The sequence below is a fragment of the Apteryx rowi genome, unplaced genomic scaffold (genome assembly GCF_003343035.1).
Source record: "Apteryx rowi isolate R43461 unplaced genomic scaffold, aptRow1 scaffold_0, whole genome shotgun sequence".
NCBI lineage: Eukaryota > Metazoa > Chordata > Aves > Apterygiformes > Apterygidae > Apteryx > Apteryx rowi.
Window position 1 is genome coordinate 12,425,957 of NW_020447195.1, and position 71,012 is coordinate 12,496,968.

Consider the following 71,012-nt stretch of genomic DNA (forward strand, 5'->3'; position numbering starts at 1 on the left):
GGACATTTACAGCTAAATGCTCTCCGAGGACAGAAAACGCTGTCTGTGGCTAAACTAAAAGGACAAACCCAGTGATGAGCCCAGGGAGGCCATACAGGCTACCTGTCAACCACACCACTGATCTCCCCAGCGTCACCGGACACGGAGCCACAGTAGCCAGGGCAGCATGAGAAGCTGCCCAGGCACCTCCTGGAACCGGCCAAAATTCACCCTGGGGAACACTGGCTGCCTGCAACAGTCCCGGGTGCCCAGCACAACCCTGGGGGCTCAGCACAGCCCCGGGCACCCAGCACAGCCCTGGGGGCTGAGCACAGCCCTGGGCACCTGGCCAATGGGTTTGGGATCCTACCTGCGTGCCAGGCTGGTGGCTGCGAGGGAATTGCCGCTCCGGACCAGGGCTCCAGGACGTCCCTTGCCCTGCGGCTGGCGCTGCCCCATCCTGCCTCCTCCCCACATTGCTGCAGCCTGCGGGGGAAACCGGTGCTGGCGCAAGAGGCCCGGGGCTGGGCTGGGCTGCTGCCAGAAGGGCCGCGGCTCCGCACATCTCCGCTCCCTGCACCGGCCCTGGGGTCTCTCCTCGGCACCGTGGGGCCGCCCCAAGCCCGGCCGCAGCACGGTGCCGCAGGGGGCAGCTGGCACGCTGCAGGTGACATCCCCTGCACCAGCAGGAGGGAGCCTGCTCTAATCACCAGCATAACCAGAAAAAACGGGACAGGAGCGGGCTGACAGAGCCGAGGGGAGGCAAACGCAGCTGCAAGGCGAAGCCCAGGTTGAAGCGGCCTCAAGCACAGCAGCTGCTCCCTGAAGCAGGCGACTGCAGAGCCGGCGCCCGGCAGGAGCCCCTGGGCCCGGTGCGGCTCCGCAGGCACCAGTGCCGACCCTGCGGCTCCGCAGGCACCGGGCACCGTGCTCTGGGCTCCGCGCGGAGCAGGGCTCTGCAGAGCGAGCCACAACAAGGCAGGGAACAGAAGTGAAAAGCTTGTTTCCCTCTGCACAGAAAGCTCTTAACGAAATCAAAGCACTTCAAATGCTCTGAATCAAGTGACAAAAACAATTTAGACAACAAAAGGCTCCCGGACTGCTCTTCCCTTCCTGAACTGGGCTCACTGAACAGATCTATTTAAATGATAATTTGTGGGGGGAAACCCCCTCCGAGCTCTCTTGAATTAGATTTTCTCTTTCTTAAATTAATGCGTAGTGCTTTAACGGAGATTGGTATTAGGAGATTATGATGGCGACCACGGCTCCTTCGGGCTCTCCAGCCCAGCCATGCTGGCGCTGAGGAGCCCCCGACGAGAGGCAGCAAACGAGGCGCACACCCGCCCCGCTCCTCAGCCGCACCGCGGTCCCTCTGCGGCAGCAGGGTGTCCACCGATGCGGCGCCGCCTGCAGCGCGCCACTCACTGGCGCACGCCCTGCGTGGAAGCCCAGCCTGGCACGCACCCTGTGCCCCGCTCCGGGCTTCAGCCAGGGCAGCTAGGACTCCTCGCCCTCCTCCTCGCCCTTGCGCCCTTGAGCGTAGAGCGTGGCCAGCTGCCGGAAACGTGGCCCCCAGCCCCCCAGGTAGGAGAAGTCCTGCTCCGAGCCGCTGGACCAGGTGTTGATGGAGCTGAGGGAGGGGACGGGGGAGTCCGAGCCCTCGAAGGCGTAGGTCTGGAAGGAGTCGTAGGGCGGCACTGAGATGTCCTCATCCGCCTGCTCCACCTTCTTGCAGATATAGTCCCTGAAGAGGGAGAAGTCCAGGTCTGGCTTCTGCACCCACTGCGGGAGCACGTGGAGCTCGGAGGCCAGGTGTCCGCTCAGGCCCCCGTCTCTTGGACCCCCTCCGCCATCACCGCCTTTGATCTCGCTGAAGTCGTAAAGGCTGCGCAGGGCTGACATGTCATAGGCCTCTGTGTCCTGCTCGCCACCCCCTTCGTCGTTGTATTTGATGACATTGTCCCTCATGTCCTCGTCATCCTCGGATGTCAGGTGGCTTTTGTGGTGTCGCTTCAACGTAAGGATCAGAAGGACCAGCACTGGGAAGGGAAGAGACAGTCAGCAGACAGGGTGATGGGCTCATGCAAGCTGCTCTCAGAGGCGCAAGGACAGCCCGTGTTCAGGGCCAGGCACAGAGGCAAAGTCGCCTCTGGCACGGGCAGCCCAGGCGGCCGGCACCACCAGGTGAGGGGACCAGCACTGCCAGCCGGTTCATATCAGCCAGGCTCATTGAGTAGCAGCTGTGTTGTGTCACTGGGTGGGAGAGAGATGGGCCTGGGCTCCAGTGCAGACCAGGAGCTTCCTTTCCATGCAGCATGACCACAGAGACAGGAGGGGCAGATGGATGAACGCACGGCTGGACAGACAAACGGCTGGATTCTGTAGAAGATGAATAGGAAAGGGGGTGCATGAATCACAGCAGCAGCCAAATGTTGGGAGCATGATTGTGGAGCAGATGGCACAGAGCCTGAGCAATGAGCCACAGATGTGTCCTGGATCATCATCCATTCATCCCATCACCTTTAGAGCACCGATGTGCACTTTATTCGTTTGGGCAATTAGGCAGAAATTTGTTTGCACTGCGTTGGAAAATGAAACCAGTGTAAAGTGCACCCTGTGGGAAAGGGTTTTCTAAACGGAGACACAGCAGGAGACGAGGAGCAGAGACGTGCCAAGGAGAAGAAAGACTTCAGCGAACAACACGCTGGCTTCCACAGATGTCCTGACAGCCCTCAGGAGCCAGCTGCGAGCCCGCACTGATGCCAGAGGGCTTTCAGCAGCAGCATCCATCAGCTGCACAGTGCTAAAACTGCACGCACTGCAGCACCCACCCACTCCAGGCCCTCTCCCCTCTCCACATGCAAGCAAGCCCACGCTTCCCCCGCACCTTCAGCCCCAGCACACGCTGGTGCAAACCTGTCGTGGCAGCCGGCAGCATCCCCAGGGCATGGAGAGCTTCCCTGCACAGGGCTAGCCTGTCCCCAGCAGCCCGTTTGCATGCTCCCAGCAGACCCCTGGGCACATTTCCACAACCTACCCTTGCAGGCGCTAAAACAGCCCCGCTTCTTATTCATACACACTCTAACCTTGACCCTCACAGGCCTCTGAGATAAGAGCACCACTGCATGACTGCCTGCCCCACATCTGCCACCCTTGGCCACTGCCTCCCAGCCCCTGGGACACACACACATCCCTCACCTGCAGTGAGGCACACTGCTGCAAACACACCATCACTCTGCCCACAAGCAGCTCTCAGCCTCCTGCCCGTGGAAGGCCAGGAGCAACCACCAGCTCTCCCTCCTCCATGAGGGAAGCCCATCTACCCACTACAGGGGGAACTGTCCTGCTTCAGATGCGTCACTGAGCCCAGCCCACTGGGGTCTTGGCTTGGGAAAAACATGGAAATACCCCCAACAGCCAGATCCCAACTGCACCCTGCGGCTGGGGTCGGGTTTGCTGCCCCACGCTCTGCAGAGAGTTCCTGGCAAGGCATCAGGTGGCCAAGGGGCCTCTACCAAGCCCAAAGCAACTACCTCCACTCATGTGCATGACTGGGGATGAAGGGAGGAGACAGGGACGAGATGGGGGAAGAGGAGGGCGGCAGGCAGGCACTCACCAATCAGAATAAGGATGCAGACCAGCAGAGCAATGAGTGCGCCAGGGCTCAGCGTGGCAGACATGACGTAGGCTGTGCTGTTGCAGGACTGGATGGCCCCGCTGCTGTCGCAGCCGCACACGTGGATGGTCAGAGTCCCCGTGCTGCTGAGGGCCGGGGGGCCGCTGTCCACCACCAGGATGGGCAGCAAATACACATCCTGCTCTTGGCGATTGAAGCCCACTCTTTGCGTGTGCACTGCGGCCGTGTTGTCTGCAGGGAGCAAGCAAACCCACAGCAAAGTCACTCCTGGGGACAGCAAGCAGGACTAAGCCACCTCAGCCCTGCTCCCAGGACATGGCATGCCCGAGCTCCTCCACGCCGGACACATCACTCCCAGGCGCTGGAGGCTGCTACTGCTGGTGCTGCGGCTGCTCTACAGCCTCTGCTGCCAACGCACAGCTCCAGTGACTGCCAGCTTGCCAGGCAGGGAGCGTGGACCAGGCCTGCCCTCCCCACTCAGCGGGAGCAGAGCCAGGGTGTCGCGCCGCTGTCCCTTGTGGCCGGCTGGCTCCGCTCCGCACCATGCCATGCCATGAATGCCGCACCACGCCACCTCGCAGGGCTCCTCGCGGCCAGCCCTGTGGTCCCACTGGCTGGGGCACAGCGACGCTCGCCATGGGGCAACTGCACACGGGGCCTGAAACCTGCCGGCAAAACGCAGCGGGAGCAGAAGGGAGAAAGAAAACAAACCTCCTAGAAAACTCTCTGAGTAGTGCAGAGCAGGCATCGGGATGGAGAGCAGCCACAAAGCGCAGACCTCCCCAACGGAGCTGCTCAGCTGGGCGGGCTGGGGTCCGCCGACGGGGCTGAGCCGGCAGGAGCTGTCACTGCCCCAACCCAGGCGCCGAGGTGAGGGACCACCTGCTCTGGGTCCCTCCTACTGCCCGAAGAGCCGGCAGAGCTCCCTGTGGGCTCCCAGCCGAGCCGAGCCAGCTGTGCTCCAGCTCCGTGCAGATCCCGCTGCTGCAGGGGCACAGCCCGCGCAGCTGAACCCACCACGGACYGTGAACACAGCCACGCTGCAGACCCACTGCAGCCAGGGCGAACCCAAGCAGCAGCGCAGCGGCAGGAAGGGGCTGGAAGCCAGCCCCACTCCCTGCCCACGGGGGAAGGAAAAAGCTGGAGCAGCGGCTGAACAGTCACAGCCAGATGTCAGAGCCATTGCTGGCTGTCTGCAGCCTTTATCTAATAAAACGCGGATCGGTTGCTCGCAGCAAGGTGCTGCTGTCTGCAGACACCCTCCTCATCCCACCCAATCCATGCTGGCCTGGCTCCTTTCCGTATCAATCAGCTCTTCGATCAGCAAAGCCAGCTATTCCAGTTCTGGCTATGGGGCCGCCTGCTTCCGCAGCACTCAGCACACGGACCCGGCGCTGCACAGGATGCAGAGGATGCAGGCACAGTGGGACAGGACATGAGCCAGGAGGGGAGCAGGAGGGCAGGTGCCTGCGGAGCGGCAGGACGGGAAGATCAATGGCCAGCGGGGAAGCATGGCCAACCTCAGATGCGGAGCAGACCTGCGCGTGCAGTGCTGCCACGAAGGTGCACATGGCGCCAGTCCAGCGTGCTCCAGCGCTGAGCAGGGCCAGGTCCAGCTGCGAGTGATGGAGACCGACCGTCCGCACCCAAAGGGGAGGCAGCAGCGCATGACTTGTGCCCAGAGCAAGCATCAGCTGTCCCAGGGCTGAACACCAGGTTGTTGCTTCCTGTCATCAGGTCTCCGGATGCTGCCTCTGTCCACCCATTTTCTGCACTGCCAGGACACGACCGTGTTGTGGGCCAGAGCAGAGCCTTTGGCACCTCAGCTGGGGAGAGCTGGGATTTTAACACGAAGGAGAGAGGAGGATGCCTCCCTTCCAGTTCAGCTGAGAGCACAGGTTGTGCCCTGAGGAGCTCGTGCTCCAGCGCAGCAAAGAGGCCAGGACACCAGGTAAGGGAGCGTGCACAAGGCTACGCCAGCATTCGGAGGCTGCCCTGAGCCCCACACAGCCAACATTCAAACCTCAGTCTTGCTCACGCATGCAGAGCTGTGCTGCAGGTCACAGAAAATCTCCTCCTGTAGATGTAGCATCTTATAACCATTAAGGGAATTTTCCGGGCCACCTCACTCATCCCTGCTCACAGCAGCAGACCTCAGGCAGGCAACAGCCTCAAGAGCACGGATCAGAAGGCAGCAGTAGGGCAAGTGCTTGTAAGAATCAATCCAGGGACGTTTTGCCTCAGAAGAGATATTGCATCTAAACAGAGCAGCATGCCTGCAAGGCCACAGCTCCCAGCACTGACCCACACGCCCCAAGACGGGTGTGACGGGGGCAGCAGCATTGCCAGACTGCGGAGGGCACTGCAGAGAGCAGTGTTTCTGCACCCCTGCAAGCGCTGCCCGGTGTCTCTGTACACGCAGCAGGGACTGTGGGCAGCCCCCGAGTCCCGCAGGATATCCGTCGCTGGGGCTGAGCCCCTCGGGGCAGTGCGCAGAGGCCCGTGGCAGAGCACACAGGGAGCGCTGGCCCCGGAGCAGTGGGGAGGCTGGAGCCAGGGCAGCTGCCTGTCAGCAGTGGAACCTGCTGGGAAGCTGCCTGTTCCCTACCATGGAGGAGCTAGAAAAAAGAAATGTTTATTGTTATGCTAATCACCTGCACAAAGGTAACAAGATCTCATTTGGTGCTGCTGCCTCAGCTTGCTGCAACGTAGTGGGGAGATATAAATAAAATTAATAGCACCATCTCAGCAAGAGGCCAGGACTAACTCCTCACTAGCCCAGCTGAGCGTGACCCTCGGGCACCTGGATCCAGCGGAGATGCAGCCCCAGGACAAGCGGGTCACAGCAGCTCCCCACGGCCAAGCGAGGCCCCAGCCCTCGGCCAGGATCGCCTCCTGCCCTGTACATCACACAAGCCAAGCAGCCAGCCTGGGACCGCACGTCCAGCCCTGCTGGAGGATCCCGCACATGCTGCCAGCCCCCTCCCGACCCAGCTCCGGCTGCCGATCTTCCTTGGGCTCTGTTTCCGTGCTCGGGAGCTGTTCCAGCCTCTCAGGTATTTAGCTCCATGTAAATGTGCACATAGCACCTGCACCTCGCACTTCTGGAGTGCAGCAGAACGCTGCAACTCCCTTTCTGCTTGCAGCCAGCTCCAGCTCCTTTTGGAGAGGAAGACCTGCCACAAGGCACGCTGACTTCAGTGTCGAGTATTTTTAGAAACAGTCTCTAGAAACGGAGGGGAAATACTACGTGCAAGTCGCAGAGAGGCAGCCACTAACCTCAGCTCGGATACTGACGGCGCTGCTCAGACAGCGTGTTGCACCGCTGAGCCCCCTCGCCTCCCAGCAAGGAGAGGAGGAAGATTTCCATTGCTGATGCCACGAAGTCAAAATAAAGCAGCCAATATTTAAACAAAAGCAGCAGCATGACAGACAGCTCTGAGAAACCTCAGCCCAGGAAGGGGCTGAGATCTTGCTCTGTTACTCAAAATTCAGTGCTAGAGAGAGAGACAGAAATCACAAGTACAAAACACTATTTCAAACATTGTAAAACACTTTCTTGAACAAGGTGATGTCAACACTTCCTGCAGGAAGAGCAGCAACAGCAAATTCACATCTACACCAAAACCACTGCTCACCAGCGCTGGATAGCCAGCACAAGTCTCGCAGACACCAGCTCTGCATGTCCCCAGGCCTGGAGCCGCCTCCCCACAGCCCCCCCACCGTGTCCTCACACCCCCCCCCCCCGGGCACTCTGGACAACCCAGTTTCCCTCTCTGGCGTTTACACCCCTGCTACTTGCAAACTTTTCCTGTGTTCCCTTCTGGGCCACACACACAAGTCTGGAAAAAACAGTGCTGCTGCCATGCCCTGCTGTCTGTTTGAACATAGACGGGAAGTAAATTTTGCCCAGATCTGGGAAAATATATCCTGGAAAGTGTATTCAAAGCAATTGCTTACAGACCAATGTAATTTCTCCCGGTACAGTTGTTTCTTTACGTGTGGCCGACCTGAGGCACCTCCTTCCAGGCTCTGTGTCTTGAGGCAGTTTCGTTAGCACCAGCAGACTCAGAGTCGTTGCAAAGACAAGCCAGGAGGGCCCTAGCCCTACAGCCTCTCTTGTTCCTTCCTCGGTAGCAGCTTTCTGCTAAGTCCAATTTTGGGGCCACGGAGCTGAGAGCAGTGTTTCCCATGAGGTGGCATGGAAATTGCAGCAGATGTTGAAATCAGCTTGTTGATCCACAGCTTTTCTGCATGGAGGAGTTTGGACCTCTTCCATACTTATGTGTTTTCCTGTGCAGTCTGTGTGAGGCCACGCTTTGAGCTACCATCACACCACTCTGAAGGTTGTAATGCATTTGCTCTGCAGCCCACAAGCCAAGTCATTTACTGTCAATGCCGCCTTGCTAGACAAGCTGACATTTTATATTCCTCCACAGATTTCCTGTGCCTCTCCCTGACCACGCAGTGATTTTATCCCGTGTCACATCATATCATTTCATGCAAAGGACAGGAAAAAACATCTGTCTCCTCAAGGAGCAATTCACAAGGCAAGATAGAAACCAACAGGAGTCAAGTGTGCAGGGACCAGTCAACATCACTGTAAGAGGAAAGTTTAGGAATACAATATACTCTGGTGGTAACTAGGAATAATAAAATAATTAAGTCTCTCAGACTCCCTCACTCTCCAAAGAGGCTCTTGGTAGCTTCAAAGACAGAGCTAATAAATCCTTCTCATAACTCAATCTCAAACAGCACTAGGAAAGCAGAAGGGAGCAATCTACCTCCAGTCTGGATTTTGATATCCCAGCCCGCTCCTGTACTCCCAGGGCCACAGTGAGCATCTCCCTTTGCCGGCTCCAGCAGCTGCTCTGCAGCTCTGGACGCACCGGCTCATTAGCACATGGCTCTGGGCCGGGCCTGCAGCCACATTGCTGCCAGAGCTGCTCGCTGCCACGAAGGTCTCCCTGACAGGACAGACCTCCCTCCCCAGCCCCGCGGCAGGGGCAGCCAGCAAGAGAGGAATTTGGGTCTTCCCCTTTTGCCTGTATCTCACCCCACGTTCTCTGGGTGCCAGGCCACGGTGCTGCTGCTGCTTTTGCCTCTTGCTCAGTCCCCGGGGAGATCCAGTGCTCCATTTCGCCCCACGGCAGATCAGCATCTGCACTGCTCACGTGGAGGACGGCATCCCTGCGGCGGCTGGAGGAGGCTTCCTCTCTCCTCAGGCATGCCTCAAATCCTCATGTTCTGCATTCGATTGCTCAGATTTTTCACCCATTACATGCTCTTAATGAGACCTGTGGAGAGTTCAGACATCTGCCTCCCTAGCCCTTGAGCTCTGGAGTCAGTAGCATCCATGTGTCGCTACATATTATTCACCAACCCTTCCAGGTTGCAGGGCTTAGTTTCTTTCTACCATCCCTTCCAATGCAATTAGGATTTCTTGGAGAACATGATTTCAGACTTTAATTACCTTTGATACTTCTTTAATCATTTTCCTCAGGCCAGAAAGACCCAGAAAAGGGGGAGTTAGGAGCCACAGGATGGTGATACGCTTTTGGAAAGGTACCAGTTGGAACTGGGCGAGGTCAACTTTCTCCACTCTATCTCTTCCTTTAGACACTTCATTTGCTGGGTATCTTCCTTCTGGATCTGGTCCGTTGCTATAACGCATGACTTTTTATTCCTTGTCTGATGAATTAAGGTGCTTGAGCACTCCCTCAGACAGAGCAGGAGAAAAGGAGGAAAGATGCAGGTAGAAAATGGCACTGCCTCTAAAAGCCTGACTCCTGCAAACTGCTTCAGCTATAATTCAGCTAATGAGAAGTCTCCTGCAGAGTCACCTTTCACTCTTACGTGTCTGACCTGGAGCGTGAGAGCCGAGGCAGCTCTTGGCAGCCACGGAGCACTGCATGCCACAGGGAATCGGGAGATGACGAGCGAAGCTGCAGGTCCTTGCAAGGATCATCTCACTCTCTGCACAACTCTGACCACAGCAGGGCCTGGCCCAGCAAGGCTTGGCTAAGGGGCAGCATCAGGATCCCAGGCTCAGCAGACCTGCTCTGTGACTGCTGACGTATGCCCACGTACTTAGCAAATGCTCCACCAGGTCTTCGTTGGATGGACAGGCTGCGCCATCGCCAAGGACGGTCCCCAAAACCCTCCCATGCTGCCAATAAGGACCCCAAGAGCAGCCTAGGTGGCTTTGGGCATCCTCTTCTGCCCTCACATGCTGTCCCGGCTGGCTCTGCTCCATGTGTGCTACAGGGCTGTTAATTTTAAAATTTAACCAACTCTACCTCCGGGTCCTTCTGCTTTTTCTGATATCCTGAAGGGGCCTGTTTCTGTCCGCGAGGAGCCTGGCTGAGCAGGCACCCTCTCTAGCAGACATGGTGCCCAGCGAGCGCAGACAAGCCTCTCTGCAGTGGCCTAGCAGCAACACACTGGTGGCCATGGCCCCCTCGCTTCCTGTCCACTGGCCACGCCGCGGCTCGGTTGCTCTTGTCCAGCCTGGCAAACCGCAGAGTCAGAGGACGGCAAGCGCTCCCGAGAGGACGCGGTCCCTGTCGCACTGAGGACGCACTGCCCTGCTGAGGCACTTTCTGCTGCCTTGCAGGAACCAGAGAAGTAGGTGCAAAGGAAAAAAGAAGAAGGATTTAAGCGGGAGCTTAGCGAATCCATCTGTGCTGACATCCATCAGTGTCACTCCTTGGCTGCAAAAGCAATATTTATAAATCACGTTTCAAAACTGGCTACAAATTTGTACAAAGAAACAGATGGGCTGGTGGTAGCAGTTTGTCACCACTGATATTTATATGGAGAAGGAGAGAGAAGTGCAAGAGGGGCAAACAACGAGAGGGAGGAAAGGGGCGGACAGAGAGTATGCAGCAAGGAATGAGCGAGAGCAGGGGGCGAAGGCGAGTGCTGCCAGGACATGTGATGCGCTGGGGAAGTCAGGGGGAAAGAAAAAAAAAAATCAAAGGGAGATGACACTAAAGCATGCTGTTGCAGCAGAGGTGAGGGGTGCCTCCATCTGCATAGGCAGCCTCCTCCCCTTGCTACTGCAGATGGCATTGCTCGGCATTTAGGAGGGTCTACAAACACCCAGGGAATAACCCTGCAGCAACAGCATTTGTTTTACCCAGAGCAGAAGGCGGGAGGTGATACCAGCTTTTACTCATTTTATTCAGTGTTGCACCACACTCAGTGCTGGTGGGATCATTTAGCGCGGAGGATTACTGTGCGTGCGTGCACACGGGGAGCCTTGTCCCAGGCGGGGGGCAGTGGCTTGGGGAGATGGCAGCGCGCGAGCCCCAGTCCTGCATCCTCTGCAGCGCCTGCGCTCGGGTGCCTGCGACGGACCCCAGCGGGCACAAGCAGGGGGGGCAATTCCCAAACACCGCCAGGCGGCGAAGCAGCCGCACCAAGACCCCCAGCCCAGCCCAGTCCCTTGGGCCAGGCAGCCGGAGCAGCCCTGATCCCCATGGGACCACAAAGGGGCTGGCTCCGAGCAGGGACCAGCCCTTGTCCTGCGGGGGATCGGGAAGGCCAGGTCCCCACAGATGCCGGGGTAGCTCTGTGCTCACGCAGGTTCTCGTAAGGCCCCTCAGAGAAAGGGAAGGAAGTTAATCACTGGGCACGGTGCAAAATCTTGCAAGGATTAAAGCATGCTTACAGGATAAGCAGCAAAGGTCTCGTGAACAGCTGCCCCACGGGTGCGGGGGAGAAACTCGGGTCAGGGACAACTGCACTTTTCAGGGCACAAAGTAACGTCAGTCTTTCTACAATTACACCTGAGGCTTTTCGCTGCAAGCCCCATTTTGACTATCCCTAATGACGCTGAGTGCAATCTGAAAAAGCAGGAGCTTATATCAGCAGAGGGTTCCTCTGATAAGCTCAAAACAACCTAAATCAGACTTTTGACAGATGAAGCTGCAAAACCGAGACAAAAATCTGGTCTCAAAACAAAAACAAAAATAAAAACAAAAAAGCATTTCAATTTGGTCTGCTGGCTTCAGACCAGGTTGGCCCCTTGGCTGGAGGAGATCCCCTATCTGCAAGAGTCCCTGTTGTACATGCCGCTGAAACACCAGAAACACCCTCAGAAACACCAGCCAGGAAGAGGAAGCAGGCTGATAACCACCCTTCCGAGCTGTCACCGCCAGGCAAGCACAGCCTGACCTCGTAGTGCTCGAAGCCAGATAAAAGCAGCCGGGGCCCAGCAGCCAGCAAAATCCATGTTGTGCCCACCGGCCGCAGCCGCTGGCCAGCACGGGAGCCGGAGCCAGCACAGCCCCATGGCTTGAAGCGCCCCAAGCAGCCTGCACGGCCCGGGAGCGGGTGGCCCTGCCTGGCCCCATCCGCCAAGTACACAGCTGGGCACACGGAAGCTGTGGAAACCACGCTTCCAAACACTCAATAGAGAAGTCAGCTCTGCCCTCGTGCCCCGGAACAACCTGCCTGGCCCTGACCGTGGCCACGAGATGCTGCCGGGACCTTCCAGCCGCCGCGGGATGAGGCTCGGCGCGGGTCCGGGGGCCAAGCTGCCGTGAGGTGGGCATGGGCTGCCCAGGAGGGACTACGCTCTGGGATGCACTCTGGAGAAGGACGAAGCAAAGCGCTCAGAACAGGAGAGTGTTTGTCTGCAAACCTACATCATCTTGCCCACAAGCAGGTTAGAGACTTCACGTCACCAAAGCACCCAGAGCCCTGCAAACGCTGAAGGCGGTGCCAGGCGAGCCCTGGAGCTGTCCGCAGCGGAGCTGGCGGAGCCTCCGTGAGGCAATCCTGCCGTCAGCTGGCCAGCCCCACCATGCCAGGGTGCCGCGTCACTCGCCCGTGTGCCCGGAGGAAGCAGGGGAGCGGTACAGCTCCCAGGAGACGCTTCTTCCTGCACGGCAGGGAGCCCATGCATCCCATCCCACCAGGCAGACACCTGAACCGCTTGCTTTCCTGAGGGATAACAACAAGTGCAGGCTCCTCGCCAAGGCAGAGGTTGGTCAAATGGAGCTGCTGGACACGCCGCGGGCCTGCGGCAGAGGCCTTCTGCTCTCCCAGCAGCACCAGCCCGTCATCGGCAGTGCCGCAGCTCTTCCCTCAGCCCCGCAGAGGCGGCTAGCGGCGCTCCCTGGCACAGAGCGAGACACCGAGGGTGGGCAAGCTGTTGGTGCCTTATGTGCCCAAAAGCAAGCGCAAGGGAAGGGGAGGCCTCGGCTCGAGGAAACCCTGATAAGCCTCTCTTTCAGGCAGAAGGTGCCTCCTGGTGCACATGGGGCTCATGCAAGAGCGTGGACATGTCCTTAGCCCAGGAAGGGGAGAAGGGAGAAAGCACACGTCTCGCCACGAGGGACGGCACGGGCAGCCGCGGCACCGGCCCGTCCTGGTGCCCGCAGGCCCCTGAGCTCATCCCCGCCACCGCGGCGAGGCCGGGCAGGAGGAGGGCCGGGGTCCGACCATGGCATCACACGGCCCTGTCATCCCCCGCCCCGGTGGTCCCGCAGGCTGCACAGCCGGGGAGGGCAGGACTCACCCTTGATGTCCAGCAGGGAAAAGTGGTGGTTGTGGGTGGCTTCAGGTGCCAGGGTGAAGTAGAAGTGGTGGCCGCTCTGGGGCTCGTCACGGTCCACGACACTGATGGTCTGGATGAGCTGCGGGGAGAACGTGGCGGTGAGGAGCAGCGCTGCCGCCCGGCCCCAGCCCTGCGGCAGGTCCATCCCCAGGGGGTCACCAGCCTGCGTCCTGGCCTGGAGCAGCCGTAAGGGCCTGGGAGCAGCCCTCAGCCGGCGGCAGCTGCGGGAGGCAGCCTGCGGCCCCGCACTGAGGGCTGGGATGGAGGCCCAGCTCCGCCATCGGTGCCGTGCGATCTGCACAGAGCTGGAGGAGCCGGCACCGCACACTACCTGGCCCGGCTTGGCGTCCTCGCACACGGCGGCTTCGTAGGGGGTGGCGAGCTCAGGCGGGTTGTCATTCACATCCAGGATCCGGATGCAGAGAGAGGCTCTTGACACCTGCGAGTGATTATCTGAAACAGAAAAACAGCAACGCCTCAGCGGGAGGCGCCATCTGCTACCAGCCGGGCGCAAACGCCCCTCGCTCTGCCCGTCCGGAGAGCTCCCACGGCTGTGCTGGGGCTCCCACGGCCTCGCTGCCCGCTTTTCCCGGTAGAGAAGCCCAGTGCTGGGCTGTGCACCAGGGGCCCCCGAGCCGCCGCTGTCGGCTCGCCCTTGCTGCGGGAAGGCTGAGCAGCCCAGAGCAAATCCCTGCAGCAGGAGGTGGCACCGAGCACCCTGGCTGCAGCCTGGCCTGGCCAGACTGCACTGCACCACGGAGGAGGGACGAGCTGCCTCCTGCCACGGGCACCTGCGCAGAGAAACAGGGACCGGTCGTGTCCACCCGCATCCTGGCCCTTGCACCCAGGGACTGGCAAAGGGATCTGCGAGAGCAGTGAAACACCGCAGCAGAGCCCAGCGTGGACTAGCCGGTACCGATGCGGAGCAACGGCGTTAACAAAACCCACCACGCGCTTCACCCTCTACCTCATCCATCTGTTCCTGGCTTGGATATTCACTGTCAGGGGTGCAAGGCTCCACACGCTACACACCAAAAGAGCTGCATGCATTTCTATCAGCAGCTTCAACCGAGCGCGGTGCCCTCCTGGCGCAATGGGATCTGCAATGGCCCACTTCCCCCTGTGTGCTCCTGTCCATGCCTCCGGCAGGCCGCAGGCTGGACACCAGCCAGGCTTGTGCCCCATCGCGCCCCGGGGAGCAGGGGGAGCCCCCCAGCGGGGCCGGGGCTGCCCCGCGCTGCCCCAGCCCCTCAACACACCTCCAGCAGCTCCACGCACCCGGCGGGGACCGTGCCGTTGTTCGGAGCTCCTGCTCGCCCCGCTGCCGTTCTGCTCCACAGTGCACACCTCAGAGCTACATCGAGCCCTCTTTATAACACTACAAATCACCCCAGAGGGCCTGATGGTTCCTGAAGCGCCTCCTCGTATGCTTCCAGAAACAAGGAATCCCCGGTACGCCGGCTCCTCTCGCTGCCTGCTTGTTTATGAAATTAATGCTGGCCTGCGCGCCGGGGCAGAAGGCCCTGGGGAGCGGGATTGAGCGCTGCTCCGCAATTAGCCAGGAACAGCAGCCCCCGCCCCGGCAGCCCCACTCCCRCAGTATCGCTCCCTCGCCCAGACCAGCTGCGCTGGTGATTAGATGGCTGGTTTTGGGGGAGGGAGCAGAAGTCGTGACTAAAAGCCTGGAACGACGCGTTATTTTAGAAAGCACGTTGGTGCAGCAAAATAAACAGCAATTGCTTCGGCGAGTGAGGAAGCCGGAGGCGGCGGGGCGGGAAGGAGGCGGGAGCGGGGGGGGCCGAGAGGAGCCTGCCGGGGAGCGCAGGAGCCGGAGCAAGGAGGACTCGATGCCAGCGGGCAGAAGGGCAACAGCAGCCCATTACCTCCCAGCCTGGGTCACCTGGCAGGGAGACAGAGCCCACACACACAGCACTGAAGCAAGTCAGCAGGGCCCCACAGACGCTGCAGAGAGACAGATGAGAAGAGGCAGCCAGGGGGAGGAGGAAGAGACCTGGGGAAGATGTAACTCGAGACCATCTCCTCGTCCCACCTCCAGCCACAAGGAGCGTTTCCTCCCAAGCGTTTCTGCCCCAGCATCCCCGATCTCCACGGCAGCTCTCCTCAGCCAACACCTTTCACAGCCTCGTTGGGATGGACATGACCAGCACGAGACAACGGCCAGAGCCAGGCATGACTGCATGTCCCCCTCCCACCGCAGCAGCAGGCGGGGGTTACCCACATGCCAAGACCCGCTTTCCATGGCCAGCATTGACCCTCTCTGCCAGGGCCGCCACGAGCAGCCCGGCCCCTTAAGCGCACATCGGAGCACAGCTGTCCTTTCCACAAGAACCCTGTCATGAGACTATCTCCTCCTGCCCTTCCAGAACTGCTGCAGCCCGAGGCTCCCGCTTACTCCCGGCTCAGTGACAGGGTTAAAATATGATGTCTCCAGGAGCATCGAGGTTAGAAATGCAACCACCGCAGCTCCGGCAACTCTTCCCGTGAGGCACACGGAGGCTTCTTTTTATTTCAGCTGTATCGTGCATGTTTGAAGGCTCCTCAAATGCATTCTTTATAAGCTTTCCTCTTCCTTTGAGCCCAGTACCTGAATTCATGGGTGGAAAATATGAAAAATATTTGGGTGTTTTTGAAAGAAAAATTTCCAAAACATCTCTGAAATATTTTCTGTAACCTGAGTGGCACAAACTGAATTTACAATGGTCAGGAGAGCAATTAAGATTTTGTTGGAGCACATCCATGAGGAAGTGCACGACTCACTTAACAGCAAAGCAAACTTCATATCAGTAAGTCCAAAAAGCTCCGACACAGCTTCATCTTTGTGAACCGTCACTATGTGAGCAGATGCACATGCCCCTGCATCCGTTCCTGCACACGCTCGTGTGCTCCGGCACATGGAAGCAAATGCTCCACCGGAAAACAGCAGCCTGGGCAGGTGACCACTTCGAGCACACACAAAGCAGAGTTACAGCCTCAGGGGGAGGCTGCAGAAAACAGAAGTAGCACCCAGCCAGGGTGCCAGACTGAGTGCAATTAGTTTAAAAGAAAAGAGGATAAAAAAAAGAAAAAAGAAGAGGGCATCTTCTTCCATTGCAGCATCTCTCCTTGGTATTCCAGCTCAGCTGACTGACATGCAAATTAGTTTAATTATTTCTTCTTCTAAAATAAATTATATTTTGCAGTGGCTGCAATATGTTGTGTCAGGCAAAATTACATTCAATATTTTTAAACTAATTGATGTCAGCCTTGAGAAAACCTGATTGACAGGAGCGAGGAAACTAGGCTGCTACCTAAACGGTTTCGTAAATTAAAATTAAACATGCCGTTTTTCTGCATTTCCTCCAGGAGTTAGCATGCTATTAATCTGCAAAGACTGAGGAAAGAGACATGGAAAACACAGAGAACAAGGGGAGATGCTGGAAGCAGACCGGCGGGTGCAGGAGCGCCAGCCCGGGTGGAATTGCTGCAGCACCCTGGAGCCTGAGGGGACAATGGAGGTCGGCCGCATCGCATCCGCACTGTGGCACCTCTGCTTCCCTCGGCCACGAGCTGGAGGTGAGCCGAGCCGAGCCAGGCCCAAGCTGCCCGGTGCCAGGAGCTGCACGGAGCGGGGACAGCTGCCCCAACCTGCCCTGGAGCAGGAGAAAGCCGAGGTGCCGTGTGCCACCCCGGCCCCATGCATGGCGACACCACAGCTGGGATGCAAATACGCTGGCTGAATCTTCAGCTGCGTTCCTGCGGATTCTGTCTTAATTCAGTTAACCGTGAAAGCAATCAGAACAGGACAACCTTCCTGGCTTAAGCATTCCGATGCAAGATTGCAGCACTTTGCCCTCTCCAGTTTCCTGCAGAGCAGACTGCCAGCTGGCATGATAAAACACAGCACTTTTACACCAGAACCTCTACTGCGAGGCTCCGGATCCGACCGCCGCTGGAGCACAGGTGCCCTTTGCACCGCTACCCGCGCGCTCAGGCAAGTCCCAGCAGCAGCGTCACGTGCAGAAAGCGGCTCCGCAGCTTCCCCGGGGTCTGAGGATTAACCAGCAGACGGTGGGTTGCTGTATTTCATGGCTGCAGCACCTCGGGAAGGATGGCTCACCCCCATTGCATTGGGTGCAGCCTACAGTCCAGCGTCTTTGCATCAAGACCAAATCGGCACAATACTGAATTCAGAATTATTACATTAGTACAGCAGCCAGAAGAGCCCAGGGCGGAACTTTAATCCGCACTATCTCAGCAAATTGGGAGAACAAAATGCAGATTAGAAGACCGGGCTGGACGACTGCTTCCCAGCACTTGCACAATGGCTGTGAAACGCGGTGGATTTTGTGCACATCAACACAGCTGCCTGGCTGCAAAGCAGAGCAGGGATGGCACGGACAAAGCCAGAGCGCGCCAGAGGTACGGCTTGTCGGACACGGGCAGCTGCGTCAGGGCCAGAGCTGCAAACGCGGCTCCAAGCTGAGGGGAAGTGAGGTGGGAGCAGTGGTTAAGCCAAATAACGTATAAATGGCTCTCACCTCTCCTGAGTCCTGCCCGAACTCAGCAGCAGGAAAGTCATTAAATTGCATCCAAACACAATGCTCTGATTAAAGCCAGTCTCCAGCAGGAAGATTTATCATCTCAATTACCAGCAGTGGACACAGCAGTCAAGGCCTCATCATTTTACATGAGCAAAGAGGAAAACAGGAAGAGAATCACTAATATTAGCCTAAGGAAGGTAAACAGCTTACAAGAGAGATGAAGATTTATCTCTGGAAACGCTTGGCCTGGTCCCAGTCCAGATTTGCTGAACAGTCCAAGTTTCCTGCTGGCTGCGTATTTACAGGGCCAAATATTCTGCTCATCACTAGTGGGCAGAGGCAGCTCATGCTGGAATGTGCCTGTTTTGCCAACGGGAGACCCAGCACACAGCCCCAGCCAGCGGCCTTCCGGCTGCTTTTCTTATTGCTCCTCAGATGCAGATATACCCCGTTATCTGCCGTAGCTGGGACGCACACCCCAGGACAGTCCGCGCTGCAGCAGCGCCCTGCTCCCAGCACAGGGCTCTCTCACCGCACGGGACAGCTCAACCCTAAGCACGTGGGCTGCTTGCGGGAACAGGCACTGTCAGCTGCCAGCCTTCCCCCGCTCCCCTTCGCAGGGCACTGGTGACAGCAAAGGGCAAGGGGAGCTCGAGGGGACGGCAAGAGGCCGGACCCCGGCATGGCGTGCTCCGCGCAGGTGCCGGCGCTGCAGAAACGGAGCGAGCGTGCTTCCCACCACCCCGAGGAGCTCCAGAGCCAGGGCCCTAAGGCAGCTGGTAGGCTTCGTCTGACCTCTGCAAGATTTGCATCTCACTGGGAAAAGAGGACGAATATTTTCTGCTGGAGCCATTCATGTTCTCCCCCAGCGGCAAGCAGGTCCGGCCACGCACTGGAGCAGCAAGCACGGCCAGACGCTGCAGCTCCCCTCAGCACCAGGCACCCCACAGCGCTGCAGCCCCCAGGACCACACGATCCGGCTGGCCGCACTGCACGGAGGCTCCCGGCCGCTCCGTGTGGGCAGAGCCCTGTCCGTCCGTCACCGCGCAGCACCTGCACAGCGTGACATCTGTCACGCGCCCCACACTGAAACCCCTCTATCACTTTGAAGGCCTTACCTTTACAACTGCCCTTTCCACCAGAGTATTCAGACATAAATTGTACTTTAAATTCAATATCAGTCATTAATATTTCATGATTACAAAACGTTAAGGATAATGTCACTGGGAGGAATGTCTGGGCAGTTAAAATGGATGAGTCAGAGCTCGCTGATGGGAGAAGTCGGAATACTAAAGAATCTCCCCAGCTTTTGAAGTGATCCAACCTGACAGGCTTCCCTGCTGGAGGGGAACCGCAGCATTTACTGACTTGCTCTGAAATCTTAGCTGTTGTGTATAAATATTTTCCTTCTGATTCTTGTCACCTCACGTTTGCTCTGGATGCCATGCTGTGCCGTAACATCACGGCTCCCCTCCCTGCGTGGCTGCGGCCAGCAGCACCTGCCGGCACTGGAGCCCTCCGGGACATGCCACAGCTCCGCAGCACACTCCCATGGCACCAGGGCCAGCAGGACCTGCCCAGCCGGCGCACAGGTCACCTGAGCCACCAGACATGAAACACCACCGCGGAGTCCAGCTTCAGCAAAAACCACAGAGTCGGAGACATCTGAGCCTTGGGCAGCGCTCGTCCAGCCACAACCTCCTCCTGCTCCTTTCCTGCGGTGGCGAGCGAGAGCACGGCACCGATAGTCAGGCATTTGCACCCCGAGATGTGTCCTGCTGGGCTGCTGCAGCAACTGGTCCTTCAGCCAGAAGGACACAGTAGGAGCTGAGCGCTGGACCCCAGGTCAAGCTTCATGATGTGGCTTCCTAAATATGGATGGCATCTTCTTATTAAATAACAAAAACAAAAAGGAACCAGAAAGCCCCAGGAGCCTCCCAGAGTGAAGCCTAGCAGACTCCTGCCCACAGCATCTGCAGGGGGACAAGTCTTGGCAGGCATCCACGAGTAATTGGAAGGTGCTTTGCAGCCAAGGCAGCCCCCCGGCACCAGCGGGCACAGGGCAGCAGAGCGCAGCAGCTCCCGATGGCCCTGGCAGCTCCTGCATGAGACAGGTGGAAAAATCTGAAGAACACAGCAGGTCTTTCTGCTTCCCAACATCTTGCCTAGGATTAAGTCCCTCTCCGTCCCAAGACTCGGAAAAAGGAAGAATGTGCAGGGAACCCAAGTGCTCGCGGGGGCCCAAGGAGCCCGATCCACTGTTGTGCACGGGCATCTGCACAGCCCTGCGTGCCGGGCCCAGGTGTTGCACATGCTCCACAGAGGGAGCGGGATGGCCGGCACAGTCTTGCCGGCTTCCAACCCGCAGCTGAAAGCCTGTGGAGAATCAAAGCCTTCCCCTTGCTATTGTTTTCTTTTCACTCCCAAAGAGGAGTTTATTCAAAGCTCCTGCGAGCAGCAAGACCCAGGTTTGTTCTTTTCTTTCTTCAGCTGAAGTAGGAAAGAGAAGCAGAGCTTCTGCCAGAAAGCCACTCTGCTGAGCCTTCTCTGCAGAGTGTCACGTGGAGGGAGATAAACCGACACCACTCGCACCACCACAGAGCCATTCCTGTTCCCTCCCTGCTCTCCTGGCCGGACATCAGCGCATTTGGCAGTTCCTGTAAAGAAAAGCTAAAGAGTCTCGCAGCCATACGGGATGGAAGAGGCCATCCCCAGGGTTGTGGTGGGAGGCTCAGAAAGCAGCTGGTTTCAGAAGAGGATGGAGCAGCTTGCACCTGGCTCCCCAGCTGCAGGGCTTGTCCTGGTCAGGCCAAGCACCGTGGCTGGAGCCACTGGCAGGCAGCGGTGCCGGCTGTGCTGCCGCTGCGGCCACCCCCAGCCTCACAAGCACTCTGCCCTTCCGCGTAGCAGGACCGAGCACGCACCCTGCCAGGAGGGCCGGAGGCAGAGAGGACAGGCTGAAACACCAGCCGCCTCTGGGCTCCCTTGCGTGGGTCTGCGGCCATCTCGGCCCAAGCGAGGACGCAGCAAGCGCAGCACTTACATGACTGCATGAGCTCCTATCCCCTTGCCATCTCTTTCCAGCGTGGGAGGGCAGTTTCTCCAGCCTTGTTTCCCCCATGGCGGTGGGCGGCAGGCGCAGGGCAGCCGCAGCCCCAAGCAGCGGGACAGGAGCACTCCAGGGCGCATCCCCAGCGCCTGCACCCTCCCGCCCGCCCTCCCTTTGCCCTGGCATCTGGTCACATCCCCACAGCAGAAAACGACAAACTTGCTCCGTCCTCAGCAGCGAGAGCTGGCGAGGAACGGTGTCCGAGGCATCTAGAGCTGCATCCCGGTCTGCAGAAACAGCCTGGAAATCCCAACCGCCATTCGTGTGGTGAGGCTCCCAGGAGAGGGGGCGTGTGGCACAGTGCAGGGCAGACCCACTGCGGCACGTGGCTGAGCCCGCGGGGACACGCGAACGCGGCATGCGGGAGCCCCTGGAGCAGCTCGCCTGGGGCAGATGCAGCGAGTGAGCAGCGCAGGGATGACTGGCAGAGCTGGCACACAGATTACACAAATTTGATTAGTGTTCAAAGATATTATTCGACCATACACCCTTATTAATGCTCGAGTCAGGAAGAGTATTTTTAGGTTGTCTAGGGAGTTGTTAGACTCATTGCTGCTGCGATTTTTTCTTGCTTTAGTGCTAATTAACATTTGCATCTTGGTCACCTCTGCAGTGAATGCGCTCGTATTCCCCCTGCTGCCCCACCTGTGGTCCAGCTTAGACCATCTGCTCACACCACGTTCCCCCCTCACCTGCTTCCATCGCCAGGACAGTGATGTTGTGCCACCCAGCCGTCTCCCGATCCAGGACCTTCCCCGTCACAATGGCACCCGTGTTGGCATCGATGTCGAAGATCCTCTCCACGTCCGTGCTGCGGTCGATGGCATATCTGAGCAACAGGCAAAAGAGGAAGCTGTGAACGAGCAGACGTGCCAAGCCCAACCTCGCCAGCGCCCCATAGGGTAGAGGGATCCAGCACAACGCAACTTCACTTTTTTTCTGCAGCCAGATGTATGAAGGGCCTGTTTCTACCAGGCTGCAAGCCCAGAGCCCTCAGGTTAAATTAAGGTGTGGTTTTTGGTGCATGAGGTGGGACCAAGTGCAACTGTGGACGAGGGGGAAATACCCGCTCCAATGGGAACCTCACGCTCCAGGTATGTGGGAGACTTCGCACACAGCTCACCCCTCCCTCAGCTGGCCCAACACTACCCCAAACCGCCTGCTCACCATGCACCCCACGCACGGCCCACATCTTCCCATGGCCACCTCCGGAGAGCACGGCTGCCACATTTGCCCAGGAGGGCAACGGCACAACCCTCGAGAAGAGTCAGACACACTGGGTTAGCCCTGACCCCACGCAATCAGCCCCCATGGCATGCACTGCATTTCCGACAATCACACCCAGTAAAGCAGGCTGACATTAAATCACGGCACAATTAGACTGCGTGCTCCTTAGAGGCAGGGACCACAAGGGAAGCCCAGTCCAGCTGAGGCCCCGAGCACAGCCGTAACACAAATAACAAACACCACCGCCGCGATCAGAATTGGAAATCCAGAAGGTCTACAAATCACAAACAATACAGCATAATGTTATTGTGTACAGCATCTTTCATATGCGCCGCATCCCAGAGCGCTTTACAGAATTAAATAATACAAGACAGCAAAGAGTACAAAGGATGAATTACTGAAAGGAAGACTGCGCATAAATTAATGCCTTCAGTCACATGGACAACACCCCAAGGAAGATAAATACAGAGACAAAACAAGCCAGAGAGTCAATGAGACAGGACAGCGCTGGAAGGCCACGTCAGACAGGAGCAGAGCGGGACAGACTCCAGGCCAGGAGGATGGCCAGGATGGCGGGAGCCCTCATGCCCAGCCCAGCCCGGCTTGGCCGTGGTCTGAGCCCATCACTGGCACAGCAAGCAGCCCTGGAGGCCAGACCGCCCGCGGAACACAAGGACAGCCGCTCCACGTGGGAATCAACAGCCTCCGCGACCCCTTTCCCGTCTGGGAGAGGAGCCACTGCTGCTGCTGCCTCCTGCAGGCACCTACCCACCAGCTGCACATCACCTGCCCTTGATGGGTACACGCCAGTGGTGAACAAACACCCATGTAAAGAGCAGCATATGCTACCAGACTGCATTCCCTAGCTCTCTCCCTGTCAGAGACCAAAAGGATAGGAGAGGAAATACAATGGCACTTACTCGTAGTTAAAGGGAAAATGTTCAAAAATCACTATCTAAATGGCACCTGCACACATGCACAAACTAGCACACTTGCACCTGTGGCTGGCCTCCTCACCTCCTTGCACTGAGAGGGGACAGGACTCTGCCACCCACAGCCAGATGCAAGCCAGGAGTCCCTGGACCAAGTGCCAGGGACTTCTGAGTCCTCCTTCACTTTCTGCCCAAGCTCCCAACTGGAACCGTGCCTCTGCAACAGCTCCAGCAGGGACAGCGACACTGTCTTGGCAGGTACCGCAACTGCTCATCCACTCTGAGCTCACTGGCTGTCGGGAGAAAGGAGAAGTCTGGGCACTTGGGCTTGTGCAAATTGTTCCAATATTCTGCAGGAAGAACAGAAACAGGATGACAAAACCTATATCCTTCCAATAGCATAACTGATGTGTATGCATAACTGCTTCCACTGTTCTCCCACATCCCCTGACCTAGCACATCTCTTTCTTTCTTCCCATTTTTATACTGTTAGAGTTCAAGATGGTACTTCACTCTCCATATGCCTCTCTGCTTCTTGGGTAAGCATATGCCTGTTTTTTCATACTCATGTCTTTGCTGTATAAAGAAAGATGCATTCAATAAAAATAGCTACACAGGAAAACCTAGTTACTGATGGGAGATATCAGAGCCTGGAAGCATCTGGCACCTGCTGCCTGCATGGCCAGAGAGGGCAGGAGGCTGGTCAGGAGCACTCTGCATCATGACACTGGCAATCTCTTCTTACACTTCTAATTGTTTTGCCGCTCAGGCTGTCTTGCGTCATGTCTGAATTGTCCAGTGAGGACCGACTGCCCCTACTCTATGGCAGGGTCCAAACCTACCCCAAAATCCAACCCCTTTTGGCATTGCCACTACACAGAGAGCAGCCACCTTTCCAATGCTGCACCAAGGGAAAGAGAGAGCTCTGGCACTGCTGCATCTGTCACTACAGCAGGGCCAAGCCTGTTCCTGCACACTACGATTTTGGATGTGGCCAGGCCTCGTGGGTCTATCTGCAGCTTGTGCTGGTGCTCAGGCCCCCGAGCTCTGCTCTGCACTGCTGTGCTCTGCAGCTTCTGTACTGGCATTCACAGAGCAACCAGGAAAGATACCCATTATGCTCAGTTTATGTAACTTTGTACAATATGATATTTATCGACTGAAGTTTGTGCTGGCCATCACAAGCAGCTGTGCCTCTAGCAGTCCAGGTTCACATTCATGAGCCCCACCAGAGTCAAACAGCATGCCCTCCTGTGGGAAGGGGTCACAGTTAATCCTTGGGTCCCTCAGGTACTCTGAGATGGGGTATTTGCTCACTCTTCCTAAAGCATGCCAGTACTCCCTATCTGGAACTGCAGTCCCTGGTTCTGATTGGGATGCGGACCTTGTAATCCATTTTCCTTTCTTCCTGCTGGCACTGCCTGTTGGTTTGGATGTTACAAGTGACTGTTTAATTTAGACAGCTTTCTTGGTACTCATCTTTCTCGTGCATCTATTTCTCAAGCAGTTTGTTTCACTTCTCCCCCTGAATGCAACGAGGAGCACATTTTCTGCCATGTGTTTTGTTAATAGGAAGCTTTTCAAACACTGTGTGAAAAGCTTTTTGTTATGTTTGTTTTTTCCTCTTCTCCCCTTTGTACTGAAGCAGGTTGTAGTTCTTGCTGTGCTGCTGGAGTCTATAAAATGCCTGTGTCCAACACATGTCTCAGGATTTGGTGAATGCCAAACAAGAATATCTCCGAGAACCTTAAATCCCAAGCAACATCTTCCCAGTGCTGATAAAGCTGGGAACACGCACAATCAGAGCACCGGCTCTCACTGCAGGGAGAAAAACAAAAGGCTCCCATACAAACAACCTCACGTACACAGACGGTCTATCAGCACATTGCTTAATACAATGGCTCAGCTGAGAAAAATCACACTACACCCAGGAAATATACAGCTAAAGCCAAAAAGCCAACTGGAAACTATATTCTTTCTGAAAAAGAGTAGTTCCAGCTTTTATTAGGCAACAAATAAGGATGGAATAAAATGAAAAGCCCCGTTCCTTTAGAAAGGCATTTCCTGCCTGTACCATGGTGGGTTTTCATGTTCCCCCAGAGAAGCCAGCAGCCCTGGTGCCACGCTGAACTTTGGGACGACTCCAGGCTCTGCAGCACCAAAGGGAGGACATCCTCTCTGAAAGGCCAAGCGTGGGGGCTGCTTGCCGGCAGACACGGGTGCGGGTCCCAGTACCAGCGCTCCAGCAAACCTCCTGCCTGGGCAAGCCACATCTGCAGGTGGCCAGGAGAGGGGGCACCCCAAAACAGGTACAAGCAGGGTCCCAGGGACACCTCCCAGGAACAGGAGCGTGCAAGAGTCAGATGCTCCTTCAACCCTCCTGTCTTTGCAACAGACTGGAGGGAGCTGTTATGCTTAGGGATCCAGCCTGGCTTCTCTGGCAGGGACTTGTTCTCACACATCCTTGTGGGACATGTGAACCCAGGAGGAGGGCAGATGAGCACTGGGCTGCAATGCACCTCCAGCAGTGGCTCCAGGCTGGACAGGGCAGCAGGAGCAGCACGGACCTCTTTGCACTGGCCTGGGGAGGAAAACAAAAGAGCCAAGGACACCTCCTTTCCCACTTGGCTAAAAATACTTCCTAAACCTAGTTACTGGCAGCCTGGTGTCAGCAGGACTGGAAACGCTGACAGAGCTGACCTGCTCTGCTGTCTCTGTAGATCTGTGTGCTTTCCTGCCTCACAGAGAGCGCGCATCTCTTCATGGCACAAGGTTGTGGCCCTCCCACTATGTACGCAGCAGAGCCAGCACACAGACCCGAGTCCAGGAGACAGCAGCCACTGCAGAAGCATGGATGTGTCTCTGCTCCCACCTCTAGCAGCCCAGGAGCAGGAAGTCAAAGGGATCTGCTGAACTGCAGAGACTTGAAAGGGTTCAAAACAACTTCAAGGAGCTGAGGATCAAATGTTCGTCATGCTGTCAGGACCAGTCACTCTCTAATGTATCACAGGTGAAGAACAAGGGCTGGCTTCTTGTGACTGTACTTTGGAGTAGCACACTTAAAATGCTGCGACTTACTGCCGTCTCCTGCTGACAAGCTAGTGWCGCATCCTGGCAGGATGCTGCAGGATGCTTGCATTAATATTTGTCCAGCACTTTGAAGCTGCAAAGAGCTGCCAAGGTGGTAAAGCATTTATTAATCTACCTGGCTAGCCAGGGTACCAGGAAGCCGTAGAGGTCCGACAGCACCTTTCCTGCACTGGTGCCACAGAAGAGCGCTGCACTTCAGCGTGGCTGATCCTCTCCCCAGGAACCTGCAGCTCCACCTGGTATGCGTTAAAATGGCAGGGACAGCTCATGCCCCCCAGCTCCCACAGCAAGCACCAGGGGGAGATCGAAAGGGGACAGAGGTGCCACTCCTCATGACAACAGGCACTACGAGCAGTGAGTGGAGAGACAGATGGATAGAGACCAAATACCACAGGGGAGCACAGGGGACACAGGAGGAGCTGCCTGCCTGGGGATAGCTGCAGGGAGGATACACACTTGAATGCCTCAAGCCTGGCAAGGGAAAACACATTGCAATTCCCAAGCTGCAGCAGACACCTGGGAGCCCTGTTAGCTGCATCCTTGTGCCTGAGCACATGAAATATCACCTTGTCTGAAACTAAGCCTACTGCAGGGCAGAGATACTTGCACAGTAAAGTTTGGGCTCTAACCCTCTTGCTCCTGCTGCGTACTTGAAACTGCTTCTCTCTGCTCCAAGTCCCCGTTTCAAATATCACCTTCTGCACAGCAGCAGAAAGCCTCCCTCCTCTGCCTTCTTTTGTTCCATCTGCAAACAATGCAACAAGCTCCGCAGGGAAGCAACAAGAAGAACAAGAGAGAACGAGAATAAGGATAGTGCTGTCCCCAAGGCCCCTTTCCTACAATTATAGATCAGAAAATAAAATCTATATTCTTCAGCATTGCTAGAAACAGTCAAGTGAAAAGGCACGTGCACACATGTAGCTGCACACAAATGTGAAGACTGCACACATCTGAGGAGTGCAAGCTAACATGCACTCGGTCATGTGCTCAGGGCAAAGACGGATGCAATTCTGACACGCAGCCCAAATTGAGAGGGCAGCCGCAGGACAAGGTGAGCATAAGCACTGTGAGAGCACATCCAGACAGCACGGGCAGTGCACGTGTTACTTGCTCACATAACATAGCTCCACACATGGCTGCATGTCCATGCCAGGACTCTGCCCCGCGTGCCAGGGCCGATTTCATTCACATTCACCAGCTTCCATCTTCCAGCTTTGTGACACAATACTCTCTGCCAGCTGCCAGGCATCCATAGATGGCAGTTTTCCATGGGTAGATTCTTTGAGCTTTCTAATCATCTCAATCTTCATTTTCACGAAGAGCTAGAGATGCCCTTCACCCCACCCGGCACCAGTGCGTTCCCCATGGCCACAAGGTGCAGGAGATCGGCACCTTGAACAGCCACGTGGAGACACCATGGAATGTGCTACATGTTACTCAGTGCTGTAATTCAGCCCTCGTTGGCCATATCCTCCTCCATCCCAAGTCCCTGTTCCCACTATGTCCCAATTTATCACTGCCAGGGACAGCCTCCACACAGAGCTCTCAAATGCAAAGCCATTGCTGCTCATTTGAAGCGAGTAGCCATGCGCAAGGTGCCTGCAGCCCTACCATCACCTGGCATGAGAGCACACAGCATTTGAAGGGAATTTTCCACACATTGAGGATGTTTTCTGAACACCAGCTTTTCATCCCAACTGCTCGTGACTCAGGCCAGTTGGCAGAGCCAGAAGGCTGCTTTGTGCCTTAGGTAATAACAGTTTAACAAGGTAACAATCTCCTTAGCCACAAATTAAATGGAAATAGGAAATGTCCTGTGCAGATAAGCTGCTGCCTGGATTATGTCCCCTGCCCAAATATAAACTCTCCTGGCCTTTGATCCCTGTGCACATGCATGCACACACACACAGCCTGGCTCCAGCTCTGCACCCCCCAAAAGGCCGTTTGTCATTCCTCGTCGCTTGCTTGGGCTGCTCCAGGTGCCATAGCGGCTGCCTTGCTGTCGGCAGCCAGGACATGCGGGCATCACGCGGCCACCTTCCCCAGCACTCCCTTGCCATTCACAAACCATCACTTGCTGGTGACACATCTGTCACTGCGAGGTGGCTGCTCTCGCTTGCCTGCTGCCTGCGCACCAGCTGTCACTCACCCACCAAGACCTGTCCTGCAGGACCTGCTCACCCGCCTGCTTGCTCCTGCAGCTCTGGCCACCCTCATCTGCGCCACCACCAGCTGCCCCAGTCCCCGCTGTCAGCCTCCTCAGACTACGCGCCTCCCTCGTGCCAAACCCTGCTGCCGACAGGAAGGGGGTCTGAAGCTCAGACTGCTGGTTACCGGACAGGGTGGTTCACCGTGTCTGGGTCGAGGGCAGTGACCACCCCCACGACAGAGCCGACGTGCGCGTCCTCCTGGACCTCCATCAGGTCAGAGGGGGGCTGGAACTCAGGGGGCTCGTCCACATCCAGCACCGAGACTCGCACGATGGTCTGGTCCCGGAAGGTGCCCAGGTCCACAAACCGTGGGTCCACGAACTTGTTGAGGGCCTCCACTATGATGGTGTGCACCTTTTTTGACTCGTAGTCGAGAGGCTGGGACAACAGGAGAGGGTTAGCCACGTTCAGCCGGAGGAGCCCTTGCTGCTGCCACTTCCCTTGCGGGACTTTGCCCTGGAGACGCCACGGGCGGTGTTGCAGCCCGCTGCCCTCAACAGCCGCCTCTGCGGGAGGCTGGACAGGGCAGCCAGGAGCTCTTGCGCCGGTGCTCTGCCCTCCTGCCTGCAGCGCCCACCTTGGAGAGGGCAGAAAGACAGTGGCTTCCAGCACTGCTCTGCCCCTGGCCCACAGCAAGGTGCCCAGGCAGCACAGGGTGTGGGCAGCCAGAATGCACCAGGAAGACACCACGTTATGCGCTGGCAAGCGAGCAATTTTTTATCATTAATCACTCTGATCATTTCTACAGGGAGGCGAGTTGAATGCAATGGCCTTGGTGAACAATCATACTTTCTTGCCTGCATCAAGTATTTGCTTGATTGTGTTTACCACCAAGAGCAGATACACTCAAAGCGTGGTTGATCGGGTAGAGGAATTAGGTGGGCATATTTCTACTCCTAACAGTGCTGTCAAAACCAGCTGTAAGTGCTAGTCTCCATAGCACCGTGCACAGCTTTACCTATGCGCTGCTCACTTCTTCACTGCGGCCCCGGAGCTGTGCTGTGCTGGCTCCAGCAGGCACTGCACTGCTGCTCCTTTCCAGCCTTTCCTCCCAGATACAGGTCTGCTCTTTGCCAGCCAGGCAGAACAGAGGCAGGCTTCCCCCTGTTCCTGCAGGCACCCAAATGCAACTGCCAGAGCAGCTCTTGGAGGGACATTTCTTTCTACTCAAATGCAGCGACAGGAGTCCCCATAGGAAAGGGCTCCCAAGAGTTCCCTGCCTTCCCTCCCAACCGTTTTCCTCATCTCTCACCTTCTGTACCGTGATGACAGCCTCTTGGGTATTGCTGTCTGTGGTGACTTTGAACATATCCACCCCTTCCTCGTCCTTCATCTGGTATGTCATGTCTGTGTTCTCCCCGACATCGGAGTCCTCTGCCTTCACTCTCCCGACAGCAGTGCCCACGGGGGCAGTTTCCACAATGCTGAACTGGTACATCTCTAGAAGAGGGAAAGCACTAGTGTCACTGCTGCTGCCTCTGTGCCCTCTCCAGGCCAACGCGCCCGTTCGTGCACCCCTGCCGTGCCGCCCATGGACTACAAGAGCTGCCCAACCTCCAGCAGTGCCTGTAGTCCAGAATGCCCCGCCAGAAAAAAACACAAACCCCAGCCAGAAATGACAGCTGTGGGAAAACATTTGGGAGCACAGATGTTTGCAGGTGCCAGGTAAAGAAAGGGTTGGTTTCTCTGCGTGGTACGACCCTGCAGTCAGCATGTTCTCCAGTTCCTTGCAAACTTTACCATTTGTAATTGCTAGGAGCCCTTGGGCCAAAAGGCCAAACACCTTCCAGCTGCAGCTCTGCCCTTGCAAGCCCTTGCGCTCTGCTGGCCAAGTGTTCCAGGCTCTGCAGCTGGTGTGCAAGGCAAAGATTGCACAGCCCACTCCTTCACAGCAGGACCACTCCCCTCATCTGGGGAGGGCCCCAGGGAATGGGGCAAGCACCAGCCTTCAGCCACGACCTGAAAAACAGAACTGCCTTGTGACCATACTGTTGTTTGCGAGCTGGGCAGCGTCACAGTGCCAAGATCTGACACAGCAGCCAGAAAGGGCCAGGCCAGAAGGCGATATCTGACTCCCTGCCCAGGCTCCTGTGAGACAGGAGACAGACCAGACTGCTGAAGCATCCTGGCTTTGCGCTCTTCCCCAGAACTGCTCAGAGGGATCGGGCAGCAGAAAGGGACAGCCCTGCTCTCCTCAGCCTGCAGCCCTGCTGCCTCCAGGACATACACGGGGAGCAGGGGTCTGTGCCGGGGTACTGGACAGGTTTGGCCAGGGCAGCTGCCCACCACCATTGCTGGGCCAGGCACCTTGAGAGGGGCCTGCAGGCAGGTGCATCTCCAGGGACACGCCCAGGCCTGAGGTGGGGGGCTGCTGCCTGCACACAGCCCGAGCAGTGGAGCCAGCTCGCCATGCAGACCCACAGTGGGCTGCACCCAGAGCTGCGCCCATGTTCCACCACCCTCGAGGGCTAGGGCCAGCCTCGCCCCATCACGGGCACAGCAGGGGCCAGCCAGGACTCACTTTGGGGGAAGCGCGGTGGATTGTCGTTGACATCGGTGACCACAATGGTGACTGTGGTGGATCCGGACAGGCCACCCAGCTGTCCTGCCATGTCTGTGGCACGGATCACTACTTCATACCGGTCCTGTGTCTCACGGTCCAGGTCGGCCACAGCCGTCCGGATCACACCTGGAAACCAGAGGACACTGAGCACAGGCATGTCACAGAGCACCCACAGAACAGCTGGGTTTGGGAGGAACCTCTGGAAGCCACCTAACCCAACCCCCCTGCTCAAAGCAGGGTCAGCTTGTCAAGGTCCTTGGTAACACTTAATGGTGACACAACCATCAGGCATAGTAACCACCCTGTTTTGTTTCATCTGCACACCCACTGAGCATGTACTCTGCCCCATCATCTAGGTCATTAATGAAGACATCAAACCATATCGGACTCTCTATCAACCCCTGAGGGACACTGCTGGTGATTGCAATCCAGCTGGACTTTGTGCTGTAATCACAACCCTTTGAGCCCGGCAGTTCAACCAGTTTCCAGTCCACCTCACTGACCACTTATCTAGTCTGTACTTCATCAGTTTGTCAGTGAGGATGCTATGGGAAACCATGTCAAAAGTCTTTCTAAAAATCGAGATAAACAACAGCCCCTGCTCTCCTCTCATCCACCAAGCCAGTCATCTCATCACAGAAGGCTATCAGGTTGGTTAAGCACAATTTTCCCTCATAAATCCATGCTGAGCACTCCTAGTCACCATCCTTTGTACATTTGGAAACAGCTTTCTGGGTTACTTGCTCCATCACCTTCCCAGAGATCGAGGTGGGACTGACCAGACTGTAGTTCCCAGATCCTCCTTCTTGCTGTTCTTGGGGACAGTAGTCACATCTCCCCCAGGGCCATCAGACCTCGAGCAACACCCACAAACAGGGCCAGAGGCTCAGCAGTGCTGCCCAGCAGAGGAAGGCTCAGCCTGGACACCGATAGCAGCACTCAATCCCCATGGAAAGGATTTCGCAACAACAAATAACATCTGCAGGGCCCTGCATGAACAAACCCTGTTGCAACCTTCCCAGAGAAGGGCTCTGGAGAGCAGTGCAAGCACAGGGGCCATGAGCCGGGCTGAGGCCAAAACCCCTCCAGGGTGAGGACCAGAGGGCCCCAAGGCAGGGGCTGTGCTGGGGCCAGCCTATAGGTTTGCATGGGACAGGGTTGCAAGAGCCCAGGCTGAGTCATGAGACACCCTGACGCAGACCTGCAGCAGCCCGGCTCTCCTTATCTCGGAGGAGGCTTGCCGGGGGGATGCAGCAGTTCAGAGCCCCCGCAGCACAGCACGACCACCCAGGCTGGAGCAGGCAGGGGGACACGGCACAGAGCTGACCCTGCCAGCCTGCACCCATCCAGCCCTCCAGGTCCCGCTGTCTGTCCCCACGCATTGCACACAGGCCCTGCACACCAAAGGCATGCAGCCATCACTGCACAGCAGGATCCTCCCACTAGCCTGCCAGGATATCATCTCAGATGATATTATCCAAAATTCCCCTCATTCTTTGTCTTATTTCCTACCCTAAAGGGCTCATAATAGAATATCACAATGCCTTGCTCCGGATTCACATGTGCCTAGTGTCCCAAGCATGCCTTGAGGGCCTCTAAACAGACAGTAGGATATTTGGAGAAAATTCTGTTTATTTCTAAAGTTTATTTCTAAAGCTGTATCTGCACAAAGACCCTTATTCTCAAGTGTCCCTATAAGCTAGAGAGGCCAGAGATGCTATACATACTCCATGTCAGGGGCTGAGAATGCACCGGAGACCATAAAGCTTAACAAAATGTATGGCATGTTAGTACTCTTTATGAAGTGCAATATCAAAATAAAAGTCTTTAAGTACAGGTCTTTAGTCATCTGGGCTTGAATGAATGACTAGGGCTAAAATACAAAGGAATGTAAGACAAGAAGGAAAGAATTGTAAAACCCAGAAAAAAAAAACYGAGTGGCAGAAGTTATGACTTCCTCTGTCAGCCAGGGCTGTTTCATTTACATAGGAACAAAGCACAGACCAAACATCTTGAGAATGAAACAAAGAAATGACTCTGCCCTGAGGTAGCACCAGGGGCACACACATGAATAAGTATGCACATGAATACAAGGTCATTAGCAGCACATTCCCAGTCTGCATTACCCAGAAACACCCCAAAACAGCTAGGAATCAGTTTAAAGTCCCCTCCAGATCGCTTTGAGAATCCCACATATTTAGATAGTGGTGTGGGKTTTTTTTTTTTTTTTCCTCCAGTTGTTCACTCTTCCAGGCTTTTCTGTTTAACTACCAGCTTTATCTTCTCTACCGTGAGCTCTATAAATTTCCATCTTTGCTTTGCTTTACCAGTAATCCTGCCTGGCGTTAGGGAAGAAGCTGCACAGGGGCCGCCCCGCTGTGGCGTGCGGGTCTCTGGTGCAGGAGCTCCTCCTGTGCCCAGCGGATGCCAGAGGATCACCCAGGTGCTCCCAGCAACCTCCGAGATGTTTGCTGTCGTTAAACAGAGCGAACCAGATGCCTGGGCCAGCGGGCTCCACGCAGACACTTCTGGAAACCCTCAGCACAACCTGAGCGTGGTGGCAGGGGCTCCAGTACCCACCTCCCGCCCAGGAGGCTGCAAGGAGACAAGATGAGGCTTTGGAGACACATCCAGGGACTCCCAGGCACCAGCCCACCACTGCTGGCATGTGTCTGGTGTGGCCTCGTCCACCTCCTGGCACCTTGGTCCCACTGAGGAGCCACTGGTGCCAGGGCTCAAAGGGAGTCAGAAATGCAGCTGAGCTGGGAGGAACAGGACATTTTTTCTCCTTTTCATGACATTACAGGTGCAGCAGGAGCTGGCAACACTGTTCTGGAGACATTTATCTCTCCTTGCTTTCTGAAACTAGCAATTATTCCAGCGATTATCATTGTTAGGATTTATAATAAAGACATCACCACTGTTTCGGATCCCTGCAGCTCCTTGGCTCTCGTGGATAAGCACAATTTCACCCAGCTCCCCTGGTTCCTCTGTCATTCTAGCTCTGCAATTACCTGGACTCTCACTGCCTTCAGTCCCATGAATCAAAAGGACRCTCTGCCTCACACACCGTCCCTCAAGCACTTCCAGCATCTGCCCGTTCACAGGCTGGGGTGGCTCACAGCCCCCTGTCCCTTGCCTGCTGGASGTCCGTGTTCCCAGCACTGCAAAATCCCTCCACTAGGGAGCATCCTACCCCCTCCTTAGGACGATCAGGGGTGTTTACCCTGTGGTGGGGCCACGGGTCCGTGCAGGCTCCCTTGCTCACCCTGGGACTGTTCAGAAGTCATTGGATCAGGAGTCCTAGCCCACCTTGTCCACATGGGCCGAGACACTGCAGCGACCAGGGATCACTGGCATGGGCACAGATGAAGGCACCTCCAGCACGTGTCCTGGAAAGAAATGCATTCCGCAGCCTGGGAAAAGACAGAACGGGCCCTGCACRAGGACCCTTTCCCCAGGGGCTGCACAGGACTGGCCCCAGCTGGTTGTGTTTATAGGCCTCTCCTGTGACACTGCTATGAATATAAAATTGTTATTTCTGGGCAAGAACTATCTCATTGAAATTTAAGCAATTCTGTTAATTAACAGGGTCTGAAGCATTTTATAATGAAAATTATTCATGTCAGCACAATAGCGATGAATTGGGATGAGAGGGATAAAGCTCATGTATTCACCAAGGTTGTAATGACTTAACTGAGCTGCTCATAATGATATAGATCATAATACCCCATGCAAGATGGGAGAAATGTGCTAAGGCACTTCCCAGAACACCTCCAAGGTCACCTGTCCCTGGGGGAGCACATCCAGGCAATTTGGCACATGTGGAGCTGAAGGCCCCAGCTGCTGCTCACATGGTTCTTCTAGCAGCATGGGGAGACAAGATCATGTTCAGCAGAGTGCAGCCTATGAGCAGAAACCCCCTCTGCAAAGACACATTGCTGGCCCAGTCTGTCCCAGAAAACTGGGGTTCTCATGCACACAAACACCCCCATCTTCCAGGCCTCCGCAAGCCCCAGCAGGACTGTCACCAAGGAAGCTGTTCCCTCTAAAGTCGCACAGGCCACACCAGGCTACCTGAAGCGCCAGGCTGGGCTTTGTCTTTTGGGCTGAGGTACTGCTTGCTAGTTGCCTTGACAAATCAGGGCCCCCAAACCTGCTCCACACCAATTCCTTGTTCACAGAACCATGAAGCTCAGCCAGAGCACTGGCACGAACACCTGTCGGCAGCAAACTCGCATGGTCTCATCTTCTGGAGCCAGATGAGCCTCTGCTCCCAAATCTGACCCCCACGAGCTCTGCAAAAACAGTAGCAAATGGTGGCAGATCCCTTCTCAGGGCATAGAGACAGAAGAGGCAGGGACCTGCACAGCTCCAGGCAGAACACAGAAGTCTCTGCCACCATCTCCCAAGATCCAGAAATTGACCTTCTTTCCAACCAGAAAAAAGAAACTCTGTCCTTCCTGGACACTGCCAGCAAAGCAAGAACAACCTCCAACTCAGACTCATCTTCCTACTTCTTGACAGCATCTGTTACAGTTGAATAATACATACACATGATGGCTTCCCCTCTGGTACAAGGCACATGTGGCTTTCCAGCATGATCCAGATTAATCAGAGTGTAATTACCAGACAAGGGGACACTCACAGCATCACACAAATACCGTCAGATCTGCTCAACAGCAGACACTGTTGGGTTATAAAAATAAACCTGGACAAAGTGCTCAGCAGGTAACTGCCTTCCAGGAATCCCATCATTATGGGCTTACTCTGCTTTTAGATACTTTTAGCTCAGAAGTCCGCATCCTTGGAGACCCTCCAGACAAAGCACATTCTAGCTGAGGGTAGTCATGACCATCATGTCCCCTGCCACAGTGAAGTGCTACTCCATTATTGCCATGGCTTTGTGCATGTGGAAGGAACCTCAGGAGGTCTCTTGTCTAACCACAGTTCAGAGCAGGCCATCTTTAAAGCAGATCAAATTACTCCGTATCATGTCCAGTTGGGTTTTGACCACCTCCAAGGATGGAGATACAGCACCTTTATGGTAAAGAATTTTCTCCTTATGTCCAGTTGTTATTTCCCTTGCTGCACTTTGTGTCCTTTTGCTGTGCACCTCTGAGAAGAGTGACTCCGTCTTCTCTACCTCATCCCCTTAGCTAGTTGGAGATAACGGTGAGATTCACCGCTCCCAGCATCTTGGCCTGTTAAAGCAAACGGTTCTGCATCAATTCAGGGCTGGAAAAGCACCTGCAAGTTCTTGACCTGTGCCCACACATACCTGCAGGGACATGGAAATACCAATGTATCAGCCAAGATGAAAGTGCTGTCTGGAGCAYGCGTCCTAGAGAAGGTCAGCCCACTGCAGATGAGATCTTAGCCCCAAGCATCAGTACTTCACCTACCCTACACGCACAGATCCCTTCTCATCCATCTGCTCAGGATGACCCAGAAGCCAGAGGCTACAGGCAGTCTGAGCAAGGCGCCAGGCACAAGGTTCGTGAAGTTCATGTTTTTTTTAGCAAAAGAGGTGCAGAGTTGAGACACAGAAATGGGAACAGTATGGTTGCATCAGCATACCCCAGCTAACCAGCATCACTAAGTGGAAGGGTGCAGATTCATATAACTTTGGGGCTCAGGGATGTTGCGCCCTGCTCAGGCTGCCACCCAGCTTTATAACGCAGTGCCCATCACAGCAGGTGGATAAGTCCTTTTCAAAGCAACATGCCCCACTGCTGTCAGGGCAGCACCTGCAGGGACAGGGCTAGTTCCTGACTGGAATCAGCCTTGCATACGCCAGTGTGGAGGTGATAATGCCCTGGGGGAAAGGACCTGCAGTGAGCTCAGACTGATGGGACCAGCAGAGTTGGCCCTTCTTTTGTCCCCTCCCTTCCACCAGCAGCAGTAAGATGGCACCAAAAAATGGAACTAAATCCCCCTTGTCATTTAATTAATCATTTAATTTCCACTATATATTAGTAAATACACGCTGATTTCCTCAAGACCACCAAGCACAATTTGTCCCAGACAAACTGAAGCTCCTTAAAGCCCCAATCTCTGAAAGGGACTGTTAACATTCAGTCCTGATGACAGGAGCAATCACCTTGAAGCAAGTCCACAGGTGGCCTCTGTGTCCCTGTGCACAGCTCTGGTGAATAATCTTCTGGGATGGGGCACAGACCTGCACAAACCTGTGAGAGCATACAAACATGCATGTACCAATCTGTGTCCCCAGTGGAGCATTTTTAACAAACTGGCAAGAGCAGCAGAGAAACTCTTTCTGCCTCCCACCACATCACACAAATTCAACGGATTCAGCCCGCAGCATGTTCCCAACAATTCATCTCCCAGTCTATCCTCACCCTGGGACTGGGGCTGTGGTTTCCAAGCCACAGGGCAAGGATGACTGGTAAGGATGAAACAACTAACAACTGCACACAAATAACCATAAAATTCAGCCTAGCAGGCCAGTATTTCTTGTCCTGCTCTCCCTGGCACTAGTACCTCTGAGCCCTTACCAGTTAAGTCCCCAAATCAGGAAACAGGCTCTAATACTCATGATTTTTTAAAAAATAATAAATACCAAACTGCATTTCAGTCAGCCTTCTGAGTCCCTCTGCCTTTTCTCTATATACAGCAGAATGACAGATTTTCAGAGTAACACCTTAAAAGCAACATGCAAAGGTTGGCCTGCAAATTTAAATGCACACTGATTTCTCATCTCATGTAAATATGCTGGAAGTCATATGCTCCCTGTGCCCATCTCAGCATCCGAAAAGTATGAGTATGAGGGAGCTTTGTGGAGCTTCCTGGAGCTAGGATACGAATGACTGCCAACTCCAATGCCTTTGCCTGTACCAAGCTAGGGCTCAACACCCAGCCGCAGCCCTTACAGCCCTTAGCCTGCCCCATGGGTAGTCCGCAGCCTGCTGGAGAGTCAGAAAGGCTCCCTGCAGCCAGGGCCTGGAGCAGCACGTTCAGCACACCAGCACCCTCTGCTAATGGCTGAAGTGGCTGTTTCCAAAAAAAAAAAAACAGCAAAGCAAGGGCTTGCTGAGCCAGGAGCAGGCTAGCTGCAACAACTGCTGCTCAGACATGCTGCCATGTCAATMGCATCCTGGCTCTGTGGTACCTGGCAGTCAGTGCACAGCCCAGCTGCCACTGCTCCCCAGCATCATGCTGCTGGTGTCTGCAAACCACCAGGTTGGGAGCAGAAAGTCAGAGCACCAGAGCGAAACAGTCCTTTCTCTGAACTGCCACACCAGAAAGCTGTCGGGTCACACCAGAAAGCCACCACCACAGGCACACTTCTCAGAGAATATGAGCATCTCACCACYGCACCATACAGAACATTTTGCAGCGCACATACGTGCTCACTACCATTAAAGTGCAGCCTCCTCCAACTGGAGCATGGCAGCCCCGTAACAGTGCAACTCAACTTATCCATTACAGAGAGCAAACAAAGATCAGCTGCACCCTATCTGCGAACGGAGAAGGAACAGGCAGGCAGCACAAACCAGAATACAACTGATGCCTGTGAGCAAACTGGCTATTGCAAGGAACCCACGGGATATTCCTATAGCTGCCACTGAAGATCACACCTCCAAAGTTTGTACATACAGAGCTCTACACCCATACACAAAAAAAAGGCAACCTAGATCTTCAACACACGCAGGGTAGGTTTTAGGACCTGATTTGAAAACAAACCTGCAGACAGTTTCAGTGTCTGAAATTCATTTCTTAGAAAGCACAAGAGGTAGTGGCTGACATATTACATGAAACAAACTAAAGCTCATATGTTTCAGCTGCACTTTTTATTCATCATCATTCACTGCTGCAGAAACTGTCATCATTCTCTAAGGATTTGTGGATACCAGGGTACACCTCTCTGCAGCTGCCACTATTCTAGTAGAGACATTTAGTTGCTAGTCTCCCTGCCAAAAGACTTCTAGGGTGTCGGGCAGTACAGGAATGCAGGACTTATTGTGTGGTAGGACTTAGGTGCAGCATGTCCTTCCAGTCATCCAGTTTGGATCCTGCCTTTGAAAGCTTCATCCAGTCCAAAACCCCAGCTGAATACTATAGCTAGTAACATCCAAGATCAGAAGACAAACTAAGCAACCTACACACATCATCCATATCCTGTACCCAAGTGTGCAAGCCACGCTTGGGCAACACCTACACTACAAAGAACAATGCAAAAGACCCAGCTGTAAAGGCAAAGAAAGAACCTAAGCTGGAAAGAGTCATGGGCTTAGGAGGGGTACAAGGGAGCACAGGCATGTATGGTCCTGCAAGAACAGACAAAGCAGGCCAAAGCCAAAAGGGGGAAATGAATTCTTCTTCATTATCATATATTACAAGAAATGTAACACGCCAGGTTTTTATGGTTCTTTTTATGGCCATTAATAACAATGGTGGCTCTGAGAGTTATGCTGCTGCTATGGATAATTAAATCTTATGCTCAGGGCAGAAGCTGGGCCACCTAGAGGGGCCAGGCCAGGATTCCAACATAGTAGCACAAAAACCTATTCAAGTGCACGGTGGGAGTGGAACAGGGTTTGCTCCAGTAGATGCTCTGACTACCAGCTGCTGCCAAAGCAGGACAGGATGCTTGCTGCCTCAAGCAGCACATCCACGCAGGTAGCTCGGCTGGAGAGGGGCACAGCTCACTACTCAGGAGACCACAGGCCACCCAGGACAGGCTGCAGCTGTGTCCTGCAGTGCCGGCCAGAACTGCACACAGCGCTCCCAGAGCCCAGGCGAGGCCACTACGAAAGGCTGTCCGCAGCTCGCGGACAGCGCCAAGGAGTCAGCCTCAGCACCAGCTCGGCAGTCAAATATCCCGGAAACAGACACGCTTGAGAGAGGCCAAGGGCTCATCTGCAACTGTCAGCAGTTTTGCTTTTATGCATCACAAGCAAGTAGAACAGTAAATCAAACCCAACCCCCTTGCGTATGGAACAGCTAGCTTGAGAATTAAGACACAAGTAGTCAAGGAATCAAGAAGCTTGGATTCCCAGAGTGACATTAACTCACGCTACAGCCCACAGGGCACATTTTAGTTTATGCCTTAATATGGCAGCATTAATGCTGTTGCAGAAAGCCAAGCTTCTGCATGTCCTGGCTTGCTCGTGCTCCCAGTGGCACCTCTTCATCCTGGCAGCCTGATTCCAGGCTTCCACTCACACACAGATCTCAAACAAACAGGATCCCACCTGGACACAAATTTTCAGTGTTTAGCCCATCATTCCCTACCACTACCATTTAAAATAAAACAATGCAGACCAAAGAGAGGAAAGCCCAGGCAGCAGCGGGGAGGTGGGATAGCTCTGGGCCCAGCAGAGCGGGTGCAGCCCAGCAGCCTGCTTTCCCCCACAGCACAAGCCTCTGTCCAGAAAACAGTGTTTTCTACCATGTACCCTGAGCACTGGTGCCAGGTGTGCTTAGGAGTTGCCCCAAATTCGAGCCCTCCTCCAACAGCAGCCAGGACTAGTGACACAGGCTCAGCTGTGACTGGCTTGCCTGTGCACATCAGGAGATGCATGGTTTCACACAGATGCAGAGGCTCAGGCACACGTACCTTCCTCACATTCTCCTTACCCTGGAGCCTCTGATTTCGTTTTATTCTTACTTATATAAATATAGACTGGAAAAATCACTACTAGCACAGACACAGGTCAGTCTGACAGAGACTTGGCATTTCACTCTAGGTTGCCTCAGCCTATGCTACCACTGCTCAGCAACAGGGTGGGGGGACTTCACTGTCCAGCTTTCCAACAAGAGCTGCAGCAACGCAGCAACCTTGTCCTTTGCCAATTATTCATTAAACTGTGGGTATTTTACTGCATGCTTTGTGCCTTAAATACCTCTTATTAGCGTTTGAGTGTCTTCCCTCCCTAGCAAGCTTGCAAGGCTCCCATTATAGGTAATGAGAGTCACACTCCTGGGAGGCAAGGAGAATATATACTCCAGCATCTCCTGGTTATGGTCTACTCTAACCAGTATGTCAGAGCATCATCTGCTAGGGATTTATTACAGATGCATTTTACAACAGGCTCTATTATAAGTTATTAAGGAATGGAGCAGTTTCCACTGTTCTTACATTAAATATTAATAGAACATTTATAAACCAATCCTTAATTTAAAGTGTTACCTTTAATCAAAGCCCTGACGATAACAATGCAGCCTTTGGTAAGGGCCCTCTGGTAGTATTTAAACCTTTCACATTGAGGTTTTATGTGCCTGTGGTACATCCCCGCTCCAGGCAGTGAGCACAGAGCTGTGGATGGTGGTGGAGGCAGGGCACCCCAGCAAGGAGCAAATCTTGCTCCAGGGCACTTCCTGCAAGGGCACTGCACAGGGCCAGGCAGCATCCTCTGGAGCTGTCAGTGCTTCCTCTCCAATGCCTGGTAATGTCTGCGGCACAAGCGCACAGGGCAGGACCCCAGCACCAACATCTAGCATGAGGATGCAGGCCTGGTCACGCATATAGGTGCATGGCCAGGGGCTGGTCTCCCGCCCACTCCACCCAGGCTGCCCCTGGCCAAGCCAGGGTGCCTGCTGGAAGCTGCTCACCTGTTTTACTGTCCACAGTGAAGTGCTGCTCACCCTCCAGCACGCTGTAGACCACCCGAGCACTGCTCCCATATGTGGGGTCGTCAGCATCAGATGCCATCACCTGCATCACAGATGTGCCTGCAGCAGGGACAAGGAGGAAAACAGATAAAAGCAGGAAGGAGGCAAGAAGAGCAGCACAAACCTAGGGGCCAAGGACTGGCAGAACAGGAGAGCAGGGGCCAACACTGACAGCATGCGCGTGCTCATGGAAGTGAGCAAATACCTGTGTGCAAGTGCAGCAACATCTCCTTCAAAGGCCCAAGAAGTCAGGTCTCCCAAAACACGGCTGAAACTTCCCTTTTGTCCCAGAGCTCCAGGAGGGACCGGCCATGGGCCAACTCAGAGGTGCTCGCCAGGCAGGACTCGCTCACCAACAGATCACTGGTCTGATCACAGCTGGGGCTTCCCTGTGGTCCATCTCTGCTGGGCCCTCCAGGAAGGGCCCAAGGGAAAGGCATTATCACCACACCTGCCCTTTCTCTGACAGTCACAAGCCACATGGCCATCTCTAGTCCATGGAGGGACCTGCAAGCCAGGGCCTGATCCCTGCTCCAGCACCACCTCCGCAGCAGACAGCCTGAGCAGGGGTGCAGCTGTGGGCGAGGAGAGGTGAACCTGCTTCCTGCCCAGAGCCAGGCACAGCACCACGTCCTCATGCTCTACACGTAGCAGAGCAGGAGGACTATAAATTGGATAAAAGTCCATCAAACGGCTGCAATTAAGTTATTGATTTTCAACGCTGCCTCATTAAACTGGGTGCTTCACTCTGACTGTTCCTGTGATGGCTTTAATTTGACATCATGTTCAATTTGACAAAAAGCAGGACCCAGAACATGAGAACGGGGCCAGGAGCAAAGGGGCTGAGAGCTACAGAAGCAAGAAAAGGGAGGAAGGAGGGGAAGCCTATCTCTACCTACAGGTACCCCTGGAAAGGGGATGCTGCGGCCAAAGACCTGCAGGTGACAGGCTACCCAGCTCCACCTCCAGCTCTAGACTCAGAGCATCCCTGCCCAGGAGGACAAGCCCTGGCACCAGTCACCTCCCCAGTGGGAGGAGGTGCAGGATGGGGAGAAGAGGCCTGAACTGCTCATAGGAAACATCAAACTAACTGTGAAAGTCCCTGCTGCAAGACACTATCATGGCCAAGGGCTGACAAGGCTCACAGAGAAGGTGGTAATTTATAAAGAATGAGATCCCCCAGCAGCAACTGCAGTTAAAAGGTAGATTGTGCTTCAGAGATGACCAGCCTGAGCTGAGGGGGCCAGGAGAGAGCAATTCACAGCTTGCTCTGCTGCCTCCAGCAACTCCTGTCTCAGGCACCTTTCAGGGCTGCCGTGACACCAGGCGAGGACTAGAGGTACTATGCTGTGGTCCAGCCTCTTCCTTTTCTGCAAAGCATCCATCCATATGTTGCAAAGAAGATCTCACAGGCTGGCCACAGTTGGACCCATGTCATGAACAACCCAGAGCCAGGCTTATTACTAGTTGCCAGCACCTGAGTCAAGAACCATCATGTTCCCAAATGCTGCAGTGGTGCACGCAAAAGCAAGCCAGAAGCAGCCTCTGGTCCCACAGCTCACAATGGGGCAGAAAGGGAACTGGAACCATCCAGATGCAAAATAAGAAATCCAGGCCCCGTGCCTTCCTCTGTCCCCCTCAGCCAGGCAGCTGGTGGTTTCAGGAGACCAGGGCTCTTCTGCACCAGCCCAGCCTGGACTCACAGGAGACATGATACAGCAGAGTTAACTATGCAGCTGCCAACAGCAGGGATGCACATGCTCCCCTGCAATCCAGCTTTCCACCGACATCCTGGAAAGGGTTTTCACTTTAAAAAAAAAAAAAAAAAAAAAAAGCTATTACCATGGCTGCTTTTCATCCTTCCTGGCCATCTTCTCAGAGCTGCAGCTCCGCTGATAACATGAGAATCCCCCTCATCAGTCTTCAGCAACAAGCTGGCTTGAGTCGACTTATTTATGCTCTGCTGTCTTCAGTGAAGTTATGGTGCATCTCTGCCAGGCACGTCCAGACTACACCAAGACAACACTAGTTTCCTGCCTTGCAAACAACCTTGGTTTTAGAAACGCTGTTGCTGTATTTCCACAGGATGGTCTTGCCTGCCACCTCCTCGCCCTTCCTCGAGCCTCCATGTGGCCATCCTGCCCTCACACAACCCGCTCACCAAGAACAAGCCAAGGCAGGTCACCCCCACACCAGCACCTGCACTGCATATCCCCTCAGACACCCTGGCATGTTCCCCAGGAAGCTCACACTGCCTGCTAATCAGAAAGCTGAGGAGAGGGGGATCAGAGAAGGGAAAGGACACAGCAACCCCCTCCTGACTGCAGCAGGGAAGCTCTGCCAGGCATGCTGCAGGTGCCAAGGTCCACAAGAATCAAAATGCAGCACCCACCCTTGCAACAGGCAGGGCTCCCTCCATGCCCACCCTGGCAACCACCAGCTGAGAGACCATGCCCAGGGTCTTTGGCAGCGTCTGCCCCATCACCTGCGCCCCATGCACCCATCCTCAATACAGACAGCACCCACTGATCTTGGAGTGTGGGAATGTTTGTGCACGAAGTCGCTTGCCCTTGCCTGGGCACCTCAGAGGTGAAGAGTTAGGAGAGCCAAAACCCACCAACATGTACATAAGCAGACATGTATGCATCACCTGCATCAGGACTGGATGTGTACAAATAGTGCAAGTGCCCCAAGGACTACGCCTGGCCCATTTGCTGCACCCCTCCACACCAGCCATGTCAGCGCCATCACCCTGCAGGTGCCAGCAAATAAGGGGGCTGGCCACTAAAAGTCTGCACCAGGCTTTGCATCTCACGCTGCTTCTCCACAGATGCATTCTCTCCTAAAGCGCTACATAATTTTCCTACTAATCTGTCCCCACCAGACAAACAGCTATACTCCCTGTGTTCCAGTATTTACCTGAACACTTCGCATGACTGCATCTGTGGCAGAGTCCAATGGGAAGGCAGGATCCGTGCCCACACAGAGGCGGGTTTTGTCTTGGTTTTAGGCCATGCCCTGAAGCCATCAGGCTGGCAGCTGTTCTCAGCTTTCCAGTGCCAGCACAGAAGGCTCCTGCAGCCCCAGGAGCCACCTCTGGCCGCTGAGCGCTCCCACTGGCTGGCATGAGGGGGCTGCAGGGTGGGGGTCCAGGCTTTCTGCTCCCAGACAGTGCAAGCCCCAGCTCCAGGGCCAGCTCTTTCCCCTGCAGTGTGAGGGGAGGCCGAGCAGCAGGAGGAGTGTGGCAGCAAGGCACCCTCAGCACATGGCATATTGCCCCCAGGCTGAAGCCAGCCACCCTGAAGGTGATGAATGCTCTGGCCTTCCCCACCTGCTCTTGCACCATTTCCTTAACAGACAAGCAACACCAGGCAGGTAGGGAAAATTAACCCCACTTTGCACACACTAGAAATCAAGGCACAAAGGTGCATTGCAGCCTGCTCAAGGTCACCCACAGGGTGTCAGGGATCCAGGAGTCTGACTTTCCAGCATCCTCTTAACCTCTACTTATCCCTTTTCTGCCCCTACCACCTCTCTGTCTCCCAAGCTGAAGAACAGAGACAAAGGTCTTATATTCCAGTTTAACCACTAAAGTCTCATCCCCTCCTCTTGCCAAAACAGAAACCCAGGAACACTGGCTCCCACTCCTGCTCAGTTCTTAGTCCCTGCTCTCCAAGCATAGCACTGCCCACTGCAAGTACAGCATGTTCGACAGTTTCCTGGCATCTGCCTTAGCCATAAAAGATGCAGCACATGATATTTAGATTTTATTTACTGTATAACCCACAACCCATAACCAGGAATTCTGAGCTCATATCCAGAGAAATATTTAGACATGTAAAGTGAGATAAAGACCTTAGTCCCTCCCCTGTCCAGCTGACCCCAAGGAACCAAAGGAAACTAACAATTTTACATAAAAATTAATCAGTCAGACAGAGTCTGTCTTTTACTCTCCTTCTGCAAAGGTGCAACCTAGCATAGCAGATCAAACAGAAACTGCATTTTCCCCTGCAGAGTGGGGACCGAGACCCTAACTTCCCAGGACCGCTCACAGTGTGGGAACAGTCCTTCTCCTACACAGAGCAGCTGGGTGACCCATGCCTTCGCAGCTGGGTGCAGGAAAGGGGACAGACCCTGGCTGCCAGCCATCCGCCAGCCCCACAGGCCCTGCCTGGGCTGCCCAATTGCTGCACCCTGAGCTCTCCCAGGGATCTGCCGGATCAGCAGCCAGCCCTTGACTCAGAGGATCAGCAGCACAGAGAGGGGCTGCAAGCACCCAGCACACAATGGTGGCTGGCTCTGCCCTGGGACCTGACGGGATTAAGGAGCCGTTTCTCCATGACGCCCTTTCCCTGCTGTTCTCGCTGCAGCAGCGGGAGCACAGAGATCGGCCCTGCTGCAGCACGCGGCCCCAGAGCTGCCCGGGGCTCGCCAGGAGAGCGGCAGCTCAGCCCTAGTGCCTTGGCTTTGATGGAGCAGGGCTCTGCAGCCCTGGGGCACTGTAGAACACCTTTGAAATACCAACACAGACCTGTCCTGGCATCCACCAACAGTATCCCTGCAGGGGCCTACCAGGCCACATGGAAGCGGTTCACAACCCAAGAAACTGGAGACCAGAGGAGAGCAAAGCTTCAAGTAGTCCTGAGCCCTTGTGCCCTCCACCTCCCCCAGGCATCGGCCCRTGGTGCTTCGCTCACACAGTGGCACGTGCAGGGCTTGAGCAGCACGATACCCCAGCAGGTGGCTGCATGCACAGCCGGTTGGAGCCCAGACAGCAGGCATGCCGTGCCCCTGCTTTGCTCCCACATCATCCCCAAGTCTCCCCTGGGAGCTGGTTTCCCATCAGGTATCATGGGAGGTAGCTCTCCACCTGCACGCAGAAGGCTAATGGCTCTGGACCACTTACTATGCCACTCACTCCAGATCCTTTTAGCTAAAATAAATGTCAACAGGCAAACTCCAAACACATCCAAGAGCAAAGAGACCCTGCACAGAATCTACAAGCAAGCCAAAGGGATCTGTCACTTCCCCAGGGACAGGAATACAGCCGGGCTGCAAGCCTGCAAAGAGGTAAACAAGTAGCAGCACCCGACAGGTGTCAGCTTTGGCTGCCACCTCCTCACCTGCTGCCTTCCACACCTTTCCCAGTGCAGGCAGGAGCCTCCAGCCACTTTCCGAACCAGCTCTGGGGCTGCAGCCAGTGCACACCACCTCAGAGCAGCCTCCTGGCACAGAGCCTACCTCCTACAGAGCCCTGAGCAGGACCCTGAAGCAGGTCCAAACACGGATATGCTCTAACATCTTGCACGTACAGTAGAGTCAGCGGCTGGTGGGCAAACACAACGGGGATCTCCCCAGCTCAGCAGGGAGCACAGACCTCACAGAAGCAGTGGCATTGCCCGGTGCTGCTCCTGAAAGGAAACAAGAAAAGCCCATAACAGTGGGGCAGCATCAGCCTAGTGCCTCTTTCCTATTTCCCTGATGAGGCCAAGCACTCCTCCCATGTTCGGAAAGTCTCAACAACCCCAAATCCGGCCAGGGCAGCCACGCTACCAGGGGGGACAGCAGCCAGGACCACCTCCAGCGCTTCCTTGCTCAGTGGCTTAGGGCACTGTCCTAAGCTGAAGGAGGAGACTCTACCCCTGCTCGGAGCCACGCACCACCTTTTTGTGCAAGTCTTTTGCCAGCTCCATGGCAGCACTGGGTCATCTCAGCCCTGCAGAATGTAAAGGACCCTGAGCGTGGTGCTTTGTCATTCAGAGCCACATGTCCCAGACTGATGCCAGAGCTCAGTGCTCCCATCTCAGGGGCCTGGGTGCTATAGGGGTGGCAGCTCAGATTTTACAAACAATGAAGTTTGCAGCTTTCATCTTGTCCCAACACTGCAGTGTCTGGTGCACCCCAGAAGCAAGCAGGCAGAACGTCAGGGAGGAAAACAAACCAGAGCAGCTTAAAAATTACTGGAGCAGAAATGAGCTTCCTGCAGTCTCAGGAACATTCTGGCTTGGTAGAAAGCCAGACCAGATCCAGAGGGAATTCACTGCAGAGACCTCACGCCCCTCAGGACAAACCTGAGGGAGCTAATCTGGCTGCGGAAGAGTCACTCAAACACACAACTAAGGAAACATCCTTTGGSATGTCAGGCCAGAGAAACCCATTAGAAAAGACACCCCTCCCCCTGGCACCAATCAGGTAAGCATAGTGTCTCGGAGAGAAAACCAAAGCATCAGATTTGTGGGGGCACAGGTTCACCAAGGGGCTCAGCGCATGGCAACTGGAGGAGAGGGTGTAGCAGGTGCTCTGATGTGCAGATTCAGGGCTTGCACCATGACGCAGAGCGCACAGCACTGAAGGGGTTGCAGGATTCCCACTAGGGCCAGCAGGCAGGGCAATCCCAGCTCCTGGCTGCTTGCTACCCCACCAGCTTCCAGATATACACTCAAACCTTTTGAGCACTTTCTATTAAAAAAATCTACCCATCAGACTGCCTACAGATGTTCTGGCTGCATGTTAAAGTCTTTTTCTGTTTCCAGTGTGGAGATTAAACAATTTCTCTTCGCAATAATCACTTCTGCATTCAGCCAGCTTTGTGCTGGAGTCAGAGCTTGACCCCAAGTTTCTGTCTGCACAGCCAGATCACCTCTAATCTGGACTTGGTGCTACACAGAGAAATAAGGAGAGGAAAAAGCAGCAAGGGAGCAGCACGGTTCTGATGAAAGGATGCACATTTCCCCACCACATCCGTCACTGCAGGCTTCTGTGGCCAGCCCAAAAGCGAGTTCAGGCCTGCAACACCCGCTCTGCACAACCAGTAGAACTCGTGCAGGAGGCAGCATACTGGATGCTCACGCCTGTGTGCGGCAGACTGCTGCTAAGCAGACCCCAGGGAGCTCCGGAAGGGAGGCCAAAACACAGCTAATTTTAGCATCTCCTATTACAAGGTGAAGCTCCTGCAGTTCCCAGGCAGCTGGCTGCATCCCTGGTGGTTTCTGTCCTGCCTTCTCTGCAGCTCCAGGTCTCTTCCTTGCAGACTAGACTCTGCTCAAGCTGGGCATTTTGGAGTGACCTGCACTGGGGCACCCAAGCAAAGGCTAAGGTCTTGGGTGCCAGCAGAGTAGCCTGCAAGTTCTGGGCCAACAGTTTCTTCTTGAGGCAATAGGACTGCAATGGGGCTACAACAGGGTTTGCAGCTTGGGCCCCATCCTGGAGATGGACTAGTCCCAGCGCATGCACTGCAGCAAGCCACTCTGACCTGCAGCAGGCACCAGGCGAGTTAGCAACAGTGCTCCCAAGCACACCACCAGCCTCTGCCTTCCTCTGCCCACATGGGCCTGGCACAACACTTCCAGCAGCTGCTGCCAGGCCTGGGACAGGGACAAGGCCCCCGCGCCCTCAGTGCCCTGAGCAGGGGGAGCCTGCAGCCCAAAGGGAGAAGCATTTCCCACTTCCTTTCTTGCCTAGCCTCACACAGCTCCACTCGCAGCACCAGCTCCAACCACTCCTCAGCATCCCTCACCTCTGTATCCCAACAGCAGTCTTCAACAGCCAACTTTGGCCAGCACTGTGCTGTTCAGGTCTATGCCCACCTCTCTTTTGAGGAAAGGGACACTGAGCTCTGCCATCTGCAAAATGTCCTTTAGCAGGTTGTGCTATTTCTCCTAATGCCCCAATAGCCCCAGAACGAAATGAAGTCTGTCTCTGGAGAAAAGTCATTTGAAGCCTGCTCTTGCAGCTAGTCCTGCTATGCCAAAGGAGCCAAAGACAGACTCTTGGGTCAGCTTCCATTCTGGATGTGCTTCCTCCAAATACAGGAGCTTAGTACCAGCCTCAGCTCTGTGCTCCATGTGTGCACTAACTTATCCAGGGGCATAAGCATACGTTCAGCCTGGCTCTGTGGGCTGGGATTAGCTCCAAGAACCATCTGGGCTCCTCAGAAATTCCAAACTCTGGCTTTACTGTCCTGACCCAAGCTCTTCCAGCCCATTTCCTGCATCCACCACTTTTGATCCACCAGAAAGCAACAGCTAACCCTTTTCCTTTCCCCTTTGCAGAGGTTTAAGGTGAGTCTGGATGAGTTCATGAAAGACAAAGACACTGAAGTTTCCTAAACCTATGGAAAGTACATACAGCTGAGGAAACCCAAAACTGAAGCTGGCTGCTGGCTGGGAGAGTATTAAGAAAAGCATCACAAATGCTTACCCTGTTCCTAACGCCTCCACAAACATCTATTTTTTGGCCACTGTCAAGACAAGATCCTAGAAGAAAGAGGTTTTCGGTCCACCCTAACAAAACTGTTCCTACAGTCTCAAGCAGCATGTATGCTGTCAATACCAAAACAGACTGTCCCAGCCCTAGGGCAGAGCAGTCCCAGCTACTCAGTGAGAGTTTGTGCAGTTCTCTCATTACTTGTCATTCCCACTTAGACTGGAAAATTAAATGACTTTCCCTCCCAATTAGCACTCCTTCATCATGCAAATAATGTCCTTTGATGTGCTCTTACTGTCACTGAGCTGATCCGGCCACATTTGTTTTACTCCTCTTTATGCTCCAGGAAGGCACCCAGCTCTGGAGGCTGAGACTACACTGCTGGCAGGGAATGGAGAGCTGCAGCTGACAGCTACCATGAGCAAGAGAAAAACCACCCACTCACTGGCCCCAGGCACAAGCCCAAACTAGGACTAGGAAGCAGGAGTACAGGAGGAGGAGGAAGCAGGTCACCCTCCGCTTTTCAGGCTGGGTTGCAGAGCAAAGGCTGTCAGAGCAGCAGAGATGGGAGTGAACAACAGYTCCCTGCAAATATGCTCTGAGCTGGAGAACATCCCTGCTTCCTCGGGCTGCCCCATCCACCCCTGTCCCCAGCAGAGAGCACACCTCAATCAGAGAGGACAGCAATCTGGAAAAACACCTGCACCCAAACTGAGCAGAGACTGGATATATTCCCCTGCAGGTCTCTAGGCTTTGACCTTGATGCAAGAGGTAATCCAAGCTTTCTGCAAGCTGCCCAGCCTTCCTGCCCCTGCCTGACTGCTACTGATGATCCCTTCTACCAATGGGCAGGCATGGATAACTCCCCCATCAGCTCTTATGGAAACACCCCTCAGATTCAGGAAAGATGATCTGCCTGTCTCAGAGACAGAAAACCACTACCAACAGCAGCAAAGCCACAGTCACAGCCACACCAAGCCTGGACATCACAAAGGAGAGCTCCCACCAGGACAGGCCTTGCAGGGTATTTCCCATGCACTTCACCAAGAACGAAGTCCTGAACGCTACCTCCCTCCCCAACCCCAGGCAGCAGCTCACGGTCTGCATCTTCAGCCCTTCCTTATAGCACCTGGAGCTGAATCTCACACACCAGGCCCATGACCAGCCCTATCTCCCACTGCATCCAACACCTCACACTGCATGCCAGGGCCACAGGTGAGGAGCAGGGCAGGTTTCTTCCAGAGCATTCAGGAGAAAGCTACTTCTCAGGTTGCCTTGCTTAATGCTTTCACAGGCTGTGTCAGTCCCATCCCTTGTGCTACCTGTTCCTGGGCAAAGCACTGGTGAGCTGAGGGACAGCAGGGAGGGAGCAGGGGACTCACAGGAGCCACAAGTGGGTACTCTCCAGCTCAGTGTTCATGCTGAGGACCACGTGGCAGCAACCTCTGAAGATGCTGTGTGAGGCTCTCCCTGCCCTGTTAGCTGGGCCATCTCCAGAACCAGGCTGCTGCAGAGGAGCCCTTGCACTCCCCCACGCTGGCCAGGCTACAGAAGGCCCCACTGCAAGGGTGTCCCAGGCAGGCAGACCTCAGCTTGGCAAGCAGAGCAGGCTCTGGGCGCCAGCTCCCCTCTGTGAGCATGCAGCTCATAAGCACATCCCACGCCATTCGCAACACTTCTCTTTACTTTTAACTTCTGAGTATTTTAATTTGCAGGAATCGCCTCCTTTCATGTTCTGAAACCGTGTTTCTTTCTCCCTCTGATCTCCAGTTTCGCATAGACACTGTCTCCTTTGATATGTCTTGTTCACATCAGTTTGATCAGGCAGCTCCATAATTGTTAGCAATTTTCAAAGAATTGGGATCCTTGTCTAATACTCAGAGTTGAGAAATCCTTCTTTTTTAAAAGTTGTTCAAGCAAAATAGATTAATTTAATTTCTTTCTTCCCTTTGGGAACAGGATGCCTCCTGCTTCACTGCCCACGTGCTGGCTTTCATTTCTCCAGGAGCACACAGCTGTAGTTCAAGGGGTCACTGTTTGACTCGGGAGAGGATTTGTGCAGGTAAATGGAGGAGAAAGGAGAGCTCGAGATGCCTCAAGAGAGCTCGCTCTCCATCCGTCAACAGGAATCCAGGCGGCAGCAGGTCCTCTGGCGCCGGCAGTTCCTGCACATCTGCTCCTGCTGGAGGCCACGCCCCAATCTCGCAATACACTGCGCATTAAGGACAGAGCCCAAGCTCGATCCCGAGGCAGAGGAGACGCCAGCACCTCCCCGTGCTCAACCCCCACGATGACACTTTGGCTGGACAGCCTGCAGGACGCAGCCGGGCCAGGTGCTCACCCTGCCGGCGGCACAGCCCTGCTCCCCGAGCGCACTCCTCCCTGCACCGGCACTCCCATCCTGTGCTGACAGTCCTGGGGGACCTGCCTTATCTTTGATGTCAGTCAGTCTTTTGCAGGCTGTCTTTTACCTTGATGCAGCCTTTGGAGAGTAGTGATTTATAGCTCCTGCCCGCAGCGCCTGCTGCRCACCGTGGCTGGTCGATAGGGGATAACAAACAGCCAAGCGCGGATGGGGGCGGTGCAACGCCCGGGGACAGGGCCATGCAACAAGCCAGGTGCCTTTCTGGGAGCCGGACGCTGCTCAGGAGCGTGGGACCCTGCTCTCGGCCCGGCGCAGGCAGTAGGGGCAGCAGCACTGCAGTCAGCGCACAGCACCTCCACGCCGCCCCCGTGGCCAGGGGCGCCCAGCTCAGAGCGCTGGGCTGGGGCTGTCCGTGGGCTCGGAGGCGCCTGGGGCAGAGCCGGCTCACAGTAACATGGGGGAAGCCACACTTCCGCCACACACAACACAAATTCCCCGATCTCAGCCAACAGCAAAAGCTCACTGGTGCTGCAGAGTCAACAGGCACCAGAGCCAGCAGCCACGACCCCCCCCCCCCCAAGGGCGCACCAGAGCCCAGGTCAACCAGGAGCCGGCAGCCACGCTTCCCCCACCCAGGCCCGGGCCGACCCGGAGCTGGCAGCCATGTCACTCCTGGTGGTGCCGCTCCCCTGCCACAGGGCTGGCGCCAGCCCGGGCCCACAGCAGCTGGCACCTCCCCGACCCGGCTCTGGGCACGGCTTAGGGCTGGGGCYGAGCGCGCGGCCGCTGCCTGGCGATCAGCTCAGAGGATTTATTCACTTGTTTTCCTTAAGCCCCCTTATTTATTTTCCCTCTTGGCTAGCCCGGTTCTGGTCTCAGCTGGAATCCCTGGGATTTACAGCTGGTTTCACGGCACGCGCCCGGCTCAGGGTCGACAGAGCGTCGCAGCTGCCCCGGCGCTGGCGCCCACACACCTACCAATGGGGGAGAGCTCGGCCACGCTGCCGATGTAGGGCCCCTCGAGGAAGCGGGGCTCGCTGTCGTTGATGTCCTGCACCTTGATGATGAACTCCGACTCGGGCTCCAGCAGCCGGTCCGTCTGCCGGTCGCGGGCCTGCGCGCGCAGTGTGTAGAAGGTTTTCTGCTCCCGGTCCAGGCGCTCGGTGGCGTGGATGTCGCCCGTGATTTCATCAATGAGGAAGATGGTGCCCGCGCCCTCCCCGGAGATGGTGTACTTGATGGAGCCGTCCCCCTCGTCCGAGTCCGAGTGGATCTGCCAGGGGAAGAGGGAGAGGGTGGGAGAAGCTGGGCCCACAGGACAGCGCCAGCGAGGCCGGGGCTTCCGCAGGGAGCCCTAGCCCCGGTCCACCTCTGTCCCCACTGCTGCCGGTGCCCACCCGCATCCTGTGCCGAGGGTGGCAAGCCATCGCGGCGAGGCTGGAGGCACCAAGAATGGCATGTGCCAGCAGCATCCCACTCCAAGGGGACCAAGCCACTGCGGCGAGGCCAGAGGCGCTGAGAACAGCACACGCCGGCAGCATCCCGTGCCAAAGGCGCCAAGCCGCTGCGGCGAGGCCGGAGGCGCCGAGGAGGGTGGCACGCGCCAGCAGCACCCCACACTGAGGGCGCCAAGCCACTGCAGCGAGGCCGGAGGCACCGTGAAGGGCAGCATGCACTGGTAGCCTCCTGTGCCGAGGGGCTGCAGCCCGCAGTCGCCACTCCAGCCCGCCAGCCACGCACGGCTCCCCTGCCCGAGAACTCACACGCTCGCCGCATGTCAGGCCTGTGGGCCGACCAGGGCCCCCAGGGTAACAAGGCAAATCCAGCCTGTGCTCAGGATGAAAAACAGACCCTGGGGAAGATGCTTTTGTAGCCATTTTCCTCTTCGTTTTCTAATTAACACAAAGTTTGAAATTAGGAAAAGAAAGGGTAAACAGCAGTCCCCCACTGACAAGGAGCTGACTGGAATCCAGGCCAGATGTCCAGGGATAATTTTATTGGTGGCATTAAACTGAGTTATGAGGTTTTTGCAATCCAGCCACTTATGAGAAATCTATTAACAGTAACTGGACAGGCTGAATGCATCTTGACAGAGCACAGCACGGGCATTAATTGGGACGATCCATAATGGGACAGGCCCCCGGAAAGGTTTCATCAGCCGCCTTCATTCGCTCCCTATGATTTCTGCTTAGAATCAGCAAAGTTGGCCAAAAAAAAAAAAAAAGCCGTTCATTAATTGGCTAATGAAATATGAAAATGTTTATGGGCCATTCAATCTTCCAAACTGCAGTTCTATAATCCACCTTTCAGACATACAGCTCTACCAGCAAGAATTTATACCAGAGCTGCCTCTTTTTACGATGCCTTCATTATATTTGTCTTGTTAGATACAGTTTATATATTTATTTCGTAAGTGAGGGGCCCACACATTAGACAACTCAATGCATTTTGCACAACATTCACATGTTACTTCCCATGCTGAAGCCCCTCCCCAGGCTTGCCTGGGAAGCGGACTTTCCGCTAGGAAACTGCTGCGGTCACAGCAGCGCTCCAGTGCCCGGCCCCAGACTGGCCGGGCCAGCCCCACTCCGGGGAGCCCGCGGGACACGCTGCCCGGGATCCCACGACACCCTTCCCATCGGCAGCCAGTGCTCGCAGCCGCTCTGTGTTACGACTCTCTCCCTAAGCCTCGCTCTTACTCCACCTGGGATGGAGCTTTTCAGGGAGGAAGAGGGGCACCTGGTCTGTACAGCGGAGGTTACGGAAACCTGCATTTCCCTGCTGAACACCAGGAAACCTGCATTTCCCTGCTGAACACCAGGCTCATGATGAGCAATTAGCCCAGAGACAAACCCCCAGCACTTTCCCCAGGACCATGCTGAGCTCTCGGCACATCCTCTTCACATATTTGCTCAGCGCTAACTGCACTCAGAGTGGATACCAGCATCCCTGCAAACTGGAAAGCCAGGAAGAAAAATGGAGCCAGGGCTCAAGGGGCTGCAGAGATTGATTTACAAGGGAAGATTAAAAGACCTAATCTGTATTGCTTGGCTAAACAACAACTAATGGGGGAGGGCCGCACAGCTGACTGCAGACCTCTAAGGGGGATGCCACACAGCACAGGCTCAGGCCACCTCCCAGGGATGCTCTTTCCAGGGTGAAGCTTGCGGCTCACCAGCGGGATGCTCTGCCAGGCAGCGGCACAAAGCATCATGCTCCCGCACCTGTCAGCAGAGCCCCGCAGCACCTTCCCCCTCGAGCTCCCGCGGCACCGACGGGGCCGCCCTGTGGCCGGGTGCAAGAGACTCCGTGCCCGGGAGCGCTTCTCTGGGGACAGGGATGGGGGAGGGATCCGGGTGCTTGGTTCAGTGGCTGTCCAGCTCCCTGCCAAGGACAAGCGTGTCCACAGCGGCCAGGGCCTTCTGGAAGATGCAAGGAAGTCTTTCATCAGTTCAGTCTGTTAAAGAGCAAAATGGTTTCCTTGTCCTGAAGTGCTAAAACCAGGAATTTTATGAGGCCATTAATTACTTCCTACTAATTAAATCAAAATTAAATGTGAACAGAGGTGCATATTCCTTATTGGAAGCAATTAAACAGAAAGCACAGATACACAAATAAAAACCAACTCTGGGGCTGGAAAAGAAAGCAAATCAAACAAAAACTAGCCCATAATAAAGGTGCACTCTGTTTGCTCCAACTCATAAAGCCCGAGTTCATCAATTTTCTTTAAATATTAGCAACTTAATTAAATCTGCTTTTTTCCCTTTAATCCTCTCTTCTATCTAAAATAGATCTGTCCACATGCAGAAGTTTGTAACTAGTGCTGACCCCATAATTCTATTTAAAAAAACCAAAGAAATCCACATCAAACTGACAGCAGCCTCAGGGGAAATTACAGTTCAGAAGAAGGATTAGCTGGAGAGCCCAGATTTTATGGAAATGGTATTGGCCCTTCGAAGAGCACGTGTAGATGTACAAGAGACGCCCGTGGAGGGYGAGTCCCAGCAACATTGGCAGGAGCCGCGGACACCAGCGGTGCAGGATGCTCCGGGAGCCCCAGCCTGGCCCCATGCAGTGGCTTGCGCAGGAGGGCGCATCGCTGCCAGAGGCTGCCTGGCCCCTCTCCCGGCAGAACAGTGCAGCGGCTGGCGGGGAGCAGCTCCTCCCAGTCCCAGGGACTGCCCAGTCCCGGTGGGGCAGGCCCCCGAGCAATGTTTACAGGGAATTGCTTTTGGTGCAGCCCAGCTGTTTATCCTGAGCTGGCAGGTGACGTGGTGACTGATGGGGAAAGGGCTGTAAAATGGGTTAGTTTTAGGTTCCTGGGTTCGGTTTGGAGATGAGGCTGTTGCTAGGCTACCTCTGGAATTTGACAGGACCTGATGCTTCGAGTCACTTCCCAAGAGAGCTGTGAATTAACTCTAACTRCATCCAGCATCGTCACGGAGGAGTGCAGCTTGAGCGTCTGCTGAAATGGACACAAATCACTGCTGAAAACCCACCTGGCCCCTAGCCAAGAAGCCCATTTTCAAGCCTTCTCCAGACTCACAAGCACATGGCTGAGGCCATCAGACAACCCTGCTGCATGTGCTCTTCAGCACTTTCCTTTGGGGACCGCCCGTGTCCCTGCCAGGGTGGCTGCAGGTGGCTTGCAGCACTCTCCTCTGGGTTGCTCCCAATGGCCAGCAAGGCCCTTGTCACCGTAGAAGCGCCACATGCCCTTCCAGCACGCAGGAGCCATGCAGCAGCTCCCCCACAGCTCCTGGAAAGGGACGAAGCCGGCAGCCCCGAGGCCGCTGCCTGTGCGGAGTCCAGGTGGCATTGCCCCAAGAGCACAGCAACACCACACAGCTCCCCACCAGCACCCAGGAGCCTCCACAGCACAGGTCTGGTGGGGATAGCTCCTGGAAAGCCCACAGGAAAGCTTCATCTCCAGCATGAGCCCTCAGAGCCCCTCCAGGCCCCACACATCCATGTCAAGCATCTTCCACACTGCCCTGTGCAGGCCGGACCCAAGTTGCATAAAAGTTGCAACCTCACTCTGGCCACAAGCAAGAACAGGATTTCCATGACATGACTAGAGCAAGACATCTGCTCTTCCACCCCCTTCTGCATGGAAGATTGACCAAGAAATGGCCACTGCTGCCTGTGGGTCCAATAGAGCCCAGCCCTACAAGCACAGCCCTTCAGGGACCAGAAGAAACCTCAGGAAAGGCTGGGAACAAAATCCAGGACATCATGCCCATGCTGAAGGGATTACAAGACCATGGAGGGACCACTTCCAGGACACCAGCGGCTGTGGCTGTTCCTGGAGCTGAAGGGTGCTTGGTGCAACAGCAGCACCTCAGTTCCCAGCTGTGCCTCAGACCAGCACAAGYAGATGCTGGCCCCACTGGCAGCAGCTGGTCCACAAATCTGCTCCAACCCACCAGGCCCTCCCACAGACATGGGGCTGACCCTTCTACACTGCACCCACACCACCCAAAGAGCAGCCCTCCTCACACCAACCCTGAGCACCACAGGAACCCAGCACACAGCTGGGAGACTGCAAGTGGGAATTTCAGTGTGCTCCTGCCCTGGGAGCTTTGGGAACACATTAACCTCAGCCGCCTCAGCAGAGACAGGGTTCCTGCTATCCCCACTTCTTCCACCAGCCCTGTGAGTAGCCTTCATGCAGGCCCTCTCCCGACCTCCCAGGCTTGCCCGAGCCACCAGCCCACCCTGCTCTGCCATGGGTTTATCAGCCCCACGGAGGTGTACCGAGGTTACCTTACCTTCCCCACGTACAGTGGCTCTGTGCCCGTGTACTCTTCCACCACAAAAAACTGGTTCCACACCCAGCCACGCTTTACTCTGCCGCTGGCCAGCAGCATGGGGTCCCCCGGCTGCCCCAGGCCAGGCCCCCCCACCTCCATGTGCATGGCCTGGGCCCCCGGTGGCAGCATGGTACAGAGCAGCAGCAGCACAGTCCACAGGAAGCTCTGCAGACCCTTCGCCATCACACTCCAGCAGGCTGCATGGGCAGTAGTTTTTGGACAGACAACCGGCATCCTTTGGGGAGGAGTAGGAAAGTCCATACCAGCAGCGTGGGGCTCACCACTCCACGCAGAGCATCCCCATTCCTGCTGCTCTTCACATCCTGCAGCTGGAGCACTCCTGTCCCAAAAGGCTAGGGTCGCATCCATGACAAGAGGCATCCCGAGCTTTCTGCTGCTAGTGCAAGAGCTGTCTGTGCTGATGCCTTGCAGGCTGCACCTAGGTCTCCAGAGAAGAGGCCCCCAGCAGGCATGTCCCAGGAGCAGAGCTGCACCGCTCTGCTCAGCAATCTCACTGGGGAGCAGGGTCACAACCCACTGCCCTCCCCCAGCAGGCAGGGGCTGCACAGCTGCGTGCAGGCACACAGGACGGTCACTCTCAAGAAGTGAGGGGATGCTCTTCTGCACAGTGTTTCACAGAGGAGTTAACGGGGTGAGCTGCAGCAGCCACMACTTGCCTGTCCTGCAGCAGCCACACACTCCCAGGAGAGGGGTCCTGCAGCCCAGGGCCCGCAACGCATGCTCCGCTCACATTCGTAACATCTGTCTTCAGCGGGGTGGCATCCCAGCACCTGGCGAAGGTCCCTTGCCCAGCCGATGCCAGTCATATCCATCCTCCACCGGTTCACGCAGGCAGGCGCAGGGGGGTTGACAGCATCTCCAGGAGCCTAGAAAAGGCCAAGGTGTCAGTGGTGGTGCAAGAGCAGGGCTCCACATGCCCTAATGCTGCCCCGAGTCTCGGGGTGCCCCATGCCAGAGCCCAGCCCACAGCGCTGCAAGAGCCAAGGACACCAGGAGGGCAGCAAGCGGCACCRCTCTCATCGCTATGGAAATTCATGCTCTAGCAGGGCCGTGAGAGCAGGCAAGCTCCAGCATCAGCACGCAGCTGCCTCCCCACAGTGCTGCCTGGGTGAGGGGGAAGCACGCTTGACACCGCAGGCAGAGGATCACCACTGCAGGGGGGACACGCGCAGCAGCATTGTCAGCACTGCCCGGGCCTGGGGGGGACACGTGCAGCAGCCCCGTCAGCACTGCCTGGGTGCAAGGGGGAGCACGCTCCGTGCTGCAGACAGAGGATTGCCACTGCCCAGGTGCCGTCAGTGCTGCATGGGCCAGATCGCACCAGGCCTGTGTGCACAGGCAAGGCTCCCTCCAGGAGACACCAGCACCCGACAGTGGGAGTTGCCAGGAAAATGAGACTAGTGGCAGTGGCTGGACAGTCAGCATCTTGCTTCTGCGCCCATGGGCTAGGAGAGAAGCATCTGTTCAAAGACTCACCACCTGGCTGAATTCAAGGCTAAAGTTTTTTGCAGACAGGATTCTAGATTGAGTTTCAAGGCAGCCTGGAGCACTGAGGAGGGAGATGCGAGACCTGTGGCCAGGGATGGGTTGTATCCAGTGCGCGCCTGGGGAGAGGGGCCAGACCAGGAGATGGGGATAGGCACCCAGTGTCCACCTCTCCCTGCAGCAACGCCCCGTGCTGCTGCCAGAGCTCTGACACCGACCACACCAGGACTGCTCATGAATAACGCTCTGCAAACTGTTGAAGGTGTGAGTGTATCTCCTGTTATCTGTTACTCTAAATAGGAAGAGGACAGAGGTAGAGGGGGCTATTCTGGACTATGTGCCTTAGGTACTAGATAGCCGTCTAACACCCCAGAGAAGGGAACCAGGCCCTGCACAGCCCCCTGAATGACTCCAGGCAGCCCTGCTTACCTGGCAGCAGCAGCAGCTGGGAGATGTTTCCCTAATCCTTCCCTGAACTTGCCATTCCTCTAGTGTGACCACACCAACAAGGGAGATTCCCAGAGCATCCAACAAGCTACACCACCATTTTTGCATTTCCCTGTCTGGACAAACACTCATAAAGAAACACAGGGCATTAGACCTGAGGGAGTGCCGGGCATCATTCAGCACTGTTCATGGATCATGCGCAGTGCCCCACACAAGGGGCACAGATCTACTCATACACCACAGCTCACACCCATGTTTCATCACATCCACAGCTGAGTACAGCACTCAAATGCTAGCGCTCTTATTTGTCCATATTCATGCCTCATTTGGGTGTACATGTACCAGTTTTCCTCCAAATGCACATGCTATATTCCATGCACACATGCACGTCAGGTCTCACACATGCAAACACTGTGCAGTTCACACTCCAAGGAGCACAGGGTCTCCAGTGTGTTGTTAGGAATTATGGTGCAGCGGCACTAACGTTCCTCCCCACCCCACTCCCCTGCCATGGCCCATTCAATGCAGGCAGTGCAGAAAGTCAAAACAGTCTGTGTGTTATTAAGACATCTCCCCCCAACCACGTAACATTGTTGGCAATGGAAAATAAAACTCCCTCCTGCCATCAGGCCTCCCTATGCACGAGCAATTCTCGCCACTGCTGCAAAGGGACCAGGTGCTCTTGCCARTCTGGCAAGAATGCCTATAATCAAACAGCACAAAATATTTAACACAGGAGACTGCTTCTAGGGGAGCGAGATGATCTGTAGAGGGGTGATGCGGACTGACTTGGTCCTTCCCAGTGAGAATTGTCACTGGCTAAAGCAACTGCACCCTTCATTGACCAAACCCTTACAGATACAAGTGCCCCTGCTCTGGGGCAAAGGAGTAGAGTCTGCCCCACGTGGAGCAGGCTTCAGAGCAAGAGACTGTGACAATAACAGATTTGTATGTCTTCTGTTTTGTCTCACACACAGATACATAGAAGATGTATAAAACAAGATATAGAGTCTCACTGCCATGGCCAGTATCTCTCCAGTTTCCCACATCTGGGAAATTACTGGCTATTTTTGGAGTGAGTCTCCCAGACAGCATGAGGTGTCAATAAACTGGCCAGCAGAAGCTGCATGCCAAAGCAAGAGCTTCAGGCCAACACGTGGAGGAGACAATAAGTGTGGGAGGAACACCCTGCCTCTGCTTACACAGCTCCGGGGGAGACATGGCATCTTTCCTCCCTCTGCATACACCAGCCATTCTAAAGCGCTTTTGTGAGCAATGCCTCTAGATGGGTCCAAAGTCCCTGTACAAGTGGGTTGTACCTGCTAAACGCAACTTCCAGAAACAGAAATTAACAAATGGTCCATTTGTGCATGTTCTCAAGGACTATCACATAAGCAGAGCCTCAGGGAGAGGCTGTCACCAGCTGCGAAAATCTCCACTCCGCCCATCCTGAGGCCCTCTCCTTGCCACCCATGCTACTCAGTGCTGGTTCACAAAGCCCTGCCTGCCAGAAGCCTTGCAAGGCTGCATTGCCACTACCAGACAGAGCAGCTCTGCAGCCAGCGAGGACCTCCTGAGCACATGGGGAGGCAATGAGAAGGCCAACACGGTGGTGCAAATCCAGGCACAGAGTAATGCCAGCATCCAAGGGCCTGAGGTGGCAGGAAAGATGCTGCACATCACCCCCAGCTGTCTCCAGTACACTGGTAGGGTATAGGAGGAGAATCAGCATGGCTGAGAGCATCAACACCAGCTCCATGAGGGCAGCAAGAACCACTCTGTCCCCAAACAGCACCATCTAACACCCAAGTCAGCAGCACCAGCGGCAAGATACCGAGTCCTCTCCATAACCATGCAGAGACTGACCCCATCCGTGCGCAGGGATGGCACTGCTATTTATTCAGAAACAGATGCTGTGCCTTTTTATTCAGTCTTGTCAGAATTACAGCATATAAACCAAGGCAACTAAATCCAAAACACTGTCAATAAACCACTAAGTGACACTTTAAATGCACACACTAAAGCAAGGCAGAGAAGAGTAAGTGAGGGCAAAAGACCCAGCAGTGGGCCAGCACAGCTCCAGCGGAGCTGCTCCCAGGCGCAGAGGAGCTGGTCCGCAGTTCCCAAGGCAACTTGCTCAGCCCTGTTGCATCTAAGCACTCTACAGCACAGCCACTGCCAAAGAGGAGAGCCCTGCTGAGCACGCACGGGCTGGGCTGCCGTTGCTGTGGGAACCACAACCTTGTGTTTAGAATCTCAGCCATTATGCTGTTTTTTACATTTAACAGTTTTCTCATCTTATTGCTATATCTGAACTAATGTGGTTTGCTGGCTGCTGTCTCACACTGCCAAAGTTCAGCTCAATTCAGCGGAGCTGTTTGCAGGCTCTTCCTATAAGCAGAGAGGGGGACAGCGTATCCCAACCCATCTGTCTCAGTGCACCTTCCAGATGCTCAGGTCCCAGATTGTAAAGTCCATCTAACCAACCCATCGCAACCTGCAGACCCTGGTACTCAGAGCCACATAGAAACAGACAGAGGCACATCAGTGACAAGGTTCATTGTCACAAACTAGACTCTTCCCCACCCATAAATCCTCAGCCTCCGCTTCTTTTCTGCCACAGGCTCAGGCCATGACTGAGGTCAATGTTGTGTCTCTTCTCAGCATGCACACCTTTCCTTCTGTCACGTCACAGAGCTATTCCACAGACAGAGGACCCGAGAGTCCTGCCTATTGCTTGTTCCTTTGCAGCAGCCTGCACGTGTCACAGGATTCAAGGTACCCCAGGGCCTAAAAGCACCAGGGAGGGTCCGGTGCACAGGGCCCAGACTAGCACAGCATTTTTATTTCCCCACATTACCGAAGACCTTTCCTGAGCAGCTGATGGTGCCCCTTCTCTCTGCCAGACAAGGGGTGAACCACTAGATAATTAGCGGGAGCTGCTGCTGTCGCAGCCAGCGCCAGCCCCAGTACAGCATCCCAAGCAGTGCCAGGGCTCAGGAGCACAGCACGCATGCACCCACATGGCCATGCTCCCAGGCACTGCTGTGCCAGAGATGCTCTGACGCTCCCGTGAAGCGCTGGGCTCTCGCGCACCCCGTGCCGGGCCCATGGCGATGCCCCCTCCTGCTGTTCCACCATCCCTGCTTCCCAATTACCAGCACAGCACTCGCTCCTCCCTCCCCGCATGAGCCTGTGCAGTTTGTTGGTGTGTATTTGGCACAGGTGTACTGTACATCATGTTGACAGTAGAAATTACATCCTGAGCTTATGTTTTACACTCTGCTCTGTCAGAACTCACCACAGCCCAGTGATCAGGACAAATTGAATAGCATCCCGTCCGTGTCAATATTTATTTCATTTTACAAATGCAGCCTGATGCTGAGGAAAGCAGGCGGGGGGGGGGGAGGGGGGAGACGCAGGCAGGCAACAGCACTCAACGGAAGCACTGCCCAATACATCATAGCCCTACACTTCCATACTGCAATATTGTCCAGCAGGACAGCAGCCCCAAAGCCGGGGAGCAGCACCCCACCAGCCCAGGAGGCAGCAGGGACAGGCGATCTTGTCCAGAGGCCAGGTAGCACCCTGGGAATTGTGTTCCCCATGCCTGCAGCTCTACAGGAGAGACTGCCACACCAGGCCTCTCTCTCAAAGATAAGCTCCTACAATCAGCAGAAAACACAGGGCCCATCAGCTTTGAAAGAGCAATAAAGCGGAAGCAAATCCATCCCTCCTCAGCTGCATCTCCCTGCCCGAGCCCACACAGGCCTGGATGCGCTGCCTTCGCTCCCAACCACCTCACAGCAGAGTTGCATGAACCACCTGCACAAACGTTGGGACTGCTCAGTCTGTGCAGGACAGCCACAAGGATGCCACGGAGCACCCCAGCTCTTCCATCAGGAGACAACAAGGGCTGCAGTTCCACAGGCAAGAGTGAACACTGCTCGCACCATCCTTGCGAAGGCAGAGCCAAAGCCTGGATGAATATAGGATGCCTGGATGCAACACCTCAGGCACAAGACAGGAGCTCCCGGCAGCTTGGCCTTCTGCTTTTCCATGCCATACCCACACCCCAAAGGGTGAGAGGAAACAGGCTACGGCAGAAAGGCACTGGCCAGAGGGAATAGCTCAGTGCTCCCCATAGCCCTGGGCATGGCCTCCACTGCTCAATTAGCTGTTGGCAGAACAAGCTCAAACAGGGAACATTAGTTACCGAGCTCCAGACTGGCTTGGACAAAGACAACAAAGGAGCAAATGCCAGTGGACCAGGGAGAGGCCAGCAATTGCTTCTAGTACACACACACAGACTCCCAACCTCACAGCCAAAAACTAAGAGCTTGTGGGCTCTTGTGCTGCCAGTTAGTCATTGCATGCTACTCGCCACCGGCCTCCCAAGGGGAGACCCTGCAGTGACGAAGGGGCCTGGGGAAGAGCTGTGGAGTATCTGTATCCCACCGTCTGCCTTGCTGGTCTGGAGCTGCTGCCTCTCGCTGGTTGCCTGAAAGATGTGTGCCCAGCGCTGCCCTGCCAGCTTTGGCACCCAGTACAAATGCCACACAGGGTGGGTGGAGAAGCACAGGAGATGCAAGAGGTGGGTGGGAGATGGAAAAAAGCACAGACGCAGCCTTGTCAGCAGCTTGCAGTGCTGCTTCCAATAGGTCAGACAACAGCATCTTTGGGGATGACCTCGGACAGGAGTCAGACAAAAGCTCCTTTAGGTTCCCAGCAATGGGCCAAATGTGCCCCAGTGTTGGAGCACCAGCAGCTGCACAGCCACACATGCTGATAGCCTCCCACCAGCTCCTTACCCAAGCAGGCAGCTCTAGCTGGAGACCCTCACCAAAGAGGAGGATCTCCAACACCAGCCAGGCCTCTCCATCCATTGGCCCAGCACCTCCTGACCCAAACGTGCCTTTACCCAAGTGTTCAGAGGGTCAGCCTAAGGGGGAGCTCTTCTAGCACCCACAGACAACAGTGACAGCAGAGGTGAAGGAGTCCAGCACAGGATCCAGCACCATCCACACTCACCAGTGTTCCAGCCCCAAGGAACCAGCTGAGGCCACATGCAGGCACAAAACAGCAGCTCTGGGACTGCTCTAGTACCAGCTCAGCCCTAACCACAGGGAGTTGCCTACCCCCAAGAGCCTGGGCAGCACCAGAGGCCAGCCCCATACAGACCTCACCATGCTGGGCAGGGGTGGCAAAAAGCCTGCAGTTATTTCACCAAATTCTTCTTTTTTACTACCTACAGTGCAGCACACAATGTGTAACCACTTCCTCTAAAACAGGATCCAAATCCACTTAATGCTCTCCTTCCTGGGAAAAGGAGCAGGCTGGCTACACACACACACACACACACACTTCCACTCTCTGTTGTATGGAGGTAATACAAGCATGGCAAGGCTGCTGCAAAGCTTTAAGATGGTTCATAATCTCCAGGCCTAGGGCTAAGACATGAAATCAAGCTCTCTGGAGTTCACTTTCTCTACTCGATATTGTAAGACAAGATGATGCAAACAGACTTTTTTCCTTTATGAACTGCTCCTCAAAATTTAGAGGAGAGGAAGGAGGCAGTTTTGCCAGACATGAGCTACTGTCATCTCCAGACTGGGCCACACAACAAGAAATATCACGTGCAGGTGTCTAACACCCCACGTGCTGCTCTGATAGCGCACGCCAGTAAGGCACTGACCCAGGACTTCTGCACCCCACTCAGCACCCACCTACAGTCTCATATCTGCACACAGCTTCTTCCCAGCACCCAACAAGCATTTTAAGGCTTCCCACTTGGGCTGGACAATGGAGTAGCCAGGGCATCCTCCAGCTCCAGCCCTCAGCCCTACCAGGAGTATCTGCTGCTTTAAACACTAGGGACCAAGACCACAGCCTAGCCACTGATCCAGTTCCCTCTGCACCATTATGGTACCACAGTCTCCACAAACAAGCCTCTTCAGCTGCAGTACATCTTCATGCATTACTAATTCTGCAAGACACATCAGCACCAGCAAGAGCAAAGCCGGGATGTCCGCTCACATCAAGACTGATTACAACCATGGCCACTGCACAGCAAGTTCCCATCCCATAGCAGATCCCATCAGTCTTGTGTCATGTAAGGTCCAGTCTTCTGGTAATACTAAGCTGGACAAAGTGTCAGAATAATACAGTGCCATGGAGAGCCACTGTAGCCCAGAGGGGTCGTTCCCACTGTGAGCTCTGTAGTCCCCATAGCACCCCTCTGCTGAGATGCATTCATGCAGAAGACATTGATTTAGTGTCCTTTCCAGAAACGGAACATATTTTACCAAACAAGTGATAGAGATGGCTGTAGATACTGGTCTATATGACACATAGCATTACAGCATATACAAATGCTGGAGATAAGTGGCAAAGGGATTCAGAACTGCAGGAGTTTTTGAAAGCGGGCATTTAAATTACTTTTTTTTTTTCTTTTTTTTTTTTAAACTTATGCATGAAAGGCCTTTGTAACCACAGTTACCAGATGACCATATTCCAAGTGCAGGTCCAGACAGTGCAAAGCAATGGTAGATAGCAATCTGTCTTTCAACAAGTCTTCTGCCCTGATCCAAGCCACACAACACAGATAATGATAAAATGAAGTTTTCTCACTAATGTCACCCTAACCCCAGCTTTAATAACAGGGCAAAAAGCCCATTGTACTTACTAAAAGTTTAATCTTGCTCGTCCTTGAAATAAATCTTTGAGCTTCCTCTTTCTGCTTTCTTGGAATTATTCTCCCAGCAGGGGACTTCCTCCTCTGCTTTCCTTCTCAGATGAACTCGCGCACAGCTCAGGTAAAGCTGTTTTTCCAGAGGAATTTCTATCTACATGATGCTTGGGACTGCATAACTAAACATCCATTTTCTCCCTTCTTTAAGTTGCTTTAAGTTTAATTATTGCCCCCTTTGATGATGCCTTGAGAAATTCTAATAAAAAGGGTGCAGCAGCTATCAGAGCAGGAGCTATTCACAATCTTTTCACTTCTCATGCTCAGTCACTCTCTGCTATCAGACACACTGGGAGGAACAATATTTGTTAAAGTTCTTGCACAAGCATTGTTTGGAAAAAGTATTTTCAAAGTTCAGATTTTTCTCCTCCAAATCTTCTTTGGTCCAAGTTTCAAAGAAATATTAATTGCAAAGAAAATCTCAAAGTCTGCCTTGGGGAGGGTTTTACAGCCATAACGGTCTTGCCCTGCAGCAATTCTTTTCCAAATACGGAATTGTCATGCCTCGTCTACATGAATACAATGCTTTAATTTACCTTTAAAAACAAACTCAGAGAAGGTGAAAGTGAAGAGAGCTTCCTCCACTTTTCAGCACATCCACAATTCCCTCTGCCCAAGCCTTGGGGAAACCTGCTACCACCCAAGGAGGTGGCACAGAGACGCCTTGTGCCCAGCGCCCAGGCACGGTAAGCTGCACGGCAGGGACAGTGTGCTGGCGTCCTCACCAGCACCACAGCCACCGAGGAGCCCAGCAGGCCGTGGCGTGCAGGAGGCCCCACCTAACCAGGCAGAGCAGTCGGGCCCCTCAGAGCTAAAGCCTGGGCATCCAGCAGCTCAGGGCACGCTGTGGTGCTGGTGCAGCTGGACTGGCACTAGGACAACACGCAGACACTGCCACGGAGCAAAACACCCACCACGCGTGCTCCTGCTGCCTCCCATGCATCAGGACACCGGCCTCTCCAACCCAGGGGACAGACAGGGCAGATCCCAAAGGATGATTTAAGGAATCACAGGCCACTCCTTTTTCCAAACCTGGGAAACTGTCTGAAGTACTAAAAAAAGCAAAACTTGGGCACTCAGATCAGATGGGGCCTGGCTACGCTTTCCTTTGCGCAGGAAAGCTGCCAGTTGCCAAGCACTGTGAACACTGGGACCCACCAATAGCTTCAGCAGAGAGGGGAGACCAACAACAGATCTGTCGCAGCTCTCAAAGGCCTCTGACCAGAGTCTTTAATAGAGGCAGCAGAAGAATCAAAATTCTCAATGGCTGGGGAAAAAAACAAAACAAAAATTGCCACGAGCCCAGAACTGGCATAAAACATGAAAGGAAAAGCCAAGCAACAAGTCCAGTCATGACCTGACAAAGCGCCAAGGGGCCTCATGTAGGAAGCAAAATCCATAAGCGACAGGAGGCTATCTTAGTTAAGGCTATTGCAAGAAACTTCTGAAGGACTGGGCTAAGCTGGGGGACCAGCCAAACAGCAACTGGAAGCCAGTGCCAAATTGGCATCAACACCCAGGTGGGGCTGAAGGAGAGCACAGGAGGAAGACAGTCTCTCATTGGGCAGGGGGACAGGGTGACACTGCTGCTCCTACCTGCAGCACTGGACATCAACACAGCCACGGCACTTCGAGTGCCCCTGGCCCAGGCTGGGCACCGCAGGCAGAGGGACAGAGGTTCTCCTCTACAGACCAAGGGCACCCCGGTGCTGGATGTGGGGACAGAAGAGACATCTGCAGCCATGGCAGCACCTCTGCAGTAACGCCTGAGGTGGACAGAGTTCCTCCTACATTGGGGAGGAAGCTCCAGAGCTCAGAGCAGGTCTTTGAATTTAGGATCTAGACAGATAGCTGCATCCAAATATCATCCCCTTACAAACACCCTGCACAGAGTCAGAAGTTGCATTCCCAAGAGCCTAGCATCTTTTACACCCCACTACCTCATGAAGAGCCAGAAACACTCCCATATAGCATGAGAGAGAATCCATGAGCCTCCATCCCCGCCAGAGCCAATTCCCGTGGCATGGTCCAAGGCCACCCTGGGATCACCAGCACTCCCCTACTCGCCTCAGGTGAGGGTGCTTTCTATCAATATCACCATACCCTCACCTGCCACCGCTTCTTCAACCCCTGGAAACCTGCAGAGGGGAAAAGGAAGGAAAGGCACAAGTGCTGGACTGTCTGAAACAGGGCAAGTGGAATCAAGGCTAACAGCCAGGTCAAGTAGGTATCTGCAAAGGAGTTAAAGGACAGATTAAAATAAAAAACAAAATGGAATTCTTACTCCTTGACAAACGTCAAGGGAATTGGGTTCTTTTAATCAAATGTTTGGCAGATACATGAATTATTTATCATTCAATATTGTGTAGTTAAATGGAAAATTGAAGACGTTCACAGCTTTCTTGTCTGCAACTTCCCACCTCCCATGAAAGTCTCCCCAAATTCCTACAGAGAATAACAAGTGGGTATTACTGAGCCACAAGGGTTCAAAGCAGCTCCCTTCAATCTACTGCTCAGGTTTCAAGGTCAGGCTCAGACTCAGCCCTCTGGTTTAAATATCATGGCAGGTACACATTGCTCCTGTGGAGATCTTGCTGCTACTCACTCTTCTTCCCTATACATTTTAATGCTCTTGGCAATTTCGTTCCTGGAAATCTCTCAGTCCTTATGACAGGAGACACGTGACCTCTCCTTCTAGCATGCATAATACCAGGGAAGTCCCGTCCTATGGCAGCACACTGTCACATTGAGAAGAGACCGAGTCAGTACAAGGTCACCCACACTGAAGTGGGAGGGCATGAGGAGCCCCCCCAGACCACACTCAGCAAGAAAGGTCGCAGGACTGACCCCAGTGAAAAGCAGGACAAGGCTGGGGGGAGCACCAGGGCTCCTGCCTGCAGCTCTGAAGAGCTCCTCCATGGTGCAACAGGACGATTGAGTCAAATGCTGCCCAGAGCAAAAGCAGGCACCACTCTGCTGCTGGTACCTCTGGCTGAAAGCAGCCTGCAGAGATGCAAGTGGCTTCCTTAGCACCTCAGGACAAGCTCTGCAGCAGTAACAGCCATCAGAAAGGTGGAAGAATGAGAGTAATTAGTCCCTTTAATGCCAATTTCAGCCTGATCTTTCACACTTAAGAAAACTGTTCCAATGATTTTCTTATTTTCAGAGGAGCTCATTGAATAAGAATTACAAACAAGATGAGATAGCAGATAAGAACATTAGTTCTGCAATGATATCCTGCCAAAATCCACTGCTATACACCAGACCTGCCCCTGTAACATCAACATTGCAGCTGGGCAGACAGAGCACCAAGCCACCATGGACCGCTCCAAATTGCACCATCATCAAACTCCACCTTCTGAGCAGTACAGTCCTGCCTAAAGACAGGTCTTTCTGGCATACAAAAGAAGAGGCTTCTGTCCCAATCCTTCCTGCTCTCTGGAATTTGCTGAAGAGCAGCCACACCAGGGAAAAAGGAAGGTATCTCAGTACCACAGAAATTCAAAAACCTGAAGCTGAAGATTGCACATCTTCATGCCCCAAACAGGAAGCAAACATAATTTGCTAAGATGCAGCATTGCTCAGAAAAATCCACTGCTGTAGGCAGAGGTCTCGGGTAGCTGAGACTCCTACCCCAGAAGCACATTTTGGCCAGCAGGACTGGAAAAGTCTGTCAAAATCTGCTTCCCCAGGAAGAGCACAGCAAGAATTGAGCCACTGCATGCCCCTTGGGGCTACCCAGGTGATCAGAGTCCTGCCAGGTTCCTCCTTGGCCCCTAGGGCTGCAGCTATGAGCCGAACAGGGTCAGTACTGAAAGGTGTTCTTCAAAATGGGCAGGAGAGAGCTGGAGCAGCCAAAGGGGGCTCTGGATGGTCACCCAGGAAGAGGCTCATTCAAAGCAAAGCCCACCTCCCCCTCAGAAAGCACAACCAGAAGGAGTTTGACCCTCTTGTTGGGCCAGAGATCTACAAGCTGGAGCAGAAGTGCCAGGTCTCCAAGCAGGCAACTCTTGCAGTGTTCCATTTGCCAATGAGCTGTAGAAAAAGGCTTTCTCCAGCCTATAACAGGCTGAAGATTACCACCTCCTTGTCAGCAACTTGCAGACAGACAACAGCAATAGACTAAATTATGCATTCAATTATTAATGATAGATGCATTATTTATTTGGAATCATTTGCTTCATTCTACTAATTACCATCACCACTACTAGCACTTGACGATGCACACCACTTGGGGCCTGCTCCAGGGAGTCAGCCCCTGTCCGGAGCAACACATGCCACAGCTGCCAGCAGCACAGCTCAGTGACATAAGTGCATTTCACTTACTAGGAGAAACGCACAAGTTCCATCAAGGACTGCTCACTGCCCTGCGGAAACCACAAAGCTGTGGGTAACTCCTGGGGATGGCCAACATTTGGCACTCTCTCTGCACAG

The 71,012-nt window shown here is 54.8% G+C and overlaps 1 protein-coding gene across 1 annotated transcript; it reads right to left on the minus strand.

The window, feature by feature from the left end:
- Positions 1-1,476: 1,476 nt before the first annotated feature.
- On the minus strand, positions 1,477-58,060 carry CDH22 (cadherin 22). Its single transcript, XM_026084604.1, has 11 exons — positions 57,836-58,060; positions 53,043-53,337; positions 41,435-41,554; positions 30,815-30,982; positions 29,546-29,733; positions 28,418-28,671; positions 21,527-21,663; positions 13,516-13,637; positions 13,146-13,263; positions 3,596-3,847; positions 1,477-2,018 (listed from the first exon to the last, which is right to left on the minus strand). Exons 1-11 carry the CDS (start codon positions 58,058-58,060, stop codon positions 1,477-1,479), a joined length of 2,421 nt encoding a protein of 806 aa, XP_025940389.1.
- Between the last annotated feature and the right edge of the window lie 12,952 nt (positions 58,061-71,012).

Excerpts from the sequence above, each read along its gene's own strand:
- CDH22 (XM_026084604.1), bottom strand. The coding sequence starts at position 58,060 with ATGGCGAAGGGTCTGCAGAGCTTCCTGTGGACTGTGCTGCTGCTGCTC. Across the intron at positions 28,672-29,545 it reads CTGTCATCACGGTACAGAAG|CCTCTCGACTACGAGTCAAA; the intron begins GTGAGAGATGAG and ends CTGTTGTCCCAG. Across the intron at positions 21,664-28,417 it reads ACGGTGAACCACCCTGTCCG|ATATGCCATCGACCGCAGCA; the intron begins GTAACCAGCAGT and ends CCTGTTGCTCAG.